Source organism: Meriones unguiculatus, chromosome 20 (assembly GCF_030254825.1).
Source record: "Meriones unguiculatus strain TT.TT164.6M chromosome 20, Bangor_MerUng_6.1, whole genome shotgun sequence".
Lineage (NCBI taxonomy): Eukaryota > Metazoa > Chordata > Mammalia > Rodentia > Muridae > Meriones > Meriones unguiculatus.
In genome coordinates, this window is record NC_083367.1 from 47,079,387 (window position 1) to 47,142,503 (window position 63,117).

Here is a 63,117-nt window from a genome sequence, read left to right on the forward strand (position 1 = left end):
CCAGGGGCGCATTAATACCCCCCCAACACACACAAGGGCGCAAACACACACTTCGAACGCGGTTTCAGGTGGATGGGGCGCTTCCGGGGCGGTCCTCGAGGGCCGCAGGGCGGTCACGGTCCTGACCGCTTCCCACCGGCGCCGGGGCGCTCTTGGCGACCCGGTGACTTCTTCCCACCCTGGCTGGACCCTCTGCCCGGTCAGGGCTTCAGGCGGGCTCTGGAGATGCCTGGCACCCCGAGCCGAGAGGCGGGCGCACGGCCACGCCCTGCCCGGGGTTCGGCCTTCGGGGGTGCGCCCCGCGTCTGCGCTCCTCGGCCGGGCCCCGACGGCCCCGCGCTCGGCCCTGCCTCCCCACCCCCCGAGGTTTGCGGGTTCCTCCCCGCCCCCCGCAGAGCCCCGGGGACAGGCCACCGCCCCGGCCTCTCCGGGCGCTCTCGCCGCGCGCCCTGGTCCCCGGAGGCTCCGGGAAGCCGCGGCCAGCGACCCGCCGACGCGTGGCGAAGCCTCAGCGCCCCCCCGAGCCCATAGCCACGCAAACTCCAACCCTCGCCAAGGCCTTGGTGGAGCAGCCAAGGGGAGAGTTGGAAATCGAGAGCTAGCTAGGCCTTTTTTTTTTCCTTTTTTTTTTAATTTAATGACACATGGGGGAAGGGCTGAATGTTTCAAAAAATCATGTAAAATTTCTGTTCTTAGCAACATCCTTGTTATTAGGAATGATGACTAAACCGCCAGGATTATTCTGGACTGTAAGTTATCAAGAGCCCACTAATTTCACATTAAAGCCCATTGACTGCAACGGCGTGATTGAAGGGTTTTTAACAATTAACATAATCAGAAAATGAGCTGAGATAATTTTTATTCAACTCATTACTTTTTAATCATGTATTTCTTTTAATTAATATCTTCTCCGTGAACATAACACAAAGCGGAGCCCCAGTGCTGGCCCAAGCCAGCCTTCGGGGACTGAATTTGACACAGCCAAACATTTCACCAGTAGCATCTCCATTGTGGTGTGGGTGAAACAGAAAAATCTTGTCCAAAAGTCACCGCGTTGTTTTGAAACACAGTTTAAAGGGATGGGGGGGGGGGGGGGCGTAGGGAGCGCACAAACCGTGACGCGCTTTTAACTCGACTCGACTTTGACATGTGGGCGCCTCCCTTGGTTTGCAGCCAGAGGGATTCAAACGCGAAGAAGTACACGGGAAGAAGAAAGGCTTTTGGCGAGGGTGTCTGGTCCCGAGTCCTCAGTGAAACAGGCAGTGGCTGCTCGCACCCAGTGCGCGCGCGTCCGTTGGTGCGGTGGTCCGAGGCCGTGTTAGAACTGAAATGATCTAAGTCTTCGAGGATGGGGCATTCAGGTTCCTGTCGCCACCACTCTCTCACCTCTTCAAACCAGGAGAGGCAAGCTCCTCCTCTCCCCTAGCCTGCCTGGAGAGAGGGCTGGACTCCAAGGCCTTCCCTGAGACCCCTGGGCCGCTCCCCAGTTCTCGTGAGCCCCAGGTGTTTGCTTTGCCATCCCAGGGTTTCCTGCTATGCCCAACCATGGTGACGGCGACCCAACCTAAACATCTCATAGGTTGGCGTTGTTGGTGACACGGATGGGGTCCAGTCTCTCCTTTTGTCGACCCTCCTCTCCGCACACCAGACTGGGACCCTCACGCCGTCTCTTGACACTTTCAGAAAGGGACACCGTGGGCTAAGAGCACTTCCAGAGTGGGGAATCTGTGTTTGCCTCTGAAAAAGAAACAACGCGACCCCTGGTGGAAGAAAACGGAAGTTTAGAAATTTAAGGATGTGAGAATGTCGCAGCCTTGGTGCAGTTGTGGGTGGAGGAAGGGAGAGGATCCTTAAGGAAAAGGACTGTCTCTGAGACGGAGAACAGGAGGGGGGCATCCGGCAGGTGGCCTTCAGGTGGAGTACGCTGGGGAAAATGCGGACCAGACACAGTCCTGTCACACCTCAGGTCCTCCCTCAGCTCTGTGGGTCTGGCTAGTGTGGGGTTAGCCACACTCCCTTCTCTCCACGGGACGGGACGGGATGCTCAGGGGTGACAGACAACGCTCAGGATGATCCCTCCTGTTGCTTGATTGTTCTAGGTTACCTCCAGATCCCGGACTCTTCCCTGGCTTCCTTTTGAACAAACCCTCTCCCTCCATCGTCTCCAATAGATGATGGCCTCTTTTTTTCCCCACCTTTGAAATGAGGCTCAGGTATCAGGCTGTCCTCGAACTCACATTGCTGCCAAAGATGGCCTTTGTGTGTGCCAGGCCAGCGCTCTATCACCCGAGCTGTAAATCTGCCCAGGGGACAGACTAAGGCAAGAATTCAGCATAGTAAGGGACCGTGGTGTTGAATGGAGGCCCTACTCCTCTGGTATTTATTTGCTCCCAGTTTTTAGTAAAGACAGTCAGGGACATGGCTCTGAGCCTAAGGAGTAGACATAGGAGCAAAGCATCGAGAGGAGGAGCTCTGTGAGCCTTTGTTCATGCCCAGGGCCAAACAATTAAACAGGAGAGCGAGAGAAAAGGAGATAAAACGAACTCATCACTGATTATTTTGTCACTTTTGACCCAGAGTGGGCACTTCCTGTTAATGAGGAAGGGCAAGGGGTGACATTTACTTCCTTGTGTTCTTTTATTTTTATTTTATTTTACTTATTTTGGTCTTGAGATCTAACAATGTAACCCTGGTTGGCCTGGAATACCCCGTGTAGTCCAGGCTGGCCTTGAACTCACAGAAGTGTGCTTGTCTCAACCTCATCATGTCCTCTGCCAGTCTGGAAATCCTAGGACTGTCCTGACCCTGCTTGGCTGGGTCAGCACCCTAGTGTTCTGTGCCCTGCCTATGTGAAGGTGACCGCCTTCATCAGTGACGGCTTTGTTGTGGTCCAGGTGGTGTGAGAAGGGCCTCGGGTGTTCCGTGTGATGCAGAGCGCTGGCCAGATGTAGTGAAAGGGATATGACTCATTACTAGCACTTCCCCAGGACCTACAGGCTTCAGAAGTCCTCCGGGTCATCACCCTCCTCGTTGTGCTGCTCTGCCTACCACTCCTCCTCTCCTGAGCCGAGCACGCCACAGGAATTCCAAGTCTCACCTCTGGGATCATCTGTTATCTCCAGGGTCCTGACCGCCAGCACTGTCTGCTGGATGGCCCACTCCATCATCCAGGACTTCTACAGCCCTTTGGTGGCTGATGTTCAAGAATGGCTGCTGGAGCTGGGCAGCCTCAGTCCTTTTGCTGCTGCATAGAGCTCTGCCACTGTGCTCTGTAGCTGCTCCACTGAAGGGCCCTGGAGGCCCAGCGCTTGCGTGACCCACTATTCTACAGCCGCCAAACATTCGGATTCTTGGGGACCCTCCAAATACCCGACCAAGAATTACGTATGATTCTCATTGGGGAGTGAGGCCCTACTGGTCAGAGAACTTTAGGACTCCGAGCTGGGCCATCAAGAAATTATGAGTGGTGGTTGGGGGGTTGTTTTGGTTTTTGGTTTGGATCTGCAGGGCTGGGTATGAACCTGGGGCTCCACAGGGTAGGCAAACACTCAGCCAGTGAGCTGCGTGATACCCTGCCCCGAGGGCTGGTTCCCAAGGGGAATAGGCTCTCACTATGAAGCTCTGACTGACCACTATCTTTGTTTCTCCTGCCTCAACCTGAGTTCAGACCCCACCCGGCTCTGCTGTTGGCATTTCTCACTTTTAGATACTACATCTTGAAGGATACACTTTCAAGTGTCTGGGTCTTTACCTCCCTCTGGGCATCTTCTGTGGAGCCTGTTTTGAGGCTAATAACCCAGAGAGCAGAGGCAGAAGGCTCAGAAATTCAAGGTCATCCTTTGCTACATTCTGAATGTAAGGCCATCCCGGGCTACATGAGATGTACAATTACCATGCGTTACTTAAAAATGTAATGTTTAAAATAAAGATATCAAAGGGAGAATATGTCAGTCACAGAAGCTAGCATATGACTCTGAAATTAATCTATCACCCTACTGCTTTATTCTTTCCTTCTGATTTTTTTTTTGTTCCAGGCAGCTTTATCTCTTTACTTTTACTTAGCATTTGATAACTGCACAGATTTAAGAGGTAGAGTGTAATAGTTTGATATCCACACACAATCTGCAGCAAATAAATTAGGATAATTAGTACTTAGTATTTATTTCTTTGTGTGGAAACATGTCTTAGTTTGGTTTCTATCGCTGTGATAAAGACCATGGTCAAAAGACAACGTGGAGGGGGGTTATTGGCTTCTATCTTGTGTCACAGTCTATTGATGGAAGTTGAGGCAGGAACTCAAGGCAGGAGCGGAAGCAAAGGTCATGGAGGAATTCTTGCTCCCTGTGGCTTGCTCCACATAGAAAAAGAAAATTAGAGTCCCTTCATACAAAAGGCAAAAGTGAATTTCAGGTAGGCTAAGCCAACTATAAGATAAAAAAAAGTTAAAAATTGAAGATATTATATAAAAATTCAATTATATTAAAAATTGAAGCTAAAAATCGTCTCCAGGATTTTAGGTTTGGACTTTTGTTAAATTAGACATAAGAAAGTACAAGTCATAAAAAGCCTGATACAGGACTCTTGTCTGTTATTTCAACACTCAGGAGGCTGAGGCAGGAGGATTGTCTCATGTTCCAGCTTGGGGTTCAGAGTAAACCCTGACTCAAAAAATAAAACAAGGGGCTTGGAGATAGGGCTTGGTGGTTAAGTGCTTGCTGCTTTTTCAGAGGACCTGAGTTCGGTTCCCAGCACCCAAGTCTGTAGCTTACAACGGCTTGAAACTCCAGCTCCAGTGAATCTGGCACCCCCCTCTGGCCTTCAGAGGCAACTGCACCTGAGCTGTGGCCAGGACAATAGCTTCCGAGGTCACTCCGCAATTGTTTGTGGGATTCCGATCTGCGGGAGCTATTGCTCAAGGGCTTCCATAGCTCATTAGTCTCAGATAGAGGTCTGCCTCAGTTCTTTGCTCCCTGAGGGTCTCCATGAAGCACCTCACAATGTTTATTTAATTCTGTCAGAGCCAGATGTCCGGGACCAACAGCAGCAAAGTCATAGTAAATAATAAAAATTAAAATGTTGCTGGATTGTGCTGGCGCACACCTTTGATCCCAGCACTCAGGAGGCACAGGCAGGTAGGCAGATCTTTGAGTCTGAGGCCAGCCTGGTCTACAGAGCGAGTTCCGGGACAGCTAGGGCTACACAAAGAAACCCTGTCTCAAAAAAAAAAAAAAAAAAAAAACAAAATAAAACAAAAGAGTGTAGAATTCCCTAGTGCTGGAGTTACAAGCAGTTGTGGGCCATGGTGGGAGTGCTACGGATTGACCCCGGGGCCTCTGCGAGAGCCAACGAGCTCTCTTACCTCAGAGCCAACTCTCCCTCTCACGCACGATTTTTTTTTTTTTTAAGTTTCTGCAAACTATTTTCAGCTGTTAAAGCAGCTGTGAGAGTTACTGTTGATGGTGGATTTGATGGGTTTTAGACTCTCTGTGAAGGCACACCTGTGAGCTCTGAGGGTGTTTCCAGAACCGTGTGGGGAAAGAGCCAACCTGAATACAGGTGACACCATCTCGTGGGCTGGCAGCCTGGAATGAGGCAGAAAGCTCAGTCCTGGCTTGGGCTCCCTGCTTCCTGTCTGCAGCCGTGGCGTGACCTGTCTTTCTTGCCGTGGTAGACTGTATCCCCTTGTACTGTGAGCCAAAATAACCTCCCTGAGGCTGCTTTGCTTTTCTCCGGTATTTGCTCACAGCAACAAGAAAAGTCCCGGTCATCCAGGAAGCGCTGACGTTGTGTGTGGGGGGGGTGCTCCTGCTATTCCTGGCATCCACACAAATGCATTTCTCTATCCACCCTGTGGTGACCCTCTGGACCTGGATGTCCAGAGCAGATGAAGCTTTCAAAGGTATAAACTCTCTACTTAAAGTTCAGGCTCAGAAACCTTCTGAGGCCTGGGATGTTACAGATTTAGCTGAAATCTACCTTGCGGCAAGGCCACCCCTCTTTCCACAGCCCACTGATGTCAGAAGGTCACCGTCAGCAACCTTGTCCTCTTCTCTTCGACCTGAGGCTCGTGGTTCTACACTAAATTGCCCATCCAATCTGCCTTTCAGAAAAGCAATTACCCCAATTCAAATGAGATGACCCATAATTGCAAATCACCTATAAATGTACTTTCTGCCTCGGTCTTGGAAATAATATATCTAAATTTGTAGGAGAGTTAATGGGGTTAAAAGCAATAACAGACACCCATATTTTGGTAAGTGTTAGTTTTTCAAAGCATTGTTGAAGTGTAAAATTACATATTTGTTCAAAATCAATCCATATGAGACAGACAAATCACTTCAGGTGTGTGTGTGTGTGTGTGTGTCTGTGGGGGAAGAGGGGGTCTTCAGAGAGGAGTGGGGCCGCATGAATCTCTCCCCTCTTTGTGACAGGATGTTGGTGGCCCAGTGTTATGCAGTTTTAGAAGTCATTTTCAAACTTTCCCCAGTTTTCCTTTAATCCCGTTTCTTCCTGCACCTCTTTTAACCAAGGCTGCAACTTTTATAACTCAGTATATGAATACCAATTTCTGCACAGCAAATTACTCCAAAGTTAGGGGTCTGCCTCAGTTCTTTGCTACAAGAGGGTCTCCATAAAACAGCTCACGATGTTTATTTAATTTGGTCAGAGCCAGACGTCCGGGACCACCAGCGGAAAAGTCATAGTTATTTATGCCCAGTCTTGGAAGTGACATCCTGTCAGTTCTGTTCATTAAAAGCAAGTCACGACTTAAGGCGGAACTCAAGGTAAGGAAGTGCCTGGCAGGCAGGGACACTTCGAGTCTTCTTGGCAGAGGGTTACCAAAGTGATTCCTTCCCAGCTCATTGTTCCAGGCTTGTGCAGAAACACAAGTGTAACACATCTTAAAGGAATGTTACATGCAAAATATGAAATTTACAATGTTTCAGACCTCTTCAGGTCACAGCAATGATTTCATAGATTAGCGTAATGGTGAGTTACAGTTGTCACCTTGACTAGATCTGGAATTGATTAAAATCCAGGAGGCTGGGTACACCTGTGAGGGATTTTTTTTTCTTAATTAAATAAATTGAAGTGGAAAGACCCAGTGTTAATCCAGATCTATAGAGAGGACATGGAAGAAAGAATATCTCTCTCTCTCTCTCTCTCTCTCTCTCTCTCTCTCTCTCTCTGCCTGCTTATGCTCTCGCTGGCATGAATGCCTACTTCTTTGGGATTTCGGTGTATAGAGACTGGGACATCCAGCCTCATGGTCTGAGCAACTACAGAATTTTTGGACCTTCTGCTGGTAGACAGCCGTCATCGGGTTATATGTGTATATACACATATTCATACATATATAAACATAGAATCTCAGTTCTGTTCCTCTAGAGAAGCCTGGCTAATACAACCATACATCTTTCCCATTAATGTTATATTTCTGACATCCATTTACACAGGTCTATTCAGGCTTACATAGCTTCTTTAACCAATGTTTCACGCTCAATCTATGAACTGCTACATTTTACTTAAAAGTTAGCCAGTATCTACTGGGGGCTACAGTACTGGGGCCTGAACCAGGGGCTTCTGCACTCTGAGCAAGGGCTCCACCACCAAGCTACAGCCCCAGCCCTCCTTCCTTCTCCCCTCTTTCAAAGCCAGGGTCTTTCTGTGTGGCCTTGACTATTCTAGAACTCACTGTGTAGACCAGTCTGGCCTCAAACTCACAGAGATCTGCTTGCCTCTGCCTCCCGAGTACTGGAATTAAAGGTGTGTGTCATCATGTCTGAATTTCATTTGAGTTTATTTTGAGACAGGGTCTCACTAAGTTGCCTAAGTGAGGACAATAAAATTGCAATCCTCCTACCTCATTTTTTTTTTTCAAGTATCTGGGCTCACAGAGAGTCACCTGTCTCTGCCTCCTCAGTGCTGGGATTAAAACCCTGTGCCACCGCTGCCCAGCTAAATTCAACACTTTCTCCTGGCCTCAGTGAGCACCAGGCATGCTGTGCATGTATCTACATGAAGGCAAAACATTTGTACACATAAAATAATAAAATAAATCTGAAAAAAAAACCCACAAAATTTTGCCAGGCATGGTGGCGCATGCCTTTAATCTCAGCACTCTGGCGGCCCAGTTAGGCCAATTTCTGTGAGTTTGAGGCTAGCCTGGTCTACAAAGAGAATGTCAAGAAAGCCAGGACTGTTACACAGAGAAGCCCTGTCTTGAAAAACCAAAGTGTGGGGGGGCATGAAGGGAGAAAGCAAGAGAGAAAATGTGTGAGTATGTGTTTGTGTGTGTTGGAGGTATATGTGTGTACATGTTTGAGTATGTACACATGTGAAAAATGTATGCTCCCATTTAAGCATGTGCAAAGTGTATGAGAATGTGTATGCGCCCATTTAAGCATACACAGCCTGCCAGGGTCATGCAAAGGCCAAAAGTAGACCCCAGGTGTAGTCCTCAACTGCTCTCCACCTTATTCTCTGGATATAGGGTCTCTCTCTGCATCGGGAGCTCACCGACTGGCAAGCTGGCCGGGCTGGCCCCAGGATCGTCCTGTGTCTGCTTTCCTAGCGCAGGGCAGGATTAGGTCTATGGAACCATCCTCAGATTTTAACTCAGGTACTTTAAAGCTCAGCCCTCACGCTCACCACAGCACGCGCTTGCTCATCCTCCCAACCTCTCTTTGGTTCCGAGTAGGGTGTGCGTGTAGCTCAATGCACTGGGGGTCCAGGTTGCTAAGTGCATTGTTGGAGGTGTGTGTGTGTCTAAGTGTGTGTATGTGTGTTTGTGTGTGGGTGTGTGTGCATGTGTTTGTGTGTATAAGTGTGTGAGTGTGTGTGCATGTGCATAGAACCTACCTGTAGGTGAGGGTCCTAGGCTGCCAAACAGATTTTTAGAAAACAAGTATAGTATAAATTATAAATTGTAAAAATCGTTTTTAAAAATTCTCTTTTTATAAAGTGTTCACCATCAGGCATTGTGTTTCAGGGCTGAGAAGCCAAGCAGGGCTGGGTGCAGGGTGCAGTCCTGTGGCCTCAGCTCTTGGGAGGTGGGGGGCTGGGTGCAGGGTGAAGTCCTGTGGCCTCAGCTCTTGGGAGCTGGGCACTAGGTGCTCCACGACAAGACTCTTCCTGGGGAGAAGCAACACACCTGTCTAATGACCCCAGATGGGAGCCCTGGATGGACTGGCTTTGGCACAAGGCACACCAAGGCCAAGTTCTCAGCACCAAGGAGATTTATCACCCCAGAGGGACAAAGGCAGGGAATAAGGGACAAACACTGGAGGCTGAGGACTACCGAGAAGGGGAAGGGAACAAGGGAGAGGGGGAAGGGGTATTTGCCCTAGAGGGACAGAGGACTGCCTCTGGGTAGAGAGGAGACCACAATGGCCCATAGGAAAAAGGCAGTTTATAAAGGGAAAACCCAATGTTAGGATGAGTACTTTAGTTTGGATTGGGTATATTAATTAGGTGAGCCAAAGGGGGGCTTTTGATTGCTGGACTTTTATACTTTGATAGTTCGGCCTTGGTGGGTCAGCCTCGAGAGGAGGAAGTGGCCGAATAAGGGACCTTGGTGGCTAGCTTTAGGAATGTAATGTAACGGTTTAAGGCCTGCCAGGGCCATGATTGCTATGTTCCGGCCTGCTAGAGCCCTTCAGATCCCATAAAGGATCAAAGGACAGATACCACCAAAGTCAAGCAAGTTTTATTGGGGTCACTTACAGGAATATGGGTGAAGGGGTTCCTTATAGGATCAGAAATGATTTTCAGACAGATGCATCACCAAAGCCCACCCCAGACAGCTCACAAAAGCTGGGAGCCTGGAGCACACTGAACAGCCTGCAGGCAGCTCAACAGGTTGGAGAGGGTCTTTTCAAAGTGACTCAGCTGGTCCAAACCTCTTCCAGGCAGCTGGTCTAGTCTCAGAATCTTCTCTTCTTTCATGTTGGCTTGTCTGAGAGGGACTCTCAGATTTTATTGCTTACTATGACTAGGAGAGGCCTAGTGAATCTGGTCAGCTTCAGGGATTTCCTGAAACTACTTAGAATTGTTTTCTTCCTGTTTAAAGTGCTTCCCTGGAGGATTGAATGGTTCGGTCTCAGAGGAAACTGTTACACATCTTGATCTACATGTTGTGTTCCAGAGCAGCCAGGCTATAGACCTCATAACAAATAAACACCGTTATCTGTAGACAGGTCTGTAATCCCAGCACTCAGGAAGTGGAGTCAACAGAATCAGGAGTTCAAGGCCAGCCTTAGCTGTACGAGACCTTGTTTCAAAACAAAAATAGAAAAGAACAAACAAAAAGGCAAAAAGTGAACCAAGATGGATAGCATTTATTTATGAAGAATTTATTTAGCCAAAGGTTATGAGCATACATTAAACCAGAGCTTAAGATCAGCTGCAATAAGGACTCACTGCCCCCTGACCGGTAGAATTCCATTCTAATGCACAGACCACAGTGTTTCGGGTGGCCCCAGACAGCTTTGCGCCAGGTGAACTTGTGTTTGCTTTAGAGTTTCTTAAATTCCAGAAATAGCTTATGTGTGTCCTTACGAGTTCTACAGTGCTCCAGTGCCACAAGCTAAACCCGCCTGGTTTACAGGAGGGAAACTGAGTCACCGCTGGCAGGTCCCTAACATTTCAGGCATTATTCCCAGCTCCAGGAATGGAGCTGAGTCTCTGCAAAGCTGGTCTGCAGAGCCAGAGCCAACATACATTTGCATTTGAAGTTGGACAAAAAAAAAAAAAAAAAAAAAAAAAAAAAAAAAAATCAACCAAGAGTAAGTTCGCCACAATCAAGTGTCTTTGTGTATGAATGGCCCTAATAAGTAGTTATATTTTTAAAAATACATACATATTGTATGAATTGAAGGGATCCACAAAGGTCCAATTGCCTCAAAAATTCTGCCATTACTAAATAGTCCTTAATAGCAGTCACCTGCTTTACCTCAGCCTGATTGCCAGAAGGTCACTGTTCAACAGCAATTTCTCATCAGGAGAAGGAAGGGCTACAGCGAACCCACTCTTCTTTCTCTGAAAACTTCTTCCTCCTAATCCACAGATGTTGGCCTCCAAGAAGCTATAGTTATATATTGTGACTCTAACCTTCATATTGAATAAAGTTCATGCCGTTAGCCTAGCAGGGAAGAAAGGGATTTGGTCTTTGGGAGGAGATCACTAATTCTAGATCTATTTTTAAAATATTTAAAAAACAGTTTATTCAGCATATTTTCTGTCACACAGACCGTGGAAAATCTAAAATATACATAAACTATAGAAGACAGATAGAAATCATGAGGCATGGTCTTGGCTTCATCCTTGTAGTGCCTGTGTTTTGCTTAAGTGAACTTGAGCTGTTTTCTGTTTCTTTCTGCTTTCCCGAATGCTGGGATTATAAATGACACTGGCTTTGTTTTCTGTTTCTTAAAACCAAAATGATGGACTAGGAGACTGGTTGGTTGGTAAGGTGCTCTCTGTGGAAACGTAAGGACTGAGCTTGGTTCCCAGAATCTGAACAGCGGAAGGAGAGAACTGACTTCCATGTTGTCTTTTGACATTCATGTGTGTATTGAGGTTGTGCACACACACACACACACACACACGCACATTAAAAAGTGCATACAATTTTTAAAATTTAGAAATGAAACTCAAGGACAATTTTATTAGGGCTTGAGAGAAAAATGCCAACAGGTAGCAGCTGGGAGGAGGGCAGGAAGAATGAGGAATAGAGGAGGAGGGAGAAGGAGAGAGAGAGGAAAAGAGACAGAGACTCAGACAGTCAGACATGCTTTTTGCAATGGAGTGATAAAGAGAGAGAGAACCCATAGCATCAGGGAATGCATGCCCAGAAATTGGCCAGTATAAAAGAAAGTAGAGATTTGAAGAGAAGAAGGAAAGAAGAAAAAGCATGGAGACTCTAAGCAGCCGCATAGGGATAGGGTTTTTGCATAAGGAGACATACATTTATCTCAGAAAGGGGATGATTATTCCTCCCCTCTGCGAGCACAGTGGAGGGACAGTGAGCCATACCTGCTCCGTGTGCTGCCGGAGATCCGAGGCCGGAACATCTGTAACATCTGCTTGCTCCTGCCTCTGTTGTTATGTAATAAACTTTACAATTATATCTGGAATGTGAAGCTATGTTTGTCTGTGAGACAGGGTCTTACTATGTAGAGCAGGCTGGCCCCAGATTTGCAAAGATCCACCTGCCTCTGCCTCCTGAGTGCTGGGATTAAAAGTATGCACCACTATGTAATTTTTGTTTGTTTTTGAGAGAAGGTCTCACTACATACCCCTGGCTGACCCGAAACTCACTATAGACCAGACTGGCTCAAACTCACAGATTCTCCTGCTTCTGCCTCTGAGTGCTGGAATTAAAGGCATGTACCACCACCTCCCAGCTGCTATTTTTTTTTTTTTTATAAATGTGAGCTTTTTATAAAGGTAAAATGCATAAAAATAGCATCATGTTCATTTGTTTAGCAATCTATATGTCCCAAGAAGTCAAATTATAATTATTAATAAAACATTTTGAAACTATCAGGTGACACATAAAAAATCCAAATGTGGTAATTAATAATTATTGAATAACTGATAAGATTTTTATTGTTAAAAATATGAGCCAGGATTCTCCAGAGAAACAAAACTAATAGTAGATAGAGGTAGATGATAGGTAGATAGAAGCATAGGTAAGAGATAGATAGATAGATAGATGAGATGTGCACACACACATTTATTATAAGGAGCTGGAAGAGTCTTCATGACCGTAGACCCTGAGGTCCTAAGATCTGTGGTCCCAAGATGGAGATCAGATGTGTAGTTTCTGAGTGGGAAGGCCCGAGAACTCGGGGAGCTGCTGGTCAGAGGCTCCAGTGGCAGGCCCGCTGGGTTCAGTGCCAGGTTCAATTCCCAGCACCCACACGACAGCTTACAAGTGTGTACAGCTCAAGTTCCAGGGCATCAGACACCCTTTTCTGGACTCTGCAGCAGGTACACATGTGCACAGACATATGTGTGGATGAAGCACTCCACACATTAGATAGATAGATAGATAGATAGATAGATAGATAGATAGATAGATAGATAGATAGATAGCTTCAATAAAAAGGAAGGAACCCTTCCTGACTGGCTACCTAGCTTGCAACATTGGATCTCTTCAGTCTTAGAACTCTGGAGCATTAACTCTTTAGGATTCACTGCAGGTCTGTTGGATCTGATCTCTCTTCTAGCCTCCTTCGGCACAAGCATGTATATGCTACAGACATACAAGCAGGCAAAGCGCCTATATTCATAGAATAAAATAAAATGAATAACAAGGTTTGTATTTCCCATGTTGTTGGGCCCTCCCACTGAGGTCTGCAGAGTTCACAGGCTGTCACTGTTTGAGTATTAGGTAATTTTTGAGTGTGTTAAATAATTAGAAAAATAAAAATATGTTCCTTGATCAATGTAAAAATCATTTAGTGCTGGGCTGCAGAGATGGCTCAGCAGTTAAGAGCACTGACTCTTCTTCCAGAGGTCTTCGGTACAATTCCCAGCACCCACATGGTCTATACTATCTATACAGCTGTCTGTAACTGCAGCCTCATGGGATCTGATACTTATATGCAGACAAAATAGCCATATACTGTTGGACCCTGCTGGTAAAGTCAAAGTCTGGCATTACCAGGTAGCCCCCGAGACAGGTGCTAAATGATGGACTCCCTTCCTCAGCTGGGTTCCCTTTTCTCATCTGGGCAAACCCCAGATCCTCTAAGGGGAGTTCCCTCAGGGAAGATTATAGGCCCGACCCTGACCCTTACCGGATAAGAAACCCTTTCAGCAAGTACCCGGGAATTCCTGGAACTACCCCAACCTATGCTAATGAGAACTCAGCCTTCAGCAGATGACCTTTAACTGCACCTGGAATTCTTCCCCCACACCTTAGGATGACTAAGTACTGTGTTCTCCTTCTTACAAGACGGCACCACTACCTGTAAATGAAGAATGCCTAGAACCCTGGGCCTCAGAGAATCAAACACATTCACCCAGGCTGTGGCCAGTCAGCCATAGTTGCCTCCGTCACTGCTGAAGCCTGCCTGCCTGAGAGCGTGGTGCTCATCTGCAGAGGCGAGCCACTGACCAATGAAGAACCACCGTCCAGACCACATCGGCTTGGGCTTTGTCGGCATTCTCGGCCAGTAGCGTGGCAGCTTTGCCAGAGGGCTGTAACACTGCAGCAGCATCTCGTCACTGGCTTTGGGACGCCTGGGTTTCCACCGCGGTCTGGTACCAGCGATCTCATTGAGAAGAGCTATCTGTGACAAACTGTGAAAAACACTTTTCCACACCCTCCTGAGATCCCAGAGTCTACAGCAAGAAGCTTGATCTGGGCACGCCAGCTACTCCTGAGAGAGGGGAAACCTGAGACTCCCAGGTTCCACCCGTTTCCTGCCCAGAAGCCAGAATCAGCTGGACTGGCCCTCCAGAGGAGTGCACACTTCTGCCAGAAACCATAAAGAACAAGTACCTCAGGGATTTACACTGGGAGGAAGTCAGACTAGCTTAGAGGGTTAAGAACAGAGTAATAACTGCTCAGGATTGTGCTTGTAAACAAATACAATATTTATTTGTGTTTGTTTATCTTCAAAATATTCAATTATTTTGAAGCTAGCTGGGGTAAGAGAGAAACCGAGAAACAAATACAATTGTATTAAAATAACTTTAACACAGGATATCAGGACCTTCTGAAAGTATAGGCAAGAGAGGAGCCAAAAGATGAAAAATTCAAGTCAGGAGGTGTTGCCACACACCTTTAACCCCAGCACTCAGGAGGCAGAGGCAGGTGGATCTCTGTGAGTTTGAGGCCAGCCTGGTCTACAGAGCTAGTTCCAGGACAGCCAGGGATACACCAAGAAACCCTGTTTCAGACAGACAGACAAACAAGAAAGAAGAAAAATTCAAAGGTTTTTTTTCAACACCCGCTCCTTAACTCCTCTCCGTTTCTACTGACTCTGCCAGAAAATCCTGACATTCTTTGAAGAGAGTGAAGAGAGTGAGGCAGACAGAGTCTGGATCAAGACACACAAGAACATTTGCACGCCAGGGCATCTTGCTAAACCAGGAGGCTTAGAGAAAAGTTTACCCTCTTAATGCTGAGCTGCCAGCCTTTCTCCATGGCCAGGATCTGAGATTACTGGCACCCCGACAGTATATTGGCAGATGACATTCTGTCCCGTCCAAGAGGAAAACATTTAAAATATTCATGTGTTCAGAGCTGGGGATGTAGCCCAGGGGTAGAGGACATTTCTAGCATGACTGATGCTCTAGGTTTAATCCAAACAATATAATGTAATCTAATATTGATGATTTCAATCCACTGTTCCTGGCCATTCATGCCCATCCATGAGCAGAGCATCTCCACCAAGCTTTCCCGTGCTCCTCTCTTAGATACAAGCAGACAGACAGTATCCACCAGACATTTAAGGAGAGGCATAATATAAAAACAAATTAGAGGGCTGGGGAGATGGCATAGTTCACAAAGTGCTTGCTATGCATGAGGATCTGAACAACATAAAGAACAAACAAATGAAACCAGCCCGGCCATGCTTGTAATCCCAGTGTTGGGGAGGCAGAGACAGGCAGACCTCTGGAGCTTGCTGGCCAGGCAGCCTTAACCTGAGAGGCAAGCCTGAGGTCCCAGTGAGAGACAATGTTCCCTGAAGCCAGGGTGGATCTCAGGTGGCCTCATCCATACACAAAGAACTTCAGGCAACTAAGGCTTGCTAAGAATGGGAGAAATAGTCTTCCTCAGGAAGAGCACACCAATTATCCAATACCAAATGGTCAGGCCTGAAAACATGCAAACAAGTAACATTTTATGCAGTCTGAGCAGGCTGTATTTATGTGCTTAGTAATGTGTATGTATAAATGCACACACACACACACACACATGCAACCATAGGATGTGAGGACAACCAGAGAACGATGCAGGGATGTGACCTAATCTCTCCATACTTCACACCTCAAGGGGACCAACATCTTCAAGTGGCCAGCCCATGTCCAACAACACTGCTTTTATCTGAACAACTGGACCCAGAGAAAGAGGACACACAATTATTCTAGTTACCCGGACCTTAAAACTGGGCTCACAAATCTCACGAACTCTTATTGTGTTTACCTGGTGATGTTACTTCTTTTTCACTATTCAGAACAAGCATTCCATTCTCTCTCCTTCTTCCTCTCCCTCTCTGTAGAGTTTCATTTTGTTGTAGCTCAGGGTGACCTGAAATTCATTTCGAATGCCAGGATGTCTTAAAAGTTGAGATCCTTCTGTCTCAGATAACAAAGGCTGGGATTGCAGATGTATATCATCATGCCTGGGTCCTATGTACTAGTTAGTTTTCTCTTGCTGTAATAAAATACTATGACCAAATCCAGTTATAGAAGAAAGAGTTTATTTGGAATTATGGCTGCAGTAGGAATATCCACAATGACAGGGAAAGCATGTCAGCAGGTAGCTGGAGGAGGAAGCCTAGAGATTACATTTTCAACAGCAAACACAAAGCTGAGAGAGCACACTAGAAGTCCGTGAGGCTAAATACTCTCAGAGTTTGTCCCAGGAATATACTTCCTCCAGCAAGGTTCAAATAGCATCATCAAACGGGGACTAAGTGTTCAAATGCCTGAGCCTATGGAGGCTTTTCTCATCCCAACCACCACGCTCTCTGGAGTCTCCTTTCAACGAGATAAGCTTTCAGCAGCTGCTGAACGTCATTCTGTGCCTACCACTATCTTACATAAGGTTGTTTTTAACAAAATCTCAAACGTTTGATTTTTCCAATAAAGACTCGGGAGCCAGATGCTGGGGTGAAAACCTGCTAGCTCAGAGAGGCAGAGAAAGTGCCCACCTGACCTTCCTCCTCAGCTGACATCCCCAAAAGAAGAACTCCCCTTCTTCACACCGTATCAAAAAAACCCTCAGACTGAATGTCCCTCCCTTCTCCTTCCAGTGTGTTTCTTTATCTGTTCTCCTGACTTCCTCTTACTCTCTCTGGTTTTTTCCCCCATGTTTATCCCCTGTCAACTGGTTCCTTGCTCTGCCTCTTGACCTATGGTTGACTTTAGTTAATCCTGTACAAGCAGAAAGATCCTGGATTAAAGGTGTGTGCTAGGCCTGAGCCATTCCACAACTAGAAAACAGGGTTTTTCCAGTAAACAACACAATCTCAGGTTTCACAGTGTGAGCAAATATCGTGCAACAACATACTGAAGGGAAGTGAGCGCCAAACGCTTGGCTTCAATGGGAAGTTTGCATTTCAATGGGAAGAGATAAAAACATTTGAGTTTTTTTTTTATGTTTTGAAGTACCATGGAGAAGAAGAAAACAGGTTTGAGGACAGTAAAAGTGACAGATATATAGATTCTTATAAGACACAGTAAAGCCTTCACCTTTAGCTTTGAATGAGTTTGCCACCAGGGGTGGGATCAGAAGCTAAAAAGCAACGTGATCCAACTTGGGTTTTGAAAGACCACAAGTGTAAAGGCCATCACTCAGGAGTCTCATACGGTTTTGGTACCTGAGCCCATGATCACCTTTGCCTGCCTTCTTAGCCTGCATCCTGGCTTTTCCTCTCATCTCACACATGGTAGTGGAAATTATATAATATATTTTCCAAACAGCTAAAATCATACCAACACAATATGCTAAATGTTTGCTGACTCTTCTGCTAACTTTTCCCAGGGAAACTGAACAAATGTTTATTCACTCCAGATTGGGCCCCAATGTCAGAGCCAAGTAACAATTTCACTCAAGTCCAGCTTGGTGAGTCAGTGAGCTTATTGGGTGTCTTAACTACTGTTCTAGTGCTGCGAAGTGATACCATGAGCAAGGAAACTTAGAAAAGAAAGCATTTAATTGGGGGTTTGCTCACAGTTTCAGAGGAGACTCCATGACCACTGTGGTGGGGAGCCTGACTGTGGGCATGGTGCCACAGTAGCTGAGAACTTCTATCTGATCCACAGGCACAAGTGAGGACACTGGGCGGAGAGACTCTGGGCCTGTGAGCTTCTGAAACCAATGACACACCTCCTTTAACAAGGCCACACCCCCTAATCCTTCCCAAACAGTCAACTGAAGACCAACCATTCAAATATAGGAGTCTCATTCAAGCCACCACATCGGGTTTAGTTATAAAGCAGGGGTGAGGAATTAGCTACAGGCATGTGGGTGACTATGAAGTCCCACACCATCACCGATGACAACCAAACGGAAGCTGTGTCGTAGAATCCCACTTTCACTTAAACTTCAGCATCACTGGCAGCTGGGGACTGGGGAAGGAAGGGACAGGAAGCAGTGACGCTGGACTCACAATTTAGGGCCCTGTGACACTATCCTCCCTTGTTCTACTAGAAAGTGTCACTAGCTCCATTACCACCCCATAGGTCTAGCTATCACTACACTGTTTAGTTCGATTAGTTGCCATGGATACAGGGCTAATGTCTAATCCAAGATAGCAGTGATGTTATGCCCAGGGGAAAAAGCCACACAATAGCATTAACTCTACTAGCTTTCAACTCAGCATGGGCGCCGAGAAAACGAAACTCGCTCTGCTGTGGATGCCATGTCAGGATGAGCTTCCACTACCACAACCCCAAAGGCAATGGTGCCTCCTGGTGAGCCTGAATAAGCCTCTCTCTAAGTAAGGAGGTTTGTCTTGTGTATTTGTTACAGTAACAGGTGTAGAAAATTGATACCGAGAAGTAGCCACTTAGACTAAACCAGACTAAATCATATAACGTGGGACCCCCCCCCCAATATAGGAAAGCTAGAGTACCATCATTTGTTTGAAGTGTTTTCTGAAGGCTCCTTCTCATTCAGGTTCCCTGTCACATCCCCGGTGGTGGCTGTCTCTCTTCACTCTTTCACTTTAAGCTCCCTCTCTTTACCGAACCCCTCTTTCCCTTTAAGGCCCGGCTGCTGCCTCTCACAGGGTACATTGTCTCTCCTGCTGCTCTCCACAATGCTCTCCTACTGAGCTCTCAGGACTCACCCACGTTGCCCTCCATGAGGCTCTCTCCTAATGACGCTCATTTCTGAAGGGTGATATTGTGTCTGTTCCTTTCCCGACTCCACAGCCCCGATTTCTAACATCAATGACACTGCGGCAAAGAATTCGGCCATATTTTACACTTGCCCTGATACTTTTGGTTGATTTTAAAGGCTTTGCATTAGTTTATCTAGAAAATTCAGGACGGCTCAGCTTTTAGGCAGCAGCTTCTCCCAGCCAAATTTATAGCGAGAACCAGGATTACAGACAGAGGAGCAGAACAGGAAAATGTAGAGGGAAATTTGTAGTTAGGCCTGCAAGAGGGTGCGTTTAGAGATGCTACCAAGGGGAATGCAGCTCCTGAAGAGATTCATATTGTTTAAAAAGGAGCTAAGTATGTCTCAGGAGGCCATCCCAGCAATTGGCAAGACCCCACTCATGGCGGACCCAGAGATGTAGAAATGCAAATTTGTTTCAGACGTTCCGGGGATGAGTCTTTTGACCGAAAGCCACAGAAAGACCTGCCTGCCCAGAACCGTCTTTGGCTATGCGCAGTTGGCGAGGCGCTCAGGCACTGCTGTGGTGCAGCCGGCGGAGTGCCAGTTCTCCGTGCGGTCCACCGTGTGCTGCTGGAGAGAGGTGGTCGTGGAGGTTTCCGCCGCAATCAAAGGAATGCCTGGAAGGCCAAGAGGTGGACGATGGATGACGCCCTGAGTGAAGCCACAGCTACCGTGGAGACACTAGGAGGTTAGAGATGCCAGGAACGGGAAAGGTCTCTGCTAAGGACAGAAGCCAGCCGTGGGAAGAGCCAGCCCGAGAGAGAGAGAGACCGTGTGGGCTACAGCCAGCGTGACCGCTGAAACCCACCGGAGCCTGAATCCTGCCACCTCGGGGCCCAGATGTGGCCTCGGAGACCCAGGAGTCTTCCCATCCGGTTTCAGCTTTGTTTCCGCTCCATGCCCTCCTCCAGACTGCCCTGTTCCCTACTCTGGAGAGGAGTATCTTGGAAATGTGTGACTTCTCTTTTTATCTTTACAGAGATTTTAGGTTTGAACCTTTTTAAAGATTTATTTTTTAATTGTGTGTGTGTGTGTGTGTGTGTGTGTGTGTGTGTGTGTGTTGCTCACGGAGGCCAGAGGTGTTAGATTGCCTGGATACTGAGTCACAGGCAGCTGGTCTGGGAACTGAGTCTCTCTCTCTGGAAGACTAATACTCGCTGTCAACTGGCTGTCTCTCCATACTTGTTCTTTCATACAACGTCCAAACATTTGATTCTCTTCTAAAGGCAGCATGTGTTGAACAGCTGATATTCAGAATCACACTATTGGGAGGTGTTGGGGGGTGTCTTGGGGTGTGTCCTGGGAGGGGGATTGTGGAATTTGGAACTCTGCCCCCCTCCTTCCCACAGGTTCATTTCTTTGTTCTATGACAGGTTTTCCAGCAGGACATACTGTCTCACACAAGCCCAACCAGTTAATGGCAAAAGGACACCCCCAAAGTCATGAGTCCAAGTGAAACTTTTCTCTGTATGAGTTGATTTAGCTCAGGCATTTGTTGTGGTAAATGGAGGCCCGACCAACGCAGTGGTGTTCCTGCCTTTTCCCTTTGCCAGCCTCTGCTGGTACAATAACGCAGGCAAGAGCTGTAGAAGACCTGAATTTGGGCAGTGCCTTTACTTTTTGTTGGTTCGAGGTCTATTCAAGACCTCTCTGTGATCTCACTCACACATTCATTTAGGGTGTAGGTCATTAGGATATAATAATTTCCAATAATCATCAGTCAATCTTTGTCTCTCAATGTAGGTGTGATGTGCATGCCTGTGTGTGCAGGTTTGCATTTGTGTGGGCTCATGTGTATGTGTGGGAGCATGTGTACCTGTGGGTGCATGTTGACATGTGTGTGTACATGCGTGTACATGTAGATTTTAACCCCCCAATACCACTGCATGAGCTTCTGTAAGCTTAATTTAGTCTGGCCATCCATATTTGTTGTTCTTTAAAAACCATTTGTTTTAATTTTGTGTATGTGTGTAAGCATACAGGTGGAGGTCAAGAACAACTGGGGGGGCATTGAAGGACACCCTGGGGAAGTCTGTGCTCTTCTTCTACTCTGTGGGTCCTCGGTGTTGATAGCAAGTGCCTTCACCTGCCATGGTGGTGTCCTAGTCACTGTTCTGTTGCTGTGAAGAGACGCCATGACCAAGGCAACATATAGAAGAAAATGGTTAACTGGGGGCCTGCTTGCTGTTTTAGAGGATTAGGTCATTCCATCATGGCAGGCAGCAGGTAAGTGTGGTGCTAGAACAGTGGCTGAGACCTTTCCATCCTGAGAGAGAGAGAAAGGGGGAGGGAAAGAGAGAAAGAGGGAGGGAGGGAGAAAGAGGGAGGGAGGGAAAGAGAGTACCTGGTATGGGCTTTTGCAACCTCAAAGCCAACACCTCCAACAAGGCCACACCCCCCAAGTCTTCTATAAGCAGCACACTAACTAGGGACTAGACGTAGGAATGTATGCGCCTATGGTGGGCATTCTCATTCAAACCACTACAAGAGCATAACCTCCGTGGTCTCAGCCCTCTCAACGCTTGGTCCCCAGCTGGTGGCACTGATTGGAGAATGTACAGCCTTGCTGGAGTAAGTTTGTTAAGGGAGGTGGGCACTGAGAGTGCAAAGACTCCCACAATTCTCAGTGCTCTCTCCCAGCTTGTGCTTGCTGTTTAAGACGTGAGCTCTCAGCATCCTGCTCTGCCTGTCTGCTGCTCCCTGCCCCCCCCCCCGCCATTACGGACTCTAACCCTCTGGAACCATAGGTGCAAATGACATTGTCTTCCATAAGCTGCCTTGGTCATGGCGTGTTGTTGTAGCAGCACCTGAAACATCTTGCCAGATGGCCCTATAGTGTTATTTTTACATCATTCTTTGAGCACAATAATATACTCTGGCCTCTTGCTTTACTACAGTGCCTACTGCAATGAATTATGAATAATTATTAATAGCTTTTCTTTTAATCTGTTTAATATAGTCTAATACGTTAGATAAAAAGTAAAGTTAATGAAGCTGGGACTTGGAGAAATGCATTTTACTTGCAGGTTGAGGACGGCTCTGCTAGGGGACCAGGCTCCTCTGTTAACAGAGTGTCTTTTGGGAAGGGTCTCTGGTTCCTGCTGTGGAGAATGAGCCTGAGAAGCCAAGACTTGGGCATGGTGTGTAATGCCATTATGGTGACTTTGCTAGCTATGGAGAGAGTCAGGACGCATGCACACGCATGCACGAACGTACACACTTTGGCTGGGGCTATCTCACGGTTGACAGAGTGCTTGCCTAGCACACACCAGACCCTGGGTCTGATCTCCAGCACCACAAACACAGGGTATGGTGGTGCATGCTGTTACTTTCACCAGAGAGGCAAGAGGATCAGAATTTCAAGGTCATCCTCTGGTACAAAGCAAGTGTGCTTCCCAGTATGTTGGAGACCAGCCTGAGCTACATGAGACTCTGCCTCCAAAGGAAAAAAAACCCCATATATCTATATCTATATCTATATCTATATATCTATATATCTATACACATACACACACAAATACATAAATATATTCAAGTGGGTTTCTATGTGATAAAACACCAACTTCGGGAGAAAGGGCTTTATTTCATCTTACACTTCAAGGTAACGGTGTTTTACTGAGAGAAATCAGGACAGGAACCCAAACAAGGGTGGAACCTGGAGGCAGGAACGAAAGCAGAAGCCGTAGTGGATTGCTTCCTGTGGCTTGCTCAGCTGGCTTGTCTAGGATCACCTGCCCATGGGTGGCATTGCCCAAATGTGGGCTGGGCCCTCCTACACTAATCAATAATTAAGAAAATGCCCTAAGGCAGTGGTTCTCAGCCTTCCTACTGCTGCAACGCTTTAATACATAGTTCCTTTTGTTGTGGTGAACCCCCAACCATAAAATTATGTCATTGCTCCTTCTAACTGTAGTTTTGCTACTGCTATGAATCATAATGTAAATATCTGTGTTTTCCAATGGTCTTAGGTGACCCCTGTGAAAGGCCCATTTGACCCCCTCAAAGGGGTCATAATCCACAGGTTGCCAATCTTTACTTGTTTTCTGATGCCTCCCAGGCCTTGGGAACAAAGCACAGATACCTGCTTTGCTCCACTTGACTTTTAGGGCTGAAAGGAGTGGGAAGGGAATGAAAAGAAACCCTAATTAAGTGGTTCTCAACTTGTGGGGTCATGACCTCTTTGGGGGTCACTTATTAGATATCCTGCATATCAGATATTTACATTACAATTCATAACAGGAGCAAAATTACAGTTATGAAGTAGCAACAAAATAATTTTTATGGTTGGGGGATCAGTCAGCACAAGATGAGGAACTGTCTTAACGGTGGCAGCATTAGGAAGGTTGAGAACCACTGCCCTAATTTCTTTAAGCAATCCTTTTGCTGTTATAAACAAAATTGAAATGAATCTTGGCGGTACAAGGTCAGTCTATGTCTTAGTTAGGGTTTTATGGTTGTGAAGAGACATCATGATCAAGACAACTCTCGTAAAGGAAAACATTCAACTGGGGTTCAGTCCATTATCATCATGGCGGGAAGCATGGCGGTGTGCAGGCAGACATGGTGCTGGAGGAGCCGAGAGTTCTACACCTGGCAGGAGGAGACTGGATTCCGAAAGGGGTGGAGCTTGAGCATATAGATGACCTCAAAGCCCCACCTTCACAGAGACACACTTCCTCTAACGAGGCCACACCTCCTAATAATGTCACTTCCCATGGGCCAAGCATTCAACCACACGAGTCTATGGCTCTGAACCTATCCGAACCACCAGAGTGTATGTTCTAAATAATTTTTTGACAAAGGAATATATGATTATTATTATTATTATTATATTTTTTGATACAGGTTTTTCTGTGTAGCCCTGGCTGTCTCTTTGTTGACCAGAATGGCCTCGAATTTGCAGAGATCCACCTGCTTCTACCTCCCAGGTGCTGGATTAAAGGCATGCACCTGGCCTAGAATATATTAACTTTTAGTATTTGTTATGATGCTTTACTTTCTACAAAAGTTTCACAGAACACAAATTCTCACAGGTGCACCGAGGCCAGGAAGGAGGAAAGAACTCGAACACCAGCCATTCCAGGTGGGACTTAGGGAGTCACACAATTCTGAACAGAAGAGGAGGAAGCAGGCAGGTGTCTCATGGGCTTCATTGATAAGCCAGACCTGCTCAGCTCTGACGCAGAACAAGGAGACCCGGAGGGTGCAGAAAAATGAGACAGTGCCAGTCACACGAGGACTTGTTGCTGCAGAGGGCCTTGAGTGCAAACACTACCTTGGCAGAGAGGGGATTGCAGTGACTATTGGAATTCCAGTCTTTGTTCCTGAGACAGAAGCTCAGAGAAGAGCAACAAGAATGAATGCTTCTGTGGTAAATGCTCCCCAGGCTCTGCTAACATTCGGGGATGTGGACTCCTCTCACGGGAGGAACAGGCATGCCTTGACTGTGCTCAGTGTACAGGAATGCAACGCTGGAGGATTACCACATCTACTCTTGGTGGAAGGCGTGGCCAGGTAAGGAGTGAACCTGAGATCACCACCAGTGCCAGGCGCCCCAAAGAGGGAGCTAGCCCACCAGTCTGGTGCTGCATAGGCTCAGGCCGGCAAACCATGCTCAAGATGACCCCTGCTCAGTGCCATACTGCACAGGTGGGAATAGCATTCCGGAGATGACCCCAGACACCCAGAGACCCTGGGTGCCACTACAAGAAGCAAACAAGTGATAGAGAAAAGGAAGAGAAAGAGAAACAGAAGGATGTGGGTACAGTGAAGAGAAGCAGAACTGGAAACTCGGGGGTAGTGAGGAACAGCCTGACGTGGGTAGCTGCTGGTAGTCCCACCTGGGACCATGGTGAAGTCCTGACCTGTGCAGCTCCTGGAGACCACATCTGGATTCACAGTCCTGCAGCAGCAGGGGTCTGTTGCCACCAAAGCCCAGGCTGACGTCCCTAGTCTGGGTTGCTACCCGGGGACATATTGCAATCTGAGGGCTCTGCAGAACCACCCCTGCCCCTTGCCTGAGCACCATGGAAGAGCTAGCCCTGGGGGTGTAAGAAGAGGAGGGCTGATCCCGCTCCTTGCTGGCTAAAGTACTCAGGAGAACGGGACAGCACACTGCCCAGAAGCACAGTAGAGTTGGCCCTGGTTGTAGGAGTTGCATGTGAGCTGGCACTGAGGGTGTGAGCATGGGAGAGCTCACTCGTTTTCTGTGCTGTGGCATGGATGAGGAAGAGATAGCCTCTCCTTGCCACCCACAGCAGGCAGGAGAGCTGGCCCCCAGGGTCACGAGAGCGGGAGAACTGGCCCTGCCCCTCACTGGCTGCAGCACTCAGGAGAACAGGCCCTGCACCTCGCTCGGGTAGCTGGGAAGAGCTGGCACCAGTTGCAGGGACTGCAGGGGAGCCACCCGAGGGAGTGAGCATGGGAGAGCTGGCTCAGCCTCTTGTCTGTTAAACCGCTCGGAAGAGCAGGTTCTACATGTCACCTGGGCAGCACAGCAGAGGTGGCCCTGATGGTACTGGCATGGATGGATAGCCAAGGGTATGAGAGCGGAAAAGCTGACTCTGTCTCTTGCTGGTTGTGGCATTGGATAGGCCAGCTGGGGTAGAGCAGGAGAGTTTGCCTTAGCGGGGACAGGAGAGCCGGTGGACTGACCAGCTCAAGGGCTTTGAGTTGGCCCATCCCAACATCTACCCCATCGATGAACTGCTAGAGTGTGTGAAGTCTGGTCCTACAGATCCAAAACTACAGGATCTCCATGACACAGGGAAACAACAGTGTATCTGAGAGGAGTCTCAGTGAGGTTCTAGTATTGACAGAGTAGCAGAAGCCGGAGGCCTAGAACCAGACAAATGGACTCATTGCAGTGAACACTTGCAAGCAAAGAAGTGTGCACAAAAGGGTATACTGTGTGACACGCCATGACACACTCCAGCTTCCACAATGATATTTTTTCCCCCTCTGTTTCAAGGAAGGTTGTGTGGAGGGCGGGTATGATGGGATGAGGAGATCAGTGGGATTGGGGTGCATGATGTGAAATTCACAAAGAGCCACTAAGAAGTTAAAGAAAACAACCATATGATCACCCAGCAAGCCATGGTGGTAATTCTCATGCAGTGTGGTCATTTGAACGAGCAAGTTCCCCATAGTTTCAGACCTTTAAATACTTGGTCCTTAGTTGGTGGTGTGTTTGGGTAGGTTTAGGAGGTCTGGTCTTGCTGTGGGAAGTATGTCACTCGGGGACAGGGGCAGGCTTTGAGGCGTCAAAGCTTCTCCTCATTCCCAGCTGACTCCATTTCATGCAGTTAAAGATGTGAGCCTCCAGTTTCCTCCTCCTGCAGTCATGCCTTTCTCCACCACCACAAACTAACCATCTGGAGCTGTACGCCCAAGTGAATTTTTTCTTCTACAAGTTGCCTTGGTCACAATGTTTCATCACGGGACCAGAAAAGTAACACACATGAAAAATATAAAAACTGCATGGCAATATTGGAGGAAATTAACACAACTCTTTTTTTTTTTTTTTTTTTTTTCCTTTTGGAAGCCCAATTATTGTTACACCAAACAACTATCCAAATATTCGGTTCAGGGGTAACAAAAATACAAGACAAAATTTAACAATCATAACCAAACTCAAGAACAAGAAGCTAGGCTACAGTGGGGTTAGTGCAGTGGTTCTGTACTTACAGAGCAAAGATCTCAACCCGGAAAAGCTAGGTGACAGAGCAGCAGGGAAGGAGGCCCACGAAATCTGTTTATCAGACACTTACTAGAAAATGGGATTTCCAGCTCAGCATGGTGGTAGTACATGCTTTTAATTCCAGCATTCAAGAGGAAGATGCAGTTGGATCTCTGGGAGTTTGAGGCCAGCAGGCCTACAGAGTGGGTTACAGGCCTGCAAGGTTTACTTAAGTGAGATCTCATCTTTTAAAAAGTCTTTTTCGCTTTTTTTTTTTTTTTTTTGAGACAGGGTTTCTCTGTGTAGCCTTGGCTTGGCTGACCTGGACTCACTTTGTAGACCAGGCCCGGCCTCAAACTCAGAGATCCACCTTCTACTCTGCCCCACAGAGTGCTGGGATTACAGGCAAGTGCCACCGCACTGGCTTCAAAAGGTCTTTTAGGTCAAGATCGTACATTCTTTTTTGCAGTCCAGCTCTGGTATCACTGTATATGTTAGTGATCCATGAGATTGCCCTGGGCATGCAATCAAATGGAAGAGGGTCTTGGGTTGAGCGGCTTGCCCGGAATCGCCCAGAGTTTAAAACACTGAAGCATCTCAGAACCCCTTCAGTTCCAAGCAGATCTGCCCAGGTCTGCATTGTGCACACAGTTCAAACTAGTCATATAGTTACATTTAAATTTACAGACACTGAAAAATCAGTTCTACAATCGCAGTACCTACAATTCAAAGGCTCAGCAGCCACATGTGGCCAGTGGCTGCCCTGATAACTAAATCGTGGATTATATTTATCGCTGCAGAAAGTTCTGTCCAAGTAGACAGCTGGGACTTAAAAAAATTAAATTAAATTAAAAGAAAAATTAAAACTTGGAAGTCACAAGTGTCAAACCAGTAACTGCCAACAGAGTGTCATCTTCTCCTGAGAAGATGAAGAAAAAAACATACTAGGTGACAGCAAATGAACATCTGCCCAAATCCACCTCCCTGGCGGAGGCGACTGGTCCAGCGACTGGGACAAACTCCGCAGGCTTCTACAGGGCAGGAAACCGCAGGGTGAGGGGCGTTCGGGAGCGAGGAGCGAGGCCAGGATGCTCCCGAGTAGCAGCAGCTCAGCCGAGGTCCAGGCCCAGCGCCCTCACTCGGAGCACCTCCCAGGCAGTGGGCGGGACCATGACGCAAGCACCTCGTGACCCCACTCAGGGCCTGCGCCGGCCGAAGCCGGAAGCGGCGGCTGTCGGAGGAAGCGGGTGCCGGGTCTGGTGCTGTCCGGCGCCGGGGATGGCTCGGGCAGCGGTGCCGGCGCGGCGCAGCGGGTGGCCGTGGCGGTGGCTGCGGACGCTGCTGCTGCTGCCGCTGCTGCGGTGGAGGGCCGCCCTGGGCGCGCTCCCTTTCGGCAGCAGCGGTGGGCAGCCGGGCTTCGCGGAGCTCCTGTCGGAGCAGCAGCTTCTGGAGGTGCAGGACTTGACCCTGTCTCTGCTGCAGGGCAGAGGTCTGGGGCCGCTGTCGCTGCTGCCCCCCGACCTGCCGGATCTGGAGCCCGAGTGCCGGGAGCTGCTGATGGACTTCGCCAACAGCAGCGCCGAGCTGATCGGGTGTATGGTGCGCAGCGCTCGGCCCGTGCGCCTCTGCCAGACCTGCTATCCGCTCTTCCAACAGGTCGCAAGCAAGATGGACAACATCAGCCGAAGCGTCGGGGTGGGTAGAGGAGCAACCCCGGCACTTGTGGCGTGGGGGCTGGGCAAGTAAGGACAAGGGATTGGACTGTCTGTGGAATTGGGGTATCGGAAGCAGGCGGATGGAGGTAGGGGATTAGGGTTTGGAATGTTGCCTTCCTGGATGTTGTAAACCGGCATCTTCTTGGGACAGATTTGCAGTTAGGTATCAGTGGCTTTCTTGGGGGTCCAACACTCCTACCCTCGCCTTTCTTTTTCCCCTCGCATCCCCTATCACAATTTGTCGTTCCTAGAAAGGGCCCTTTCGAAACTTCTAGTCATTAGGAGCTTGAGCATTGCAGCGGGCATACCCAGAACCACCGAGTTCTTTCAGTGTGACCTTGATGATTTTTCACAGCATGGGTTTCCTCCTCTATAAAGTGCTAGAAAAGCGTCCCAGTTGTTTCGTGTCGCGTTATGGAACTTGGTCTTAGTAAGACAGTCTGGACTCTGCTGGCCAGGAGTCTACCCTGTTCATTGCTTGTACTCTGGGTAAGTTAGTGACACTCTCTGCTTGTTTTCTCATCCGTAGCGTGGGCATAGAGAGGGGCCACAGAAAGCTGACCCACAGTAAAAGCTCCTGGTCAGTGGGAGTTGACATTTTAGGACATAGTCAGTCTGCCTTCTTGATAACTTGAGAGCTTTTCTGGTCACTTGGAAGATGTAATGTGAAGGGCGAACAGAAAGAGGAAGACTCAGTCTTTGCCTCTAAGTACTGTCATAACTAGGAAAGGATTAGAGTGTCAGGGCCAGGGAGAGTCACAGGGTTGCCCAGTAAAGGAAAAACAGGAATGATTCTGGGATTGGGGGTGGAAAAGCTCCTTTTGTACGGAGGGGCCAAGCAGTCTCATGAAAATGTGACTCTTTCAGTTGCTTTATAAGTCGTAATTGAATAGAAGCTTGTCTATAGCTGCCCCTTGTTTTTCAGCCAGCTAATGTTCTAAACAGGATGTTTGTTTGTTTTATAAACGGGCTGGGGGTGGGGGTAGGTGGCCATTTACATTAACTAAATTACAGTCAGTCCTTGAGGAGAGCTGGTTTTCAAAGCAGTTTCAACAGGATTACATGCAGTATTTTCCAGGTTCCCTTCTCCACCTGACTTTGAAATAAAGTCTCCGCCCTCTGCAGCCTTTTCGAGCAGTTATATTGAATAAGTTGTTTTTAGGGTGCCTTTTCATTCTATCTCAATTTAATTAATTTATTTCACTAATTGAGTTCTGGCCTTGAACTCACCTTGAACTCTTGATTCCCCTGCTGTCACCTCCTAGGTGCTGAGATTACAGGCATGTGCCACTATGATCCAGGATCATTCAGTGCCATTCAGACCCATGCCTTGTCTGTGCTAGGCAAACCAGCTACCACAACTGAGCCCCAAACCCCTGTTTCTGTTTTTAAATTAGCAGAGCAGGCATCAGGCTGGCATTTCCCCACATAGTTATGGTTTGTTCACTCTGCATCTCCTTTCCCCCAGGTCCCTGCTCTACATCTCCACTGTCCCCTCCCACCTTCTATGCCCACCCACTCTCCCGCAGTGTGCCCCCTTCTGCTCTTGCATCACATGTGGTCTATTACCCTCTCTTCTTTTCGTATCTCTCTTGTGGGCTCCTTTCTGATGTCTTGGCCTCTACTGAACACTCCACATTAATACACACACATATGTAAGCATTAAAAGCTAGGGTACGCACATGAGAGAGAACACGTGGCATTTCTCTTTTTGTGCCCAGGTTACTTCACTTAATACCTTATTTTTCAGTTTCATCAATTTTCCTGCAAATTTCATAATTTCCAGTTGCCTTTAAAAAAGAAATCTTAAATAACAAGACTTCTTGTGGGCACGATGCCCTGGAATCACGATGCTAGGCTGTAGATGTTCTCTGTACGTAGGTGTCTGTATGAGCTGTAGAATTACGAGGTTTTATAAAAGGATCCCAAGCTCTAGTCCTGAGAATTATGGGCATCAACCAACTGACGTGTCAATGAACTCACCACTGCCCAGCTGAAGCTCTCCAGAATGGGGTTGCAAAACCTTTGCCCTCCTGCCCCTCCGATGCTACCAGTGATGTGGGAACCAGAATCTACTCACCTCAGAGTATGGGAAAGCCTTCCCTCGTCTGCCCGTCCTCTCCAGCATCCAAGTGTGCACTGGGCAGGGCTGTGGGTTTAGTAGGAAATGCCAAGATTTTAGAGTCTGAAACCAGTATGATTGTATTGGAATTCTTAGAACATGGTGGTCATCTCTCCCTCTCTCTCTCTCTCTCTGTATGTGTGTGTGTGAAGTGTGTGCAGGTTCCCTACAGAGGACAGAGGAGGATGTTAGATCCCCTGTAGTTGCAGTTGGGAGCTCCCTCATCTGGGTAGGAAATGGAACTCAGATCCTGTGCAGAAGCAGCCAGGGCTGAACCTCTGAGTTGTCTCTCCAGTCCCGTATTCGTCTTTTGAATGATCATTTTGGCAACATGGGCCCGGGAAATACATGAGAGCCTGTGTGGGAGATGAAATAGACTGTAGTAAAAGAGAAATGGGGGTGGCTGAGCTAAAGGGTACCATTGTGATGGGGAGAAATGGCTGGATCCTAGAGGTATTTAGGAAGTAGAAAAGACAGGATTTCGTGGCTAATGTGGGGAGCAAGGGAAAGGAAGTGATGATTTTCAGTTTGGGGGATGAGGTTACCATTAACTCAGAGGGAGGAGCCTCTTTGGAGGGAAATCATTGCCTCAGTTCTGAAATGAGTTGATTTTGAGGTGTTTTGAGCCATTTAAATGTTGATATGGTATATGTGGTTGGGCCTACATGTGTAGAGGTCTAGACCACGGATTACACCTTTGGGAAGTGCTCGGGGTAAAAATAGTATCTGAGAAGCCATGGCATGGATGAGTCAGGGAGAAAAGGAAGAAGTGAGAGAGCAGTGAGATGGCTGGGCGGACAGAGGCACCCGCTGCTGAGCCTGATAACCCACACGGTGGGTTATCCCTCACGTTGTCCTCCGCATGCCAGCTGTGGCACGTGCGCCTACAAAGTAAATAAACACAGGGTCATAAAAGAACGGGTAAGAACACCGGGATACTGGATAAACTCTCGGAGGAGACTGGAAAGGAAGAGGCAGAGGAGGAGATGAGGGGAGAGCAGTGCTGTACAAGCAAAGGACAAGGGACGGAGAGTGTGTCTGGGTCAGACCCTGCTCTGAGAGTTGGAAGTGTGCCTATCAACTTTAGCATTATTGGTGACACTCTCACAAGTGGAAGGAAAAAGGTGGGAAGAATGTCCCCGAAGAAGAAGTAGGTCAGCGAGCAGGAATGTGGGGCTCAGTAGTGATTTTCTCTCCATTTCTTTATCCCCCCGCCCTTCTTTCTTCACCTAAGTGAGGGAGACAGGAAACACATTTAAATATTTTGTTTGTGTGTCTATATACTCCCCCCTTTTTCTTTTGGCATTGAGTAAACCCAAGGCCCTGCACCTGTTAAGTACGTGCTCTGCCACCGAGTCACACCCGCAGCTTTGTTTGTCTGCTTCCTGTTGTTGTCTTATTGATCTTGAACTGCTTGGCCCAAGTGATCCTCCTGTGTCAGCAAGCATTAGTGAAAAGTCTTCTGTAGGGAAGGTGAAGGAGGACCTTGCAGAGGTGAGCAAGGGGAGGAGTGGGCCGGTGTCTGGGAAGGTGGAGCTGATAAGACTTGGGGCATCCACAGAGTGGCGTTTCTGTCTCCACCATGGCGGAGAGGCAGGTGAGTCAGCGTGGTGGTTTATGTCTTTGCCACGCATGAGGCTGGGTCTTCTCTTGTAGTAAGGATGGGTGGTGTCACCTACATTTCTGGGAATGCAGAGACTCGAAATGGTTGTAAAGTAAGGTGTGGAGTTGGGGGGGGTTATAGATTAATTGTGAAAAAAAATCTGCCTCCTCCCGTGTGTGTCTGTGTGTGTGTGTTTGTGTCTTTTTTAATGGCTTCCTCCAACTTCTTAGGTGAAGCTATGATGGAAATGAATGGTTACGTTCCTGATGGCTAGGCTCCTGCCGGGTGGTTATGGCAATGACAGATTAGGATACTAATATTTGACACTATAAATAAGGACTGGTGAGTTTGGTCCGTTATGCTATGTGTTGAGTGTAGACAGACACATGAAGTTTCTGTCCTACAGAAATTGATTTCCAGATGGAAAACTTAGATATAGACAGAGAGATACCATGGGTTAAGAAATTGAGCCTGGGGCTGGAGAGATGGCTCAGTGGTTAAGAGCACTGTCTGCTCTTCCAAATGGACCCGGGTTCAATTCCTGGCACCCATGTGGCAGCTCACAACTATCTGTACCACCAACTCCAAGGGATCTGACACCTTCACACATAAAATAAATTATTAAAAAAAAAATTGAGCCTGAGGGTTATGTACTCTACTCAAGGCAGTGGGAGAAGCAGGGTGTCAGTGCAGAAGGGTGGCGTCACCCATCTCATCTTGCTGTGAGGAATGAGTGGGGAGATACTCGTGGACCACTGAGAACTGTATCATCGTCATCATCATCATCATCGGGGTTCACTGTCACTTCCTCTCCACCCTTCCTTCTGCCTCCATCGACTCCTCACACTCACACCAGGGAGAAGAGTCTAATTAGTTGCCTGCCATACCCTCCCTCAAAATATCATTCACCTGAAAGTATGTTCCCGGGACCTGCTTTTTTTTTTTTTTTTTTTTTTTTAATTACTCTTTCCTAAAATCTTCAAGAACTTTCTACTGTCAAGGCAGGGTGAGGAGGAGAAGAAAGAAAGAAAAAGAAAGAGTTTTTCTTAACAAAACAAACAAACAAACACACATAAACACTTATATAAGCCAGGCGTTGGAGGCACACTCCTTTAATCCCAGGCAGCGGCAGTGGCAAGCAGATCTCTGAGAGTTCGAGGCCAGCCTGGTCTACAGGGTGAGTTCCAGGACAGCCAGGGCTACACAGAGACACCCTGTAGTGGAAGTTTTGGTGTCTTTAAAAACTTGGTTGTGTGGTTGTGTTATGAGGATGTTTTTGTTTTGGTCCCAAGAGTGGGATGTGGAAGCTTTATCCAGATTTGTGAGAGGCCTGTGATGTTTTCCAGCTGGAAAGTACCTCATGCAAAAAAAAAAAAAAAAAAAATCCTTACTTGGACTCCGAGAACATATAAATAAGAGCCCAGAGACAGAGAGAGGTCTCTTTGTATCGCTTTGCTACCCATCGTCTGGCATCCCTTGGCTTTGTTGGAGAGAAGGGCTCCAGAGAACATTGTGAAGTTGTTGTTACGGGTTGCTCTTTGTTGTTTGACTGGACTTCTGGAATCCGGACAACTGAGATTGGTATTGCCCTAAAGAACCCAACTACTCTAACCAGCAGGAAGCAGCTTGAGAGATCAGCATCGCTTGTCCCTGCTAACTGGCTTTCTCTCTTAACTGGTGGTGGGAGGTAGAGGCATTTAAGAACCCTAAATGAATTAGGTTTTTGAAAAATCTAAGCCTATAGGTAGTGTTCCACATTGGGCACCAAAATGTTAAGGTTATTTTTATAAAACTGTGTTTATTTCTTTTAGTTTCTCTCTTAACCCGGCTAACACATAAATAATCGAGACTGTATTATATTATTTTAACAAGCTTCACAGCTCAAGAACTGAGCAGTTATTATTCCTAACCCACTAAGCTAATTTGGCTTCCTCCCAGCATCCCAGAGACAGCTAATGTGTCCTTTCCACCCCTCTCACGGCTGAATCCCCCACTTCCTCCTGTAACTCCTCCTCCCCTGACTGGCAGGAAGTCCAGCCCTATTCCAGTCCCTGCTCAGCGACTGGCTGTAAGCTGCTTTATTGGCATATCAATATACAATTGGGGAGCTATGCTTACACAACATTGAGATGAGATTCTCAGAACAAGGATTGTAACCAGATACAGGGGTACAGAAATCAGCATTTGATTTACATAGTAATCTTATACCTATAAAACCCTGTCTCAAAAAAACCAAGAAAACAAACAAAAACCAATGACACTTTTATGTGAGTCAGTGTTTTGCCTGTATGTGTGTGTGCCCCCTTGCAAGTGCCTGGTGCCTATGGAGAGCAGAAGGCACCAGATCCCCTAGAACTGGAGTGACAGTAGGTTGTGTGCAACTTTGTGGGTGCTGGGAATCGAACCCAAGCCCTCTCAAGAAGCAGCAAATGCTCCTAATTGCTAAGCCTCTCTCCACCCCCAAGAAAGCATTTTTCTTTTGTTTGGCTTTTAAGAACCTCCACAACCTTGTCCCAACGTATCCACAGTGTTGCCATGTTCAAACTGTGTCTGCTTCTACCAAACAGCGCCTACATTCTGCATATCAGCCCCACTATTACTCCATGATCATTTTATGCTATCTTAAAGTTCTTTTTCCTTTCCCAGAACAGGGCCTGGTTTAAATCCTGGTTTCTCCATGAACTCTTTCGAAATTTCCTCCAGCTGTATTCATGTGTTCCTCAATTGAACTGTGCCTGGTAGTATTACAGTGATTTTTTTTTTAATTGAATCTATCTATCTATCTATCTATCTATTGTGTGTGTGACTGTGTGAGTACCCATGCCATGGGACATATGAGGAGGGCAGAAGACAACTTGAGGGACTCAGTTCTCTTTACACCACGAGGTCTAGGGATTGAACTCCGGCTGTTAGGCTTGAGGGCAGTTGCCTCATGCAGCCCTCTGATGATTTTGAAGTAGACGGTCAGCTACCGAGGGAGGATGCACTTAAACTGCCTACCCCCAACCTGGGATCGGCAGCAAGGCACCTGGGTGAAGTTCCTCGTATCAGTGACCGTGTGCCAGGCACTGTGCTCCTTGGGGAATGAATTTTATTTGCTATAGGATGTTATGAAACTGAGCTCCAGTTTCACTTAGGAGTTAGGTCAGCTGACCAAGACCATCATCTCTTGACCTAGGCTTGTCCTGGTCCCTGGCCAACCAAACTCCACCCAGAACTAGGGAGGTTGAGCCAGGAGAATCACGAGTTTGAGGTTAGCCTGGGATTTGCATAGCAAGACTCGGTCTCAAAAAAAGAAAAGAAAGAAAAATGGCAAAGTCAGGGGTCAGGGTTTGCATGCTGGCTGAGCACCCGTGCGGCCCCCAGTACCACATAAATATTAAGACAGGAGAATAAAGGAGGGCTGGACAGGTGGCTTAGTGGGGAAGGTGCTTGCAGTAGAAGCATTAAGACTCTAGTTCAATTCCTCAGCACCCATGCGAACGGTAGGCATGACTGTATGCACCTGAACCCCAGGATGGGGAAACTGCTGGGGCTGAGGCTGCCATCCCCCCCTAAAACTAGTTCCAGGTTTTAGTGAGAGACCCTGTCCAAAGGGACCAAGGCAGAGAACAACAGAGCAGCAGACTTGATGTCCTCTGGCCTCTGCAGGCAACTGCACATAACACACACACATACACAAAGACACACAGACATGTGGGTATACACAACAACAACAAATAAAGTTTTGTCTATTGCTGTTTCTCTGAAACAGTTCCAGGAAAGGAACCTGGGAAATGTTTTATTAAACTGTGTTTTTAAAGTACGTACTTGAGTCTCCAAGATGGCTTAGTAGGTAAGCCACCTACATAGTGGCAGGAAGAGAGCTGACGCCATAAGTTGTCCTGTGGCCTACACACACACACACACACACACACACACACACACACACACGCATGCACACACACGCGCACGCACATACCACATAATAAATGTTAAAAAAAAAACAAACAAAGATAACAGATAAAAGCAAGAGCTCTCTTAGATGCATCCCTTTTGTGAGATATACAGAGGATGAACTTCCCCAAATGGATCCAGTGATATTCCCATCATTCCACACAGCTGGCCAGTTCTGTTCATGGTGTTCTCCACGGCATCACTCCCCGTCTGCGTGTTTGCAGGCAGCTTCCTGAAGCACAGCGTCGATGGCTTTCCCTGACACTTGTCAGTCCTCAAAACACCAGCATCCCTTGTAGTGCCTACAAGCAATAGGAGTTAAATAGCTTTGAAAGAAAAAAAAAAAAAAAAGGTCCAGGTCTCAGCACCCTACATGAGGCAACAGGGATAGGAAACAGATGAGATTGAAGACCTAAGGATCCGGGTCTGTTATTTGCATAGCACGAGTTTTTTTTTTTTTTATGATGAAATTGTCTTAGGAAGACATGTTTTTCTATTTGGGTGTAAACTTTTTTTTTTTTTTTTTTGTGGATGGATTACTGGATTTTCTTGCAGGATACTAACTAGCCTTTGGATCAAAAATTAATACCCAAAAGATGAAGCCAAAGGATTTATGAACATTTGCTCACAGGTTAAAAGTACTTATATAGATAATACACTTACTGTACAAAAATTTAGACAGTGGAAGACTTTTATTTTCAAAAGTGAAAATAAAACTTGTCATGTTTCATCATCTAGAGGTGGCCATTGCCACATTCTGTTTATCACATTCTGGAATTTTTCCTGCCCACACAAAATGAGAGATTGTGACAGACTCACAGGTTGGAATTAAGAAGTTGAACTTGACTGCAGAAGTAAAGATGGGGCTGCAGAGATGGCTCAGCAGTTAAGCTGAGCTTCTTCCTTCTCACGGGCACCCTGCAACAACAAATGTTAGATAATTGTCTTCCTGACATTTTATTATTACTGCTATTACTATCAGATCATATCAGGCAAAATCTCTAGTGGTTTGTGGTAAGTGTTTTAGTTGTTTTATGGCTTTTTTTGTTTCATGGCTATAATTTGTTTGGAAAGTCTAAATGCTCAGATTAGATCTTCTTCTCCTCCTTTTCTCTTTCATTGTTGTTCAGAATGCCTCCGAGAGCCAGCACTGCGCCGGCAGTCTCCTGATGGCGGACAGAATGCAGATAGTTGTGATGGTCTCCGAGTTCTTCAACACCACGTGGCAGGAGGCCAACTGTGCAAGTGAGTCTTCACGCCGTGTTGCAGCAGTAGATGCCGGGGTTCGGTTTACATGCCTCAGATTTGATTTCGGTGAACTTTAAGATGGCTGAGAGCAGGTAGTACATAGTTACTAGTTTGAATGAACTGTCACGGGGGTCATGGCGTATTAGTCATTGTCACTTAGGTGAGTCCTGTCAGTCAGAAATGTGTAGCCGATCACAGAGCTCTGAGGTCAGACATTTGCTTCATGTCAGCTTTGGGGTAGTTAACGTTGTCTTTTGTTTCTTCATTTCTAAGTTGAGAAAACAGCAGAATCTGATAATAGTAATAATCATATAATAATAATAATGATATTTGTAATAGTATAGGGAGATAGAGGAAGGGGAGGGAGAGAGAGATCATCTGTCCTGGCAGCTTTGCAGCAGCCTGTGGTTTTGTGTAATAAAGTGACACCTATTTGAAGTACTCCTTGGAAAAACTTAAATCATCATTTCAACTTAGATATGCCTTGAACCCCAACTGTGTCTTTCTGCCCTTACCTTCCACGTAGTGAGAAAGATATAGTTACCAATACAGCTTAGAGCAGGAAAGTAAATACGTTAATAACATTAGAGTCTTGGAAGGAGAAGTCAGCCGGGAGCATTCTTTGAACTGAGGCTTCATGGCTGTGCGTGGTCTCACTGGGTGGAGCTGAGGTGAAAGACTTGGCAGAAAGGGAGGCACCATGGGCAGAGGCACAGAGTATAAGGGGAAGGTGAGCATTTTGGGGTCCTGGAAACCCCTGGGGAGATAAAGTCAGACAAGGAAGGTAGACCTTTCACAGACACAGTCCATGCTTCTTGGAACACCAGCATGCCGTTAAGAGAGGGTTATTCAACGCCTTGGCATTGACAGCACATATGCAGTATTTAAGGTAGCCGGAAGTAGCAAGTGTATCAGTCACTCCTCTCTGCTGTGACAAAAGGCCTAACAGGCAGTGACCAGAAAGGTTTTATTTTAGCTCATGGTTGCAGAGAGGCTTCATCCTTGCAGAGAGCCCATCACAGAGCGGGGGGAAATGCCAGGGGTGGCTTTGTCCACGGAGCCAGAGCGTGAGGTGGCAGGCCATGCCGTGATTACAGATGTGTCACCACAGGACTGCAGACAGGCAGCAGACAGCTGCACTGGACCCAGGGAGCCAGGTCCAGCTGTAGCCTTCCAAGGCCAGCTCCGGCTTCTGTCAGCCCCCACCTCTTAGAGGTGCCATGGCACCCAGACTTTCCTTGAGTGAAAAATCCCTTCTGTAAATATGATTGAAGTGAGTTTTTAGAAACAGAAGACTTTTTAAGCATTAGAAAATATCCAGGGAACAAGTGTTCACACGAGCCCATGGGGGCATTTTAGATTCAAACCTGTAACAGCAGGTTTAAAAACACTTTTTCCCCCCTTTTGAGACAGATTCCCATTATGTAGCCCTGGCTGGCCTGGACTTCACTATAGACCAGACTGGCCTCTGTCTCCCGAGTTCTGGAATTGAAGGCATGCTCTGCTAAAATTTTTGTTGTTTTGTTTGACTCTTTTGAGACAGGTTCTTGCTACATAACCTAGGTTGGTCTTGAATTTGCTACTGTAGCTCAGGCTGCCTCTAAACTCAAGATCCTCCTGCTTCAGTCTTCAGAGTACTAGAATTAGCATAACAGCATGTGCCACTGCACCCAGCTTGAAAACAAAACACACACACACACACACACACACATACACACACACATACAAACCAAAATATCTTTTAACCCCATGTCACTATAGAATGCTATGTTGATTACTGGCTCTTAACTTTGTATCTTTTCATTGCTTCTGGAAATTGGAAAAAAGGCTTAGATGACAGAACTACTTTTTCTTTGTTGTGTGTGGTTGTTTTCTTTATTTTTTTAAGACATATATAATATGTCTTTCATATATAAGCCAGGCTAGCCTTGAGCCTGGTATGTATCTAAGGATGACCTTGAACTCCAGATCCCCATGCCTCCGCCTCCCACATCCCGTGCAGCACCAGGCTGTTCTTTTCAGCCACAGTTTTATGTGGCTGGGCTGGCCTGGAGCTCAATGCTCTTCTCCTGTGTTAGCGTCCTGGATTCTTGGAGTATAGGCATTTGTCACCACCACAGCCAGAGTTGAAAACCCATAGCCTAAATAGATTGAAGAGGATGTGGCTTGGTTGCCAGAGTGCTTGCTGAAGACGCGCATGAAGATCTGGACTTCAGTCTCCAGTCCGCCATAAACTGAGCAAGGCAACACAGCCTTGTGATCCCAGCACATGGGAGTAGAGGTAGGACAATCAGATCAAGATCCCCCTCAGCTACACAGAGAGTTTAGGGCCAGCCTGGGCCACACGAAAGGTCTTAAAACAGTGAACAAACAAACAAAACAATGTTGGAGTCCTGGGAGATGTCTCAGTTGGTAAGATGCTTCCTGTGCAAACATAAGGACCTGAGCTCAAATCGCTGGCACCCACATAAAAAAATCAGGCTCTTTTTATGGCTCTGTGTTCTGGGAGGCAGAGACATCAGGAGCCAGCCAGGCGAGCCAACCGGTGAGCTCTGGGATCAGTGGAAAGACTGTCTCAGCAAGGAAGGTGGAGAGTGATAGAAGACACCTTACGGCCTCACCTGAACATTTATGTGTGTGTGTATATATACACACACACAAGACACACACAGAACACTAGGACTGGTTTTAAATGGGACTTCTGTATTTTATTTTATGTATGTGAGTTTTGCCTGCATGTATGTACACACACCACATGTTGAGCTTGATGCCCCAGGAGGCCAGAAGAACACAGCAACTCCCCTGGGACTAGAATTATAGATGGTTGTCAACCACCAAGTGCATGCTGGGAATCAAAACCAGGGCTTCCAGAAGGAAGAGCAGCCTGTGTTCTTAACTGCTTAAGCTGCAGCTCCTAAGTAGGAGAAAATATGCATATTTCTACCATATGCATTTAATTCTCATTCAAAAGTCTCTAGAAAGCTCAAAAGCTCCCAGAATGTTCAGATCATGTTTTTTTTTTTTTAATGTTAGATGCAGTCAGAGGGACAAAATGCTTTTCTCCCCCAGGATTATGCTTTGAAAAACCTGATTTCCTATCCATTGTTTTAATACTATTTTAAAACGTTTCACCGTTTCTATTCTGAACTTTAAACAGACTTGAAATAGTTTTAAAACATTAGACTCATTAAATTTCATTCTTTTTTTGGTTTATTCAATAACAGCATTTTTTTTCTCTTCCTTCCTTCCTTCCTCTTTCTTTCTTCCTTTCTTCTTTTCTTTCTTTCTGTCTTCTTTCTTTCTTGCAATGCCAGATTAATTGCTTAGATTTCCTCACTGCAGTCTGTTTCCTTGGTGGTTGGCCCCTGTGTGATCCTTTTGACTAGACTCTTTGCCAAGTGTATGAGGTGAGCGCGTCTACTTATGCTCCCTGCACACCTGCCTCAGGAAGCTAATAGGAAAGTTATCTGAAAAAAATTAAAACGCATTTTTTAAAAGTTTAGAGAAATTTATAGTAGTTGGGGTTTAGGTGAGAGGCGGAGTGCTTGCATGAGGCCCTGGGCCCAGTCTCGAGCTCTAAAAGAAAAAAACCGCATTCATCAGAATGTCACAAAGCATTCCTGCTTGACTCACCTGGTCTAGCGAGAGACTGGGAACACAAGGAAGGAATCTGGAGGCAGAGGAAAAGTGGGATGGAGCAAGATCATTAAATGTGTCAGCCCTTGTCCGTGGGAGCGTCCCACACAGCCCTGAGTGTGAAAAGGAGGCGAGAGCATACATGAAAGGCAGGTATGAATCAGGAGTAGATCTAGGGAACTGTGATTGCTCATCTGCATCCTGCTGTGCAGGATGTGTCTGCGCTGGAAGCTAAATGTTATGAGCCCAAAAGCCAAAATGTTAAACTTGTATAAAGTCAAAGTTACAGGAAGCTGCGTGGTTGAACTTTTCCTTACTTGCGTTTTGAAATAGGAGTCATTTCTCTCCTTCCATCACGTGGGTCCCTGGGAATCCAACTCAAGTCATCAGGCCCATTGGCAGGCTCCTTTACCGTCTAAGCCATATGGCCAGCCCCTGGGAATGTACTCTTTCTTCATAGGCAGCCTGTAATTCCAGTACCCTAGGTGGTATTTTATGAGTGTGATGATGCTACCGAAGCTCTGTGTAATCCTGAAAAAACATTCTGGATACTTAGCTCTCAGTTGTGCAGCCAACTTAAGTACTCGTGACTGCAAAATTAGCAGCAAAACCTGCTGCTGAACCGGAAGGTCAGTCAGGCAGAGCCCTTTTTTCTCGCATATTATCTATGTGGAGATGTAATTACTTGTAACTTTAAACATAGTTCTCATAAATCTAAGCTTAATTACGGCATCCTCTCAGTTTACTTGTTTACTTTCTGAAGCTTGCTCAGCTGAATTTCAGAAAGCGATGATTACTGTTCTCTATGAAACTAGTTCTTCTTCCATCGTTTGGGTCCCTGGGAATCCCACTCAGGGTATCAGGCTTGGTGGCAGGCTCCTTTTCCCTCTAAGCCGTATGGCCAGCCCCTGGGAGCATATTCTTTCTCTGCAGGCAGTCTGTAACTGTGGTGAGTCAGCATCACGTGTCTCAGGCTGGCCTTGGGCTTGGGCTGCCAAGCCTCCCGTCTTAGCCTCTCAGACGTAACTCATGCCCCTCCTACCTCAGCTGGGCTTAGAGGGATGTGACCACGTAGGAGTAGTTTTTAAAACAGCAGGGACGGGCCAAGGAGGTGGCTCAGAGGTTAAGAGCACTTGCTCTTGCAGAGTACCCAGGTCCATTCCCAGTGTCCAAACCCAGCAGTTTACAACTGTGTTATTCTGTTCTGGAGCATCTGACACTATATTCTGGCCTCAGGGGTACCAGGAATATATGCAGCACACTCATACACACACACACAGGCAACACATACTCATAAAATAAAAAGTCTTAAAAAACAGAGGGGGCTGGAGAGCTGGCTTGGCAGTTAAGAGCACTTGCTGCTCTTTCAGAGGACCTAGGTTTGGCTCCCAGCACTCACGGGAAGCTCACAGCCATCTGTGACGCCATTTCCACGAAGCCTGACACCCTCTTCTAACCTCTTGGGGCACCAGGTACACGTGTGTGTATATAATGTAAATAATACTTATACATGTAAATCAATCTTAAAAATTGATTTAAACCATGAGAGGTCTTGAAACAAACTCTCGACGGATGACCCATCGCATGAGTGGCTCAGCTGGTCTCCGTGGTACACACCTGTAAATCCCAGCACTCAGGAGGCTGGAGGGCGAAGAGCCTGAGCGCAGACCCTGTCCCTAGAGCAGTCAGGACTAAGGGCATAGCTCCGTGATAGAGTGCTTTGCTGGCACATACAGGGGGGCCGGGATCAGGGTTCATCCTGAGCGCTGGGTAGTGGGGGAGGAAGTCCGAAGCCACACAACTGTTTTGTAGTAATTTAGCCACTTCTGTGTGAGGTCTTGACTGGAATCCTTAGCGCCCTGAAGAAGGCCTCTTGAGCTAAAGCCTGCGTCTTCCCCGGGACAGAAGCTGTGCTAATCTGCCCTTGATGAGGCCCCATTGATTATCTGAGATGAGGCAGAAGCACAGTGAGCACTTCACTCCGTGCCTACAGAGAGCTTTGTTGCCACTGCCTTCGCTAGCTTACTAATTTCTCCAACGCGCAGCTTCTCAGTAACCTTATGCTCCCCAGGCTCGGCCACGGATAAAGAGGGTTTACTAGAGATCCTTTGTTTTGAATCAGAAAGTCGGGGCTCTTCTGATGACGAAGACACGTTTAACCCCACTGTGTAAGTGAATGTCTTTGTGCTCTGTAATGCCCCTGCCTAGCAGTTACTGAAAAAAATACTGTGTCAGTGCAACACTTAATCAGACCACCAGCCTCCATTAGCTTTTCACTTCAGTTTCCGATTACTTCAAGGGAAGAGAAAACAGCAGTAAATTGAAGAGGCTAAGCTCTTTTGTTCCCCGGAGAGGCCTCCTTCACAAATCTTTCTTATCAAGAAATTGTTTATTTGCATATCTTGCATAGAAGAAGTTGCCACAAGTCTGGAGTGGACTCAGGAGTGGGCATTTCCAACTCATCTAGTCCCGGGAGCACCTGCTTCCCATGTTCTAAGTTTTCCTGCAGAGAAGATGAGGCGCTGGTTGCCTTGCCCCGTTAACCAGGCTTCCGGTTGATCTTTCTGATCAGGTGTCAGTGACGTCCTGGTGCTGTCAGGTTCTTGTCAGGGTGAGGGAGGAGTATTAGCATGCAGTTGCCCACACTTGAGTGTTGAATTTGTTAATTGTTTAGAGATATGTGTGTGTGTGTAGGTCTGAGAGAGAGAGAGAGAGAGAGAAAGAGAGAGGCACTGATTCACTTTGCAGTGTCTTCTAGTGCTGGCTAGACAGCTGAACGGATTACAGATTCCAGCCTTCTGTGTATCAGTTTTGTGTCCTTGGTCAAGGCTCCTTCATTTCCCTATAGTGTTCCTTATTTTTAATTTTTTTTAATTTTTTTTAATTAAAAAATAAAAAATAAATTCAACTATTTGCTAGGTGTGTTGGCACATGCCTTTAATCCCAGCACTCTGGAGGCAGAGGCAGTTGAATTTCTGTAAGTTTAGGCAAGCCTCGACTACAGGAAATGCTACATTGAGACCATGTCTCAACTTCTTAAATTATTTTTTGGGAGTTGCTTTTTTATTTTGTGTGAACAAGTGTTTTGCCTGCCTGTATGTCTATGTACCACATATGTGTACTTGATGCCCATGGAAGCCGGAAGAGAGCATTGGATCCCCCAGAACTGGAATTACAAATGGTTGTGAACCTCAAAGCAGGTGCTGGGAACCAGAGCCAGGGCCTCTGCACGAGCAGCAAATGTTCTTAACTGCTGAGCGATCCCTCTAGCCCCCAGTTTTAAGAACTTTTATTTATTACTTTGGTGTATGTGTACCACAGGACGCCCATGGAGGTCAACTCTCAGAACTCAGTTCACTCCTCTCACCGTGGGCTCCCGGGATCAAACTGGGGTCCTCAGGCTTGTGTGGCAAGTGCTTCTGCCCTGCGCCTTATTTTTAAAATGGAGGTAGTAGTTTTTGCCACACAGAACCACCACCGGAAGGAAATGAGCGACTGTCAAGAATACGAACACACATGCAATCCAAGTCTCCAGGGACTTCAGCTTTTGCAATGTGCATGGCTGTCGTACATGAGGCTGTCCTCTGGCTTGGCCTGGGGTCGATCTCTCTGGAGTCCCTTTTATCTACTGCCACCTTTTCCTCATGTTACAGCCATAGCTTCCTGTTGGCTGTCTTCACTCCCACGAGATGGTTCTGAATCTCTAAATCAAGTGGGTGCAAAATAAAATAATGTATTACGATTAAGAAGGCAGGAGTGGGTCAGGCACTAGGGAATAGATGTTTGAAATACTCCTTTTGGACTAATTACAGGGGCATCTAAAAGGATTGTTTCATGACCCCAAAATCAGAAAATAATGAATTTGAATCAACTAATTTTATTATAATTTAGAAATATATTTCATTTTTAAAAATTATCTTTTTATTGGTTCTTTGTGAATTTCACATAATGCACCCCAATCGCACTCATCTCCCCTTCCCCTCATCCCCGCCCTCACACTTGCAACCTCTCCTCCCAGCAGAAAAAAAAAATCTTATTGTGGAAGCTGTAGCGTGTCACAGTGTGTCCCACAGTGCACCCTTTTGGCCACACTTCTTGGCTTGCAGATGTTTATTGCAATGAGCCAGTCCTTGGCCTGGTATAAGACCTTTGGCTTCTGCTACTCTTACCACTACTGGAACCTCACTGGTCCTCCTCTCAGATATCCTGTTGCTTCCCTGTGTCATGGAGAGCCTGTAGTTTTGGATTTGTAGTACTGACCCCTTCGTGCACCCCAGCAGTTCATTGATAGGGTAGATGTTGGGGGGGGGACCAATTCAAAGCCCTGGATTTGAGCCTGGGTGTATCTGAGCAGGTCAGCCTGCTGGCTCTCCTGGTGGCCAGCTCAATGGCAGCACCTCCCCTCCCCCAACCAGGGCCAGCTCTACCCTGCTGCCCAGGTGAAGTTCAGGGCCCACTCTCCTGAATGCTGCCGCTGGTGAGGGGCAGGACCAGCTTTCCCACTCTCGTGACCTCAGAACCAGCTCTTCTGCCTGCCATAGGTGGCAAGGGACGATGGTGGGGGAGGGCATCTCTCCCTTACTCGTGCTGCCCGACAGCAGGCAAGTTGCGGGGCCAGTTCTCCCACACTGGGTTACCTCACTCATGCCCTCACCATCACAGCTCTACTGTGGTGCTGAGGTAAAGGGCAGAGACAGCTCTCCTGCTTTCATGACTCACTGCAGGTGTCAAGGACAAGGTGACAAGGTGACAAGGAGGAGAGGGGGGATCTCTCCCTCTGTGAGGCCACCGGACAGCAGACCAGAGGCAGGGCCAGCTCACCAGAACCCTTACATTTAGGGCCAGCACTACTATGCTGCCCAGGTGAAGGGCAGCCTGCTCTCCCAAGTGCTGCAGTAGGTGAGGGGCAGGGTCAGCTCTCCTGCACTGAAGACCTCTGGGCCAGCTCTCCTTCCTGCCATAGTGGCAAGAGTTGAGGGGGGGTGCATCTCTCTCTCTACCATATCACTGTACAGCAGACAAGTTTCGGAGCCAACTCTCCCATGCTTATGCCCCTGGGGCAGGCTCGCCTGCACCTCCACCACCGGGGTCAGCTCTACTGTGCTGGCCAGACCAGGTGCAGGGCCCGCTCTCCTGAGTGCTGTAGCTGGTGAGGGGCAGGGAAAGCCTTACGGCTCTCATGATCCCCAGGCCAGGCCTCCCACCTGCTCTACAGGTGGCAAGGAAGGGGGAAGGAGGAGAAGGGTGTCTCTCCCTTGTCCACGCCACTGCATGGCAGGGCCAGCTCTCCCATGCTCATACCTTTGGGGCCAGCTTACCCACAACTCCTGAAGTATGCTGGGCCTGCTCTCCTGAGTACTGTAGCTGGCTAGGGGTGGGGTCAGCCCTCCTATTCTCACGTCCCCAGGTCCAGCTCTCCCATGATGCGCAGGTGAGGGATGGGGCCAGTGCTGCCCAGCCCTCAGACATCAACATGCCCTGGGCAGTAGCCCAGACCAGGGACGTCTGCTTGGCCTTTGGTGATAATAGACCATTGCTACTGCAGGGCCACAGACCCAGGCGTGTCCCCCAGTGGAAGCACAGGCCAGGACCCCACCATGGTCGCAGTAGTGGCATCACCTGCTACTCACATCAGGCTGTTCCTCACTACCCTTGAATCTCCAGTTCTGTCTCTCTTCACTGTGCCCACATCCTTCTGTTTCTCTTTCTCTTCCATTTCTTCACCTCTTACTTGCTCCTCTTAGTGGCGCCTGGGGTGGTCCCACGGGCCGTCTCAAGAGTGCTATGGCCTGCTCTTGCATCATGGCACCAGGCAGGGGGTCATCTCAGGCATTGTCTGCCCCTCCTCTCCCCCTCCCCCTCTGGCTGCGAGGCGCCGGACTGGTGTTCATCTCAGGCTTGCTGCCTATCTGAGCTCCATGGCACTGGTCTGGTGGTCATCTCAGGCTTGCTTTTTTCAGGGAGTGTTAGGCTGCTAATTGAGATGCTCTCAGGTGAGAAGACTGAGTGTAGACATGGCCGCTGTCCCCTCTGCCATCTGTTGACGCGCATGAGACACAGCAGCCCCACCCGCAACGCCTCTAGGGGCAGGCTTCAGTCATGTCTCAAAAAGAGTTGTAGTACAGAAAACAGACGGGAATACTTGTGGACTTGTGGAGAGCAAAGAGTAAAGGAAGAGAGATGGAAATGGCCCACTCCATTTGTGGGATGTGAAGCCAGGTTATTGAGTTCAGTGGGTAAAGCTGCTTCCCAGGCCCGACACCCTGAGTTTGATCTCTGGAACTCACATGGTAGAAGAGGACAAGTCCGGGAAATTGTGTTCTAACCCATGGCATGTACATGCACACAAAACAAACAAACAAATAAATGTGATGAGAAACACCCTAAAATCGTGTCATCCTCACTAGAAGTGGAAGGCGTAGAAGAACTTGAAGCAATGCTAAGCAAGGGCAGTGGGCTGTGGACAGAATTTGCAAAACCACATGAAACAGTTCTGTGTTTGTATCCAGACTTTAAGAAGTCTCCATCAGGTTTTTAGGCAGAATTCCCATCAGCCTGTTTCTCCAGGCACCCAGCTCATGGTAGGTTCAGAAGAATAAATGAAAAAGGGTACCCTGCTAAATAGAGTAAGACCCCAGTGATGAAGAGATAAGAGCTACTGAATTTAACACCAAGGTAAAAAGACAGAGATCTAGGAAAAAGGAATACAAATAAAAAGTTTTACATCTACATAGCATTGAGAGCTGAGTTTTCACTAACTTCATCTTTAAAAGTCAGTTTTTAATTGTAATTGTTTTTACAAGAAGAGAACTGTGCAGTTATTTTAAAACTTTCATGAGAAGTTAAAAAAAAAAAAAAGGTTGGAAACTAGAAGGGCGAAGAAGCATATGTGTTTGGACACTTGCGTGGTGTGGAAGGCTTCATGCTTGTCTGTATGAAGAGTGACCACAGGGGTAAGTGACAGCATGCAGTTGTCAGTGATGACCCCTCAGTGCACCATGGGGCTTTGTTCGTTTCATTGTTTTTACAGATTGCTTAACGAACGACAGTGAAGATCTGTCAAATAACACGGAGTACTTCCTCAGCCTGTTCAATAAGACTTTGGCCTGCTTTGAGCACAACCTGCAGGTAAGTTAGGTCAACTTCGTGCAGACGAGCAATGTGCAATTCTAACTCTTTACAGCATTAACTTTTGCTATTTATTTGAGCTCATAAAGGAATCACTGAACCTTTACTTCTAGTCTGAGATTTTTCCACTTGGAAATATTAGAACTTCAGCTCAGGACCAAGGGTGGTAGCACACCAGTATTTGGCAGGCAGAGGCAAGTGAATCTCTCAGAGTGCAAGGCTGATGATCCACAGGGCCAGTTCCAGGCCACAGTGGGGCTACACAGTAAGACTGTCTTAAAAAAAAATTAAAAAGAGAGAAAGAAAGAAAAGAAAGAAAGAAAGAGAGAGAAAGAGAGAGAGAGAAAGAAAAGAAAAAAGGAAAAGAAAAGAAAAGACAGAGAGAAAGGGAAGGGGAAAAAGAGGGTTGGGCGTTGGAGAGATGGCTCGGAGGTTAAGAGCACTGGCTGCTTTTCCATAGGAGGAAAGTTCGTTTCCCAGGACCCACATGGTGGCTCACAACCACCTATCACTCCAGCTCCATGGGAACTCAGTTTCTTCTGGCCTCCGCAGACACCAGGCACGTACATAGTGTGCTGAAGGTAGAAAAAAGCAGAGGTGGCAGCCGTAGATATGCCATGACAGTGGCTTGATGATGTGTTCCCCACAGTGTTAGAGGACAGCAGATGAATTCATGATAGCTTTGGAAGTCCATCCAGTGGGGCTTCCTGATGGGTTGGCTAGCTTATGGAGAATGTGTTTGGCTGATAGTAAAAGGAAAAGAAGAACCCGGATGGTCTTAGGCTTTGACTCTGAGTAGTTGAGAGGAGGATGGCGCCATGGGGTTATAAGGAGGGAGATAGTGTAGGAGAATGGGGCTCAGGAACCCTGTTTTAGGGGCTGGAGAGATGGCTCAGTGCTGAAGAGCACTGGCTGCTCTTGCAGAGGACCTAGGTTCAGTTCCCAGCACCCACATGGCTGCTCACAGCCATCTATAACTCCAACTCTGTGGGAACTAAATATCTCCTGGCCTCTGTAGACACCAGGCACACAAATGCCCATACATACATGCAGAATGTACCCGTGCACATAAAATAAACATTCCTTTTTAAACTGGGATCATTTTTAATAAAGAAAGAAACCAGAGTCTGTGGTAAGTATTCTATAACCAGCAAGGGTTAGGCACTGGTTCATTAGTGAGAGCCAAGGCTCCCCAGAAGATCACACATGATTTCATACCATGCCCCCCCCCCCCCATTTTCAGAAGCCCTTACTGAAAAAGGACACTGAGGCACAAAGGTGAAGGGACCTGTGTGATGTCAGACTACAGGGGATGGCTGTAAAGGAGGATTATGTTTGGGGCCAGAGGGATCGGGGATCGCTCCAGGGGTAAAGGCACTAGCTATGAAGCCCGATGGCTTTCATGAAATCCCTAGGGCCCACGTGACAGAAGGGAACCCACTCTAACAGGTTGTCTCTGACCACCACTTGCATGCCATAGCAGGTACAAGCCTGTGCATGCCAGCCCTAGGGTGGTGTGGTTCCTGAGGTGACATGGGCCTGTGTGCAGTGTCTTCAGGTTCTGACTTTAGTCTCGATCCACTGAGCCTTAGGAAAGGAGTCCTCAAAATCCACGATGTGCCCTTACCTTCCATCTTCCTAGAATCCCACTTCCTGGCTCAGGTTCAGAAGCTGTGCAGTGGTTCAGTGTGTAGTTATGCTGCCATTTATTTAATTAGTCCCTCCTTGTATTTTGTTTGTTTTACTGTTATAAGTTATTGCCACTCACAGCCTTTTGCATGTCGCTGGGAGTTCTTTTAAGAATGGGTTCAGTGGATGCCTAGGAGTGGAATGCCATACCAAAAGTTTGTGCACTTTTAGTTTTCATAAAAGGAGCTGTTAAGTTTGTGGTATTGATAATTGGTTTCCATTGTAAAAGTTAAACTGTGTACAATTCTCTGGCAAGAGAGCACATCCAAAAATCTTCTAGGTCTGTGTGAGCTGGCTGGAATATAAACATGCCTTTAATCCAGGAGAGAGGGGCAAGCAGATCTCTGAGTTCAGGGCCAGCCTGGTATAGAGTAAGTTTCAGGTAAAGAAAAGCTTAGGTCCATGTGTGGTGGTACATGCCTTTAATCCCCCCAAATAAAGATAAAGTTAGAAAGCATCCCTGTTTGAAAGGGATGTCTAATTGAGTGGCAGAAAAAGTGACAAATCAGAGAAAGACCTGACGGAATAGGATATGCTCAACTCTCAGGAGACTAGAGAGGAGAGATAAGCTACTTAATGGGCAATGCAGAGAGAGAAAAAGAGAGAGAGAGAGAGAGAGAGAGAGAGAGGAGGCAGTTTTACCAGCACAGTAAAAGAGAGATGGCTGCAGAGAGAGAACTCAGGTGAAGACCAAATGAACGAGAGAATAAGGAGTCAGGATATTAGAGCAGCTTGCTTGAGTTACTTTGAGGCCAAACAGAGCAGTTCAGAGGTTGAGAGAAAAGCCAGATTGAATAAGTCATCTGGGAAAAAAAATTTGAACCAGGAAAGCCGAGATGAACCAGCCAGCCCAGAGCTCAGTAATAACAAGAAAGGGTGAGCTTACTTAGCAGTAATTCTCAGAGGCTGAAAACATTCTAGGCCTAGCTTACATTGTAGGGAGGCTAGAAGCTTCCAGTCTAGGCTAGCAGACAGAGGGAGTAATCCTCAGAGACAACTGAAACCTTCTATGGGCTGGAGAGATGGCTCAGAGGTTAAGAGCACTGGCTGTTCTTCCAGAGGTCCTGATTCAATTCCCAGAAACCATGTGGTGGCTCACAACCATCTGAGATCTGGTGCCCCCTTCTGGTGTGCAGGCAGAATGCTGTACAAACAAACAAACAAACAAACAATAAATAAATAAATCTTGAAATAAAAGTACCTTTTACAGATCTGTATTCTCCCTGCCTCCACACCACCACCAGAATTCTTTGCTAGGTTTGTGGTTTTGGCAAAATTCACAATTGATCAGTGAAAAGCTGTCAATGGGCTTGTGGGAGTTTACGGGGAGACAGTTTGTCAACTAGATGGTAGGGGTCACATTATAGGGTCTTCGTCAGTTCAGTTGCTCTGATTTCTCCTTTTCTTTTTCATCTCTGTGTTCAGTAGATGCCCTTTGTTCATGTTCTATAGTAAAGAATGAAGAGAATAGAAAGCAAAGCTATATATTGTACTTGAAAAGACAGGTGTTTGCCTAGAAGCTAGAACTTGCAGGCATAGTACCTCTCTCTTTCTCTCTGTCTGCCTGCCTGTCTCTCTCTTGCTACAGTCTATCCATCCCTTTTCATTCACTAGAAAGGTCTGAGTTAGCAGCTGAGATAAGAAAATTGTGTGGGGTTGGTATCCTTCTCATAAGAAAAGTCCAATTTCATTCAGAGAAAAGATGACATTTAGGCTGTGAACTTCAGCAGGAATGAATTTTATTTGGAAAGAAAGGGATAATTAAGCACAGATGTGAACAACGATAATAATTTTAGTCCTGTATGTATTTCTTGCATTCTCTATCTACAAAGACAGCAGGGGTTTCGTTGGCAGAGTCTCTCCCGGTCTGTAGGTCACCTCTTCCCTCTTAGAGCTCTCCCCTTTGCTGGGTGGAGCTTCGCAATCCCACGCAGTTGTATTTGTGAATCCTTGCCTATTCCCTGAGCTGTTGGAGGCTTGCTCAGAAAGTCACTGCTCTATTTTTAAAGAATTGTTTTCAAATACTTAGGGGGTGCACGTGGAGGGCAGAGGATGGCAGCTGTGCTTGGGTCATCAGCCTTACCAACTGAGCGGTCAGTGGGGTTCATTGCCTGCTCCTTGTATCTTTGTGTTTTCTGCATGGTTTCAAAGTTTCAGGTCTTAAATTAAGGCCTGTGACTTCTTTCCAGTTGATTTTTGTCAGGGCAAGGGCGAAGGATTAGTTTCATTCCTGATGTGTGGATATCCAGCTTGCTAACGAGGCTTGTCTTCTCTCCAGGGTGTGCTGGTGGAGTCTGTCTGGTGGCTGTAGCCCTGTGGGTGTATTTCCAGGTTTGGTCAAGCACTCTAAGACGCGGCATTGTCTTCTGTCCGGGCTGAGGGGACAGGGTGTCAAAATGGTTGACACACGCAGAGATACTGTGTCCGTGGCGTGCTTTGTGGCTCACATCCCCCTTTGTCACTTCAGGGCCACACATACAGTCTTCTCCCACCAAAAAATTACTCCGAAGTTTGCAAAAACTGTAACGATGCATACAAGAACCTGAGCCTCCTGTACAGTGAAATGCAGAAAATGAACGGGCTGGAGAATAAGGCTGAACCCGGCACACACTTATGCATCGATGTGGAAGATGCAGTGAGTACCCCCGCTTCTGGCACGGTTCACATTTTGCTGTTGTCCAATGTGCTTTCAGTGGTACCATTTCTCTGGGGGTGCACTGGCATACCTTCCGTCAGGAAGAACTACACTACTTATGAGTAATAAGGTTTTACGTTATCTCTGCCAGCGAAAACTGACTATTAACCAGGCACCTCACGGGTGAGTTACTAAGTTAGCATATTTTGATTTTGAAGGAGAAAGTGCAGCCAGCCCTACACAGTGCAATGGTTTCTTTTAAAATGAGGTCTCACTACGAAGCACGGGCCAGCCTTGGACTTGACGTGACCCTTCTGCTTCCTCTCCTTAGTACTGTGCTTACAGACGGATGCCCACCTGCTTTCCTTGTGTGTGGATAGAGTAGGTGTCGGGGGATGGGAAGCCTTTTCTCTGGTGTATAGCCTGTCTTTTCGCAGCGCTCCAGTAGGTGGCAGTCGTGCCCTCCTAGGCAATAGGATGCTTGAGAATTGTTATTTGGGAAAACAACTCATGGTCAAAAACGGCTAAGCCTGCTGGTGAAGAACAGTAAATGTGAATTATCAACCCAGCTTAGAGAGAGCCGTTCTGGAGCAGCAGTGCTCAGGAAGTCAAAGGCACGTAACATGGCCGCGCATAAGAGCTTTGGGTTTTACATATCTATACTTGGTGACTACAGTACAGGCTCTCAGTAACAAATAACCTTTAAATAAGGAAGCAGGGTCTTAACTCTATTATAACTGCACACTCTCTGGGAGATAATGGTTGACATTCTGGCATATCTTGGTGATTATGTGTTTAGAATATAACATTTCTGTATGGTTATAAATGTATACAGTGACAGTTGGGTGCTTGTGAAGGATGCACTCAGGAGGCAGAGGCAGGTGGATCTCTGAATTTAAGACCAGCCTGGTCTACAGAGTGAGTTCCAGGACAGCCAAGGCAACACTGAGAAACTCCGTCTCAAAAACAGAGCAAACAAACAAAATCTACACATTTACCAATTATAAACCACTTTCTTTCCCTGTCAGAAGAAATCTCAGCTATCAGTAGATTTTTTTTTTTTTAAGGCTGTTTTAAATGATGTTTGGATTGAAAGAAAAATTAAAGATGAGTTAAGTGTAATGTATGTTTTTCTAGATGAACATTACTCGAAAGCTGTGGAGTCGAACCTTCAACTGTTCGGTCACCTGCAGTGACACAGTGTCTGTAGTCGCAGTTTCTGTGTTCATCCTCTTTCTTCCTGTTGTCTTCTACCTTAGCAGCTTTCTTCACTCGGAGCAAAAGAAACGCAAACTCATTCTACGTAAGTTTTTTTTTTTTTTCTGTAGTCATTCATCTATTTAGTTAACCACCTATGCAGTCAAGGGGTTGGGAGTACAGTGTTAAAACTCTTACCTATATCACAAGACCCTGAATTCAACCTTCAGTACCATAAAATAATAATAATAATAAAAAAAATAGAGATCTGTTTGCTGAGTGCAAGTGCCTGTACTTGCTAGACCTGTGTGTTCTTTCTTTAATGGTGCTCAGTCAGTAAGCTAGTGCTAGCTGAACAGTTTAGGTTATTTCACTTTCATTTGTTTGTCTACCTGATAGATTTGTCTCCCTTGATTGGATTATAAAGTTCATCAGAACAAGAGTTTTTTTCCTTGTTTACCATCAAATCACCAGTATCTAGAAAGTGCCTGGCCATAGTGAATGCTCACAAACATTTGCTGAACAAAAAAATATTGTAGTCTGTTTAATGTTAGCATCCTTCCTCAAAATACAGTTCCTGTGACGTTCTTTATGGAAAAACATACTGGATGAAATAATGTGAGGTAATACTGCTTTCAGGAGGTAGAAGCAGGGAGATCCTTGAGTGAACGCCAGCCTGGTCCACATAACAAGTTGTAAACCAGCCATGCTTCACAGTTCAGCCCTGTCTCAAAAGCAAACACAACAAAGCCAAAGCAAACAGACAGCAAAAACAGAGATAGAAAGACAGAGAGAGAGAACAGAGAAAGACAGAGAAGATGAGAGAGAAAGACAGAGAAGATGAGAGAGAATAAAAGAGAGAGGGAGAGAAAACCACTCACATCCATCTCCAATCCTGCAATGATGCTCATGGGTTTTTCCTCTCCCTCCCCACCTTTTATTCTCCATCCTCTTTCCTTCTTCCCTTCTTCTCTGCATAAACTGATGATATGACTACTCCATGGTACGATTTTACTATAGATGAGAGAGAGAGAGAGAGAGAGAGAGAGAAAGAGAGAGAGAGAGAGAAAGCCAGGGGCATCTGGAAGAGTCCAAAGCAGAGGGAGAAAGAAGCAAGCTGAATGTGGTCAGCAGACTGGATGGGGCAGGCTATCTGTGAGGGAGGGGAGAATAGCCGAGGATAGAGAAAACAGAGAAGCAGGAGCAGAACAGATTGAGGAAGAGAGGGAGGGAGAAGAGAGAGCACGAGAAAGCATTTAGCCGAAATAGCAAGTTTACAAATGGAATGAGTAGCTGGAGGAAAGAAAGCCCAAAGCCCATGAGCTGGAGAAGTTTAGGGGAGGAGGGTGGGATGCTAGCATGGACTTGGAAATGTGTAACAAGTCCTTGTGATGCCAGGGGTTGGAGGCCATGACTTTTGATATGCTAATAGGCAGGTTGAACCCATTTCTGGATATTTGAGCTTCCTTTTAGAGTTTGGTGAAATTGGAGTTTCCTGTGGACCTAGCACTTCCCAGTCTCTGCTTTCTCCTTTTGTTCTTTTTTCTTCTCTTCTTTCCATTGCGTTACCACTCATCCTGCTGTTGGTGACTGCACTGTAATTAAACAAAGGAACAAGGTGCAGTCTGCCCCGCACAGTGTGCTGGCCCTGACCCGGTCATCACAGCGTGCAGAGGCGCGGGCGCACAGTGTGGTGGGCTCACAGAGTGGGGCTGTGGAGAACACACCGTTAGGTGATCCTCTAGGTAGGATTTTGTTTGTTTGCTTGGTTTTGTTTTTGTTTTATGAGACAGGGTTTCTCTGTGTAGCCTTGGCTGTCCTGGACTCGCTTTGTAGACCAGGCTGGCCTCGAACTCACAGAGATCCACCTGCCTCTGCCTCCCCGAGTGCTGGGATTACAGAAGTGCACCACTGCTGCTGGCTTCCGGGTAGGATTTTAAAGGATGGTGAGGACTTACCAACTAGACTAGAGAGGCCAGGAAGTTTCAGGTACTTGGATTTCCTGGTATTGCTGCCTTGCCAGTTTACTAAGTAATTTGATAATTAGTAAGATCACCTCTAACAGTTTTTAATAAAGTAAGTAAAAACTGAGCCAAAACAAAAACCTGAACTACTGATCCCATTCGCTTTCCAAATTCAACCAAGGATTAACAAGTGTATGTAAGAGCTGCCCAGGAAGCTGTGCTGGGGCTGGGGCTCTTGTCCTTGGCTGTCAGAATTCTGCAGAGCTTAAAACAAGGCAAGGAATAAGGTGCCAAAGTCCCGCTGCAGCTCCTGCTGGAGGGCTGCCAACCCACGAGGCCAGCAGTTCTCAGATGTCTGCGTGCACCAGCTCCCGCTGCGGTGCTGTGGCCTTTCACTTCTAGAACGTGAGACATATCTGCACGCAACTGTTCAAAACACTTTACCCAGCCAGGTAGCCATGATCCTATGTTTAAACCTCATGGCTTAATTCCATGAGCATCATGGTCACGGCTGATTGTCACATATTTTGTTAATAGTGTGTGTTTGTACATGTGTGTGTATTATGCAACTTACTTTTGTTTATTAGTATATACTACTAATTATATAAAGTAATGCATTTCTTTTCTCTCTTTTTTTTTTTTTTTTTTTGGTCAAGATTTCTCTGTGTAGCCTTGGCTGTCCTGGAGCTTGCTCTGTAGACCAGGCTGGCCTCGAACTCATAGAGATCCGCCTGCCTCTTCGTCCCCAAGTGCTGGGATTAAAGATGTGCACCATCACTGCCCAGCTCAAAAGAATGCATTTCATTTCACTGACATTTTCAGACACACACACACAACACAAGGTGTTTGTGTGAGCACATCTTTGAGACAGGGTCTCTAGGGTAGCAGAGGCTGGCCTGGAACTTGCTCTGTAGACCAGGCTGGCTTTAAACTCACAATTCTCCGGCCTTAGTGTCCTAAGACTTACATGCACATGCCATATGTCCTATTTGAAAAATTTTTTTATCTTAAAATAGAGGTAATATTGTTTTTTCCATATATATTTTTTTCCTTTTCTTGATTATGCTTGTGTATGTGTTGAGTAAGGGGGTGTTGTCTTGCTCTAGATCTTAGGAGAAATTCTTTAGGCTTCATAATGTTAACATGACTGCTATAAAAGCTTTGTAAGTACTCTTGCTGTTTTTGTTTGTTTATTTGATTTTTCAAACAGGGTTTTTGTATGTATCCTTGGCTGTCCTAGACTCACCTACCTTGTAGACCAGGCTGGCCTTGAACTCAGAGAGATATACCTGTCTCTGTCTCCCTGAGTGCTGGGATTATAAGTGTGTGCTGCCGTGCCAGGCTAGTACTCTTGTCTTTTTTTCCTTTTTTAAAAACAATTTATTTATTTATTATTTATACATCATTCTGCCTGCATGTATACCTGCACACCAGATCTCATTATAGATGGTTGTGAGCCACCATGTGGTTGCTGGGAATTGAACTCAGGACCTTTAGGAAGGACAGCTGCTGACCTTAACCTCTGAGCCACCTCTCCAGCTCTCCAATACTCTTGTCTTTTGAGAGGCATTTAGAGTTTGATTTTTAGCTTGGATTGTTATTGTCATTCTTTCTCTTCACATTAAGATTACAATGCTCAAGAAGGTGTGAGTACCTGTTTTATCAGGTACTACTTTTATCAAAGTCATGGGAAGTTCTACTTAATTTAATTTTATGCTGGTGACCAGTCTGCCCCTCAACCTCTCTCTCTTACTCTCCTGCTCTTGATCTCTTCCCCCTCTCCTGCTCTCTCCTCTCTCTCAGGGTCAGGGCACACTCCCTTCCTCCACCATCTCTCTTTCTCTCTCCTTCCCTCTCTCATCTCCATCCAATAAACCTCTTGTATAAAAAAACAAAACAAAACAACAGATACACACACACACATCTTAGATTTTACTTTTAAGAAGTAAGCAGGTACCTTGGTTTGCACATAAGTAATGGATAAGCCCATGAGAGCATGAATTGAAACCAGCTTGTGTCTCTCCAGCCAAACGTCTCAAGTCAAGCACCAGTTTTGCCAACATTCAAGAAAATTACACCTGAAGCCTGCAAAACGGGGGCTCCACCCCGCATCGAGCGAGTGAATGGTTGGACCACAGCAGTCAGAAAGAAGATAAGCCAAGATCTGACAAGTCACGTCCTGAATTGCCAGGATGCATACTTTTAATTTATTCTGAATAAGAGCTTTCGAATATCCTTTCCCTGTCTGCCCCATTGTTAAAGATTTCTGTATTTTTAAATTTTCAGACACAGCAATGTTACGTATTTTAAGGTATATCTGTTAGAGTAACAAGTGAGGTTTTTTTTTGTTATTTTTTGTTTGTTTGTTTGTTTGTTTTTTAGGTATATGACTACTTGACACTTCTGATATCTCCTCGCTAACAGAAGTACACAAAACACAAGCAGCTGAAGACTGCCATTTCTACATTAGTCACTGATAGCCAACTTTGAAACAGAAATAAATATACTTGCCAAGTGGTGGTAGCAGGCTCAAAGATTAACTTAAATGAATTCCCAATACAGTGTTATAGTTTATATATGTACACACACACACACACACATACATATATGTGTATATACAGATATACACAGATACATATATATGTATATATGTATATTTAATATATCATACATTCAAATAATGTTCTCTGTAGTTTCCCTGAAGTCATCTTTGAAACCACTAATTATAAACCTCCTTAACAGTTTTCAGAAGCGATGAGCCACATTATACATTTATCTTTGTTAAAGATTTAGGGTAGCTGGTTTTCTAACTTGACTTTTATAAATAGTATCTTACATCTTATTTTTGCCTTTATTTCAAAAGTAATTCAAAATCACTGGACCGCTTTATGTATCTTTAGGACAAGATGATCTCATTTCATCCAAGGATTTGCACTGTGGATTTCATGAAACTATTTGACAACTTGTAACTTATTAATACTTTAAATCAAATGTAGCACAGGTGTATCGCACTGTATTTAAATTGTGATTTTTTTTTTTATAAGAATGTCATCTTGGAATGACTGGAGATTTGGGGAGAAATGAAAGAGGAATACAAGAGCGTAACGTTTAGAAAGTAGACAAGGACACGCGTAGATGCTCCCTGCAAGCCCCCCCCCCCCCCGGGTAGTTTATACGGCCGGTGAATTGTGAGACAGTCTCACCCAGGAAGCTTCACCATAAGCTCCCAGGACGTCCCTCCAGGGTGAAAGCGATAGGAATGCAATGAAATGACGCGTTTTACTGTCAGGAAATGAATTCTACTTTGGAATATTTTAAGGAACCTTTAAGGCAATGTTTTGTTTCAGTATCTTTCAGTTTTATCTCTCAGTATAGAAGAGTTGATGACCTCGCTTGTTAATTCTCTGTTTTTCGGTGGAAATGGGCTTTGTTTTAAAGACTGTGGCGCCTCTGGTGCAGTGGTTAGAAAACGTGAATCCCTTTACAGACTGCAATCCACTCTAGAGGGAGACGGGACTGTTTTTGTGTGTTTGTTTGTTTGTTTGCTTGCTTGCTTGCTTTTCAATATTTACCTCACGCGCAGAGTGTGAAAGCAGGCTCATCCTGGAGTGTGACCCACGTAGGCTGTGTGACAATCGGATGGCGCTGTCCCAGCTTTTCTGGTCTGCTGTGAGCCCCTTCAATGTGCTGCCGTTTGTCGCACTGCCACCCTTCCTGCTGCTGTGACTAAGGGCACTGTCTTGACATGAAGCACGGGGCTGAGGGCCATTGAAAACAATCCTCATCGATGCACACGAAGCCAGTTTGCAAGTGCAAAGTTAGCCAAGAGGCATGTTTGAACTGTGAGCTGCAACTCCACTGGTACCTTTCAGTACTGTGTGTACAAACCAGTGTTTTTGGATACAAAGCCGATTAGCGCTTTAACAAGCCAGCCATCACTGTTTCCTGGTCAGGGCTTCGCTCCCTAGAAGCTGCATCAGAAAGAAGTACACATTAAGTGCTCAACTGAAGGGCAGAGGAATTTCGTCTTATGCTTTACAATAAAGGAAATAACAAGGAGATTGTAGTGCTGTAATTGATTTTCTTTTTGTCTGTTCTTTGAGACAGGGTTTCTCTGCGTAGCCCTAGCTGCCCTGGATCTCACTATGTAGACCAGTCTAACCTTGAACTCAAAGAGATCCATCTGCCTCTGCCTCCAGAGTTTGGGGATTAAAGGTGTGACCACCACACCGACTGTGACTGAGTTTTTCATTCATTTAAACAACTTGAGATATGACTTAACATCACACCTCAGTGTTTCTCGTTTTGAGTTTTGTTACTTATCTAATTAAAAATTCTGCTGTGAATAAAGTATACCTTGAATTTCTTGGTGTTTGAAAGATAGCATTTTCAAAGCCTAACACACACTCTGTAAAATCACTGTGCTGATAGATGAAGGTTGAGCCTGGGGCCTTGTGTATATGAACAAGCTCTCTCACCAAGCTCTTTTTGGCCCTCAAGTGCAACTCCAAATCAACAAATAAGAACACAAGAATGTAGTTGGTAAATGGTACTGTCGCTATAGCCAGTATTTTCTCATGTTTCATGGAAGGACTGTACTTTAATTTTTTTTAGGACTGTACTCTAATATATACTTTTTAAAAAAGGTATCTTTTTGTGGGGGGGGGAGGGGAGTGGGAGGGATGACAGCCACAGCATGCATATAGAGGCCAGAGGCCACTTGTAGGTCTTCTTCCTTCCGCTGTGTGGGCTAAACTCAGCGCATCAGGCTTGGTGACCAGTGCCTCTACATAGATGCATATAATCCATTTTGACCAAGGCTGCCCTCATCACCTCTGCTGCATCTTCCCCACTTTTCCATCCTAAATTCATTTGCTCTCCCCACCCTCACCCCGAAGCCCAATGAATCCATGTCGTGCTGCTTAACCGGATGTATGATGTGTGGGACCATCTACCGGAACGTGGTTAGCTATGGCTGGCCCTCACATGGCTGCTGAGCATTTGAAGTCAGGTCCTTTTACTTTAGAGCCAGGTCTCTTAGCCACTGAGGCATCTTCCCAGGTTCCCTTTCCTATTCTTTTAGAAAAAGGTGTGTGGGAGGGATCTGGTGGCTGGAGACATGGCTCAGTGGTTAAGAACAGTTGTTGCTCCTGCCAAGTGCCGGGCATTCAGTTGCCGGCACCCACGTGGTGCCTCAACCATGTATGTCTTGTTTTAAGGGATGGGATGCCTTCTTCTGACCTCAGCCAGCACCAAACATGGTGCACAAAACACATGCAGGCAAAACACACACAAATAATCCACCTCAAAACTTTATAGACGTGAGTGTTATTGCTGTTAATTAATATATGTATGTGTGTCTGCATGTGGATACAGGCACATGAGCCAGGTACCTAAGGGGGCCAAAGGCATCTCCATCCTGGAGATGGAGTTACTGATGGTTATGAGCTGCCCTTGTGTGGGTACCAGGAACCAAATTCAGGTCCTGTGGACAAACAGTAAATTCTCTTAACTGCGCAGCCATCTCTCCAACCCCACTTAGATTTCGTAAAGATGCAAATTTCCATTTAAGAAAAAACAAACTCAAGGACTCCTACTTTTCCCTTAATTTAAACAAATTGTGGCACATGCCTTTAATCCTCTGTAAGGTCCCAGGCCAGAGTGTTGTATATAGTGAGCTCCGGCACAGCTAGGACTACATAGTGAGAACTTGTCTGAAAGACAACAACAAAGCTGGCACAGCGGCGCACGCCTGTAATCCCAGCACTCAAGGATGCAGAGGCAGGCTGATCTCTGTGACTTCAAGGCCAGTCTGGTCTACAAAGCGAGTCCAGGACAGCCAAGGCTACATAAAGAAATCTTGTCTCAAAAAACCAAACCACTGAATAAATTGAAATAAATGATAATTAAATAATTTAAAAAAACAAACCAAAACAAACAAAAAAATTGCCATGGTTATGGTGTGTAAACTTTGATCCCCAGTTATCTCTGATTGGTTAAATAAAAGAGCCTGTGACTGGACAGAAGAGACATGGTGGGGCTTTGGTCCCCTGGCTTGGGATGTGAGGGGGGGACCACTAGGCAGGAGGAAGAAGAGAGGCAGAAGATGGAGAGAGGATATGGCCTAACAGAGCAGATCCAGCCCAGACAGGATGAACATTGGCAGGTAACTTGGGGAGTGTGGCTGGGAAGCAACAGACTAGCTTAGAAAAATCAGTTTAAATCGTAGCTGTCCAGTTACTGTGCTGAAGCTTGTTAAATAAATCAGTAGATCTCTGTCTCCATTATTGGGGAGCTGGCCCAGGGAAAAGGCCCTTTAAAGTGAATGAATATCACAACACCCAACCGTGCTCAGTAATGCTCAATAAAAACCTGCCTGTGGTTTCACTTTGGATGCCCTCTGCAGACAAATGCCACATCATTTGGCTTTCTTCTTTCTTTCTTTCTTTCTTTCTTTCTTTCTTTCTTTCTTTCTTTCTTTCTTTCTTTCTTTCTTTCTTCTTTTGTTTGTGAGGCATGTTTTCACTATGCAGTCTCTATGTAGACGAGGCTGTCTTGGACTCACAGATCTGTCTGCCTCTGCCCGCTGGGTGCTGGGATTTTGGTTCTTGACATATAAACCCCCGCATTGCTTCCTGGCATCTTTATCTTTGTGATTATGATGTCACCTCAGGGCTAGATAGTTCAGGGGCATCGTCTCCTCTGTCTTGTGTGTCATTAGTTTGACGTCTGGGTTTGGAGTCAAATAATGGTTGAGGGAAGATGATGAAGTACCATCGCTCAGGTGTATCATATTACGCTGTGAGGTGTCTGTAAAAAGATGCTTAGGTTCTTGAGCGAGACCCCCAGCTGCCTCGGAAAGTATGAATGGCAGAAGTGTATGTGGGTCAGCAATGAAGAGTGGGATGTGCCTTCTTGCATTCAGGAACCTTCCATCTCAGCACCAACAATTCCAGGCATCAGTGAGCGTCAGGTATCCCGTGTGGTTGCACGTAAACTAATAAGTCAGACATTATACCTCTCAGAGGCCCATCGCCTTAATCTCTGCTAAGTGGGTGTTGATTACCTCCAGCTGTTGACAAATGCCAAGTTAAAGTGGCCGGTTAGAGGAATGTCGACACGAATTCCAGAACTGCTTTAGTTCATCTTTCCCCTTCGGTACGCCCACGCATCAGCTACTTATTTGCTGTAATGAACACGCCATTCAGCTAAAAAGAGATTAACTGCTTAAACCTCAGCAGTACAGACGGAGAATGCCAGTGCCGCCTTGGGTTTCAGTGGATGGTCCAGCAGTTAAATGATAAGGTGTCATTTCTTCCTTTGTAATCCAGATGGCTTCTCTTGGGTTTAGAGCTCCCCGGCTGATTGTCCTGAAGGAACACCTGAAGCAGTGAACTTATGTCTGCGGTGCCGTCTGGCAGTGCTAACCACCCCAGAGTAGAGCCCACTGACTCCGTCCAATCGTTCTGCTCT

The 63,117-nt window shown here is 46.5% G+C and overlaps 1 protein-coding gene and 1 non-coding gene across 2 annotated transcripts; one reads left to right on the forward strand and one right to left on the reverse strand.

Annotated features, from left to right (window-relative positions):
* The first annotated feature begins 27,976 nt into the window (after positions 1–27,976).
* Positions 27,977–59,703, forward strand: Ostm1 (osteoclastogenesis associated transmembrane protein 1). Its single transcript, XM_021644373.2, has 6 exons — positions 27,977–28,466; positions 37,278–37,392; positions 48,062–48,159; positions 52,316–52,483; positions 53,621–53,786; positions 57,671–59,703. Exons 1-6 carry the CDS (start codon positions 28,050–28,052, stop codon positions 57,724–57,726), a joined length of 1,020 nt encoding a protein of 339 aa, XP_021500048.1. The 5' UTR covers positions 27,977–28,049; the 3' UTR covers positions 57,727–59,703.
* LOC132649605 (small nucleolar RNA SNORA17) lies at positions 46,994–47,122 on the reverse strand. Its single transcript, XR_009588100.1, has one exon. It is a non-coding gene; the product is annotated as a small nucleolar RNA SNORA17 (small nucleolar RNA).
* Positions 59,704–63,117: the final 3,414 nt, after the last annotated feature.

Excerpts from the sequence above, each read along its gene's own strand:
- Ostm1 (XM_021644373.2), top strand. The coding sequence starts at position 28,050 with ATGGCTCGGGCAGCGGTGCCGGCGCGGCGCAGCGGGTGGCCGTGGCGG. Across the intron at positions 28,467-37,277 it reads ACATCAGCCGAAGCGTCGGG|AATGCCTCCGAGAGCCAGCA; the intron begins GTGGGTAGAGGA and ends ATTGTTGTTCAG. Across the intron at positions 48,160-52,315 it reads GCTTTGAGCACAACCTGCAG|GGCCACACATACAGTCTTCT; the intron begins GTAAGTTAGGTC and ends TTGTCACTTCAG.